We start from the raw sequence: 69,917 nt of genomic DNA, 5'->3' as shown, positions 1-69,917 counted from the left end.
AGGGCTTAGCAGAGGGGGCCTGGAAGAGGGTTCCTGCGGCAGGCCTGAGGGTGATGCCGGCGTGTGGCTCCCCGGCAGCCAGGTGGGAAAATGGGGCGAGAGGTGGTCGGGAACTTGAATACGGACATGGAGTCTATGGCACTGGAGGGGGTGGGACAGGGCGACCTGGCCGTGCCTCCTGCCCTCTCCATCCTCCCTGGGAGCTGCTGGAGGCCTAGGTGTCTAGTTGGTGGGGACCAGTCATGTGGAGTCCTGGTCGCCATGACTCTAATTTTCTGACCCCCATGGTGCCCAGCACAGGGCTGTCCTTTGCTGTGATGACACTGTTCCCCCCTCCACCCTGTCCTTCCTTCAACGAGTGGAGGGCCAGGCCCCATGGAGTAGCTTCTAGGCTCTCTGGGAGTGTCTGTCTTAAACCTGGCCCTCTCCCCTCCTATGTTGGACCCGCAGGGGCAGAAGATAAGGAGTCTTGGCATGGGAAGCCCCTCCCCCAAAACATGGCTGATCAGATCATCCAGGAAATCCAGGGCCAGATCCAAAGCAAAAAGAAGATCCTGGCGACTCCCCCACAGGAGGATGCCCCCTCGGTGGACATCACCAATATCCGCATGCCCACTCCACCCAGCTACAAAGTTGGGGACAAGGTAGAGTTGGGCTTTGCTTTTCTGGGCTGGTGGGGGGCAGTGGGGGGGGGCGTGATTCTCTGGCTCCCTGAGGTTGTGACCAAGATGGGTCTCTGGAGAGTTGGGAAAACGAGGAGAAGGGACCATTTCAGGATGAGGGGGAACCCTGAGGTGCTGCTTCTGCCAGTTCCTTCATGGAAACAGCCAGCTCTGGAATCATTTACCTGCAGAGACTCAGAGGGCAAGGGACTAGCCCAAAGCTACACAGCAGGCTATTAGCAGCACTGGGAAAGCAACACGGCTCCTGAGTCCCCCATCCCTGGCCCATCAGGGCCTGGGCCTGAGCTCAGGACTGGCCCTTGTCTGGCCTGGCAAAGGCTAGGGAGGCCTGCCCTGCTCCAGGGCCCTCCTCTGGGTGAATCTGTTCAACGGGCATCGGGCTTTCAGACTCCCAGTGTGTTCCTGTGCAGAGCGGGGTGTGTTCACAGGCCTCCTTCACGGGCAGTGGACATGAGGAAGTTAGGACATCTTTTGCAGCTCAAGTGGCCCACAGCTGGGCTGGGACAAGGGACTGCAGGGACTCCCAAGTTGTTCATTGTAGAAGTACTTGTTGGAAACCTTACAAAAGTTAACTTTCCGCAGGGCTTTGTGTTTTGGGGCTTCCTTTTTCTGCCCCAGTTTTTGTTCTTTTCCTCCCTAAAAGGTGTAGTTCCCCAGAGACTGCAGGGCCGTAGGCCACACCTCACACGGTGGCCCTTAGCCTTCTCACTCTCCTCTCCACAGATAGCTACCCGCAAGGCCTACGGGCAGGCTCTGGCCAAGCTGGGCCATGCCAGTGATCGCGTCATCGCTTTGGATGGGGACACCAAGAATTCCACCTTCTCTGACCTCTTCAGAAAGGAGCACCCAGATCGCTTCATTGAGTGCTACATTGCTGAGCAGAACATGGTGGGTGCTGGGGCGGGCAGGTGGGCACAAGGCCAGCCACAGCCTCGGGGGAGAGGTCTGAGGTGTGCAGGCGCAGGGCTAGAGCCCTCCCGCTCCTTTGCGTCGCTACATTGGTTGTGCCAGGTGCTTCCCAGGAGGACCCTGTAACAGTCAAGACCCAGCATTGACCCTTGACCTCAAGTAGCAATAATTTGGGGGGAGTGTCACGTCCAGGTATAAATGTACTGGATGAGTGTGCACACAGACGAGCTGAATGGGGCTGCAGGTGCACATAGGAGGAGCTGCACGGAAGCCAGGTGTGGTGGCGAATGGGCTCTCTTTGGGGCCAAAGGGCCTTCCAGGTGGAAGGCGGGGCTGGAACACAATGGGCCTACCAGTCAAGTCTGCTGAGTCCTCTTATGCTCCAGGCTCCGGGCCCCTGCCATGCACGCAGTCAGGTTAGCAGCCCCTTGTCAGGAACTCAGGTGGGGAAATAAGGGAGGATGTTTTGTCCTTCCCCCCCCCCGCCCCCCCGCCAAAATATCTGCTTCTCCTGGCCAAGGGGCCCAGTTGGCCTGCAGGCCTTTAGGGCCTGAGAGCTTCCTCCTTCTGGATGTTGCTGGCTCTGCCATGTCCAAAGTTCTTCCAACTGAACCTGACATTCTCTCTCTGTGGCTTCTAGCCTTGGCAGCTGGAGGGTCCAGACTAGAGTGTTAGAGTGTGGAGGCCAGGGAGGCCCCAAGATCTGGGGAAGGAGGACTCCTGTCAGCAGTGGGTTTCAGAGCTGTGGAGGGCGCAGCTGACCTGGAACCAATGCCCCTACTCAGTGCCGCTGGGCTGGAGCCTCCACGGGCACACAGGGGCTGGGAGGGCTGGTCTCTGCAGAGGCCTTGGGGTTGGCGAGGAGACTGAGTTGGGGGGCTTGTGCAGGTTGGGAGGGATAGACTATTGTGTGCCCAGACTGAAGTAGCCTGCTCTGTGAAAGGCGTTGCTTGCTGCTCGGGGGGGAAAGTGTTCAGCAGGACACTAATTCTCAGGGTACTTTTTAAATGGTTATTTTAAGTCAGAGGAGTTTAGTGTTTGGAAACAGACTGCAGAGTCCATGGATGTACAGAAATCACTTGTATCAGGGAAGGAGGAGAACTAACAGTCCTAGGATGACAGAACCCTCTCCCTGCTTTGCCCCCAGGTGAGCATCGCCGTGGGCTGTGCCACTCGCAACAGGACCGTACCCTTCTGCAGCACTTTCGCAGCCTTCTTCACGCGGGCCTTCGACCAGATTCGCATGGCAGCCATCTCCGAGAGCAACATCAACCTCTGTGGCTCGCACTGTGGCGTGTCCATTGGTGAGTTGAACCGGGGCCGGGATACCTGTACCTATAACTTCCCTGGACTTCTGGACCAGGTGGTAAGGCGGGTCCATGGATGGGGGTCTTATTCAGCATATCCTTTCCCAAATCCCAGGGGAAGATGGGCCCTCTCAGATGGCCCTGGAAGATCTGGCCATGTTTCGATCAGTCCCCTTGTCAACCGTCTTTTACCCAAGTGATGGAGTATCGACAGAGAAGGCGGTGGAATTAGCAGCCAATACAAAGGTTGGTCACATGGCTGTTATTTTTTCCACAGAGGGACAGGAGGGGAGGCCAACGTGCAGCCATAGAGCTGCTCGTTCACTGCCCCAGAGTGGTGTCTCCTCACCTTGCCCCTGCTTTTTGTAGCTTGTAGGAGTTAGACTGGGGAAAACGAGATACACGCCGTCCTTCTGGCCACAGGGCAGGCATTGCTCGTTGATCGTCATGCTCTTTCTCTGCTGAGGATCCTGGCAGCCCCTGCCACTGTGGCAGTGGATGCCTGTCTGGCCTCCCTGAGTTGAATTCACTACAACATAATGAGCAACGGGGGCCAGGGCGCGCTGGATGCGCTCTGGCCGAACAGCCCCGCCTGGAGGCCCCTCCACCTGACGGAAAACTCATTTTCCGTCTGGGGCTGGGGGCTGGCAAAGCCGTTGGATCGCTGTCACTGGGGAGGACTGCCTGGAAATGTGCATGCTACAGACGGCAAGGGAGTCCTTTTCCCGCCTACAGGAGTGGCCAGCGTGAGGTGTCTGACAGACACCTCCATGGAGACAATAGGGTAGAGTACACTTGCAAGTGGGAGGTGATGGCCTTTCTAGAAAGACTTTGCAATTCAGGGTAGGATGTGCTATATATCCTGTAATCCTCACTTGCTGTGTGTGTTTCCTTGCAGGGCATCTGCTTCATCCGGACCAGCCGCCCGGAAAATGCCATCATCTATAACAACAACGAGGATTTCCAAATTGGACAAGCCAAGGTCAGTGCGGTCGGCGCCCCCGTGAAGCCCCACAGAGTGAGCCCAAGGTCAGGGCCCACCTCAGGTCCCTGAGTCTCACTGCCCGGCCCCGTGTCATCCCCAGGTGGTCCTGAAGAGCAAGGATGACCAGGTGACTGTGATCGGAGCGGGGGTGACCCTGCACGAGGCCTTGGCTGCTGCGGACCTGCTGAAGAAAGGTGAGGAGGGAAGGACCCAAATAGTCTTAGGTCAGATGCTGGCTGCACGCTGGGTCTTAGGGGTGGGAAATAACTTCATTCAATTAAATGATGCTAATAGCTGCCCTTTAAGCACGTACTACGTGCCCGGTATGATGCTAAATTCTGGAGTTGTGGTGGCCACAGACCTACCCCAAGGCCCTAGGGTTCAGGTACTCAGCACAGTGGTCAGATCGGAGGCCCTGGGGCCTGCCAGTACGATTGAGTCGCCACTCAGCTGAGCACTAGTTAAGTTATTTAGCATCACTGTGCCTCAGTATTCTCATCTGTAAAATGGAGACATTGTCACCTCCCCCGTGGGGAGGTCCTGGGAATTCAGTAAATAATAACCTGGCATTATTATTATCATTGCAAGCTTGAAAGTGTTAGCTGCTGGTAGTGGAGAGGAGACACGCATTAGCCTCCCTACAATGGAATCACAGAAGATGTCCTCTCTCAGCCATGCTGAGCATGAAGGAGAGGGGTGGGCGTGGGCGTCCTTGGGGCAGTGACCTCAGATGTGCGTAGGACTGATATGTACAGAGCTCTGAGGAGCTTGGAGGAAGATGGGGGCAGGCACGAGAGAGCAGGAGACACCGGGGGAGCCCGGCCCCAGCAGGGATGGAGATCCAGGGGAGGGTGTGGAGGAGACGTGGCGGAGTTGGGCTTGCCCTCCTGAGGTCATTCTGCTGGGTTATCACTGGACCTGCCGCCCTCGCACTTGCCTGCAGTCACAGCTTCCCTCCCCATCATCCCGGAGCACAGGGCTTATCTCAGATCAGACACTTGGACCTGTCTCTGGCTTCCTCTCCACCTTCAAAGGCATCTGAGAGGATGAAGGAAAACCATGCAGGCCCCATACATGCCACTCGGTGTTCTTTGACAGTCCAAAGGCCAAGATCCCCTGGCCCAGGGCGTTAGGGAAAAGAGACCAGATGCTGCTAAAACAGGCCGGGAAAGGCTCCCGGGAGATGGGTGGGTGCAGAATGCCGGACCACTTGGGCACCACATATCAGCAGAGGAAAGGGGCAAGCCACTGCGGGCTGGCAAGCACGAGCTCAATGGTGGGAACAAGGGGACCCTTAGTCATCCCCGGGATAGGGGTGGGACACAGGTGGAGCAGTTAGCTGTGTAACAGACAGCTCTCAGGGCACTCCAGCCCAGCTCCCCTGAGCCCCGTCCCTGCGTCTTCTACCCTCACAGAGAAGATCAGCATTCGTGTGTTGGACCCTTTCACCATCAAGCCCCTGGACCGGAAACTCATTCTTGACAGTGCTCGTGCTACCAAGGGCAGGATCCTCACGGTGGAGGATCACTACTATGAAGGTAAGAGGGCCTGGGCCAGAGAGCCAGGGCCAATGGCTCGGGGGAGGGCCCGGGGGCACAGGGCTGGACCTCCCTCCTGGATCCCAGCCTGAGGTGGGAAACAGTGGCCCTCCTGGGAGGCCAATGCAAAGCTGGCTCCTTCAGCCTCAGGCTGAGCCTGGGAACCCAGCTGACTCCCAGCTGCTGGATTTGCTCCATGGAGCCCTGCCACCCAGGAAGCCAGTGGGGATTCCGATCTCACAGCTAAGAGTGGGGAAAAGGTGGCTTGTGTCCAGAAGGAGCTATTATGTCAAATCAAACTGGGAAAGCCACACACAATCTGTTTTGCAAGTCCTTCTCAAAGCAGTCCCTGATAACCACACACCACCTTCTCCCCAGCAGGAGAGGAAATGGCCTAGACTCTGGGGTCCAGTGCAAATGCTAGTCTATTGATGACAGCTGCCCAGAGGATGTCGTTAAAATGATTCAGAGGCCACATTTGAGCTTATTTAAAAGAAGTACAGCAATTGGTGAATGCGTGATGTCTGCTCCGGCTGCCCTTGTGGGGAAAGGGCGGTGTGTACGCCGTCTCTGTCATCCTTTGGTTAGGGAATAAACTCAGGGGCTGGCGGAGGGCCGGGGGACCCACCCTCTGCTCCCCCTGAAACCAAATCACCTGAATCACCTCCTTTCCTTTGCCCAGGTGGCATAGGTGAAGCCGTGTCCTCGGCAGTAGTGGGCGAACCTGGCGTCACTGTCACCCGCCTAGCTGTCAGCCAGGTACCAAGAAGCGGGAAGCCAGCTGAACTGCTGAAGATGTTTGGCATTGACAAGGATGCCATTGCACAGGCTGTGAGGAGCCTTGTCACTAAGGCCTAGAGAGGGCCATTCTATACATTCCTGAGGGATTCTCGCAGAGGTGCTCAAAGATTTACTGAGAGGACTGGTAAATATATGTTTTGAGAAAAATCGGCCTCTGAAATGTTGTTTCTTTGTGGGTGCAGCCAGTGCTGGTTATGGGGAAGAAAGGTGGAGGGGGACAGAGGGAAGTTGTCATCCTTGGCTCTGGGCCAGGACATGGGGGTCCTAAGGCCTTCTGCAGTCACCTCCCCGGCATCCACCTCAGCCGCCATAACTGCTGCTGCCTCGCAGACACTGCCAGGTGACGGTGGACTGCAGTCTGCCTTCAGGGCCAGAGGCTGCGACTCAAATGCCTCGCCCTCAGCTCCAGCCCCTGCCTGCTGCTGGTTCCCTCTCTCCTGTGACCACAGCCTGTTTATCCCCCTGCTACCTGGGCTCAGAACCAAACAGGTTCCCAGTTTGCTTGTGGCCAACTGTGGAGACCTTTATACTAGCCTAGAAGAAATTAATGCCAAGGAAAGAGGGCTGGATGCCCCGGCCATAGGTGGGACCCCCCCGCAGGAAGTCGGCAGAGTTCTTGGGGATGACGAGGCACGTTGTAGACATGTCCACTTGTCCATGGATAATCTGGACAGAAAGAACCCGTCCAACCCCCAGGCAACAAACTGCCTCCTGCTCAGCTATTGGTTGATCCAGGTTTGGCTGTACCAGGGGCTGTGTGTCTGCATCACCAATGCCAGAGGGAGGGGGAAGAGCAGGGATGTGGGGAAGGCCTGGGCCAGGGTTCCTTTTCTCCACCTCTGGGTCAGAGCTTCTCAGCCTGCGAGCACTGGCCGGAAGTGACTTCGGCACTAGGATTGGGAGTCTGAGTAAGTTCCAGGGAGCCCACATGGGGAGGAAGAGAGGAGTGGGCAAGCCCTCTTCTGCATGGGCCAACAGAGGTAGGGGTGGGGGCCAGTTGTCAGCCACAGCTCTGGTACAGACATGATTATGATGCCCCCTTATACAGTCATGCACTGTAACACAACATTTCGGTCAGCAATGGAATGCATATATGACAGTGGTCCCATAAGATTAACGGAGCTGAACAGTTTCTACTACCTAGTGGCATTCATAGCACAACGAATTATCAATACATGTTTGTGGTTTATTAGTGTAAACGAACCTACAGAGCTGCCAATCATGGAAGTGTAGAGCACATATAATTTTACAGTAGTATGTCATACCATTTATGTTTTGTAAGTACACTCTGATGCTTGCACCTCAGGGTGCATTTCTCAGAAGGCATCCCTTTGTCAAGTGGCATGTTACCATAATCAAAATGACGATAGTGGCCCTGCCCAGGTAGCTTGGTTGGAGTGGCATCCTTGCACACTAAAAAGGTGGGTTTGATTCCAGTCAGGGCGCATATGGGAAGCAACCAATTGATGTTTCTCACATCGATATTTCTCTCTGTCTGTATCTCTCTCCTTCCCTTCTCTCTAAAATCGGTAAAAAACATTCTCGGTGAGGATTAAAAACATAACAGTAAACCATGGAAGAGTAAGGAAATGCGCAGGTGTGCAGTCCTGGGAGGGGGACCTGGGGTGCGTGCCACCTGGTGGTCTTCCCTGGTACTGCAATGCCTGGAACTGCCCCCAGGTGGAGCTAAGGGGGCAGTGGGGAGGGGCTACTGTACAGACCGGGCTGTAGCCAGTAGGGAACAGTGAGCATCAGGAGTGAGAGGTGAAGGTGACACGACTGAACACCTGGAAGCCAGTGCTTTATGTGTACACCTCTTATTTAGTCCTCACAACAGGATTATCCCCATTTTACAGATGAGCTAGAACCAGTTACCCCAGCACAGCAGAGCTGGGATTGAAGCTTGGATCTCTGTTACTCCCAAGATGCCAGCCTCTTCACCCTGTTGCCCTTGGGGCCTGCTGGAGAAGGCCCCCTGGAGAAGGGCCTTGGGTTCTTCAGGACAATGGCCATAGGGAGTACAGAGTGAGCTCAGACCCCATAGGTCTGTCCACAAAGTCGCCTGGAGTCCCCAAAGTCTATAGGCCCTCACAGAGAAGTTTCTAGAAGCAAGTGGTGGGACATGGGCCCCTGAGCCATGGGCACAGGCCCAAGCCTGCAGGGAGGCTAGGCTGGACCTGCTAGACCCATGTCCACTGGGCAGCCACGGCCCCCAGGACCCAGGCAGGATAGGCAGCTGTCCTCACTCCAGCCTGCCAGCCTCTCACAGACCTGCCCAGCTTGTGAAGGGGAAGATAGGGCCTGGGCGGCTGGCACTTGGGACCTAGGCAGAATAGAGGGGAGTGGTCATAATCCCAAGGCCCCTGACCCAGTCACCCGCAACCCTAGGGCAGCAAATGCACAGGAACCTGGGACATTTACAGATCCCGGGGCTATAATTAGCCCCTGAAACTGCCTCCTCTTTTTTGGCTGAGAAGACGGTACAGAATACACTTGGTGCAGAATGTGCGGGAAGATGGTCACCTGAACCCTCATGAGAGTTCTAGGAACCTGACATTTCTCCCTCAGCCCCAGGCCAGGGAGGATGAGAATCCAGGACAGGGCCTGAGGCTCTCCGTGGCCTGACCTCTCAGCCAGGAAGGCCTGGCCAGGCCCTGTGGCTCAAGCAGCTGAGTGGGAGGTCAGCGTGGCCTGGGGAGGTCAGCTGGACACCACAACAGCCTCAGGACAAACTTTCCTGGTACCAAAGGAAGGCCCTGCCACGCCAGCTGGCGGAGAGGGGAGGCCAGAGACCACTTTTCTTCACATGACCACACAGCCGTACATGTGACAATGTGACAGTCACTTATCAGTTCCCAGGCCACTCAAGTGAGGCTGCAGGCAGCAGAGCCTGGCAAGGGGCAACAGGGGAGACGGGCAGGGCTGGAGGCACCTCACAGACCTCCACAGACCAAAACGCTGCAGAGAAGCAGGGCTGGGTCCTGATCCCCCCTTCACTATTCTCCACGCTGTGCCATTGCTCTCCAAGCCTCAATTTCCTCATCTGTTAAATGGAAGTAATGACAGGGGCTTCATAAAGCTGCTGTGAGAATGACGTGAGGGATGTAGCAATGTTGTTAGCACAGTGCTAGGGAGATGAGGGCTCCAAAGACAGTGGCAGTGCCTAACGAGTCACAGGCAAAGGCATCTGGCGGGGTTGGTGGCATTCAGCCCAGGCCTCTGTGTGACTACAATACTTAGGAATACTTAGGACTCAGCCTGCAGCAGCTCAGGATGCTGCTTAACAGCTGTTGTTTGTTTTTTTTAAAACAGCTTTATTGAGATAAAATTCACCTATTATAAATGTACAATGTAAGTTTAGACCCCACCAAAAATTTCATTTCACCTGATCTCAAGGACATAGACCTCACCCGTTAGCTACTCTCCGTCATCCTCAGAGGCCCTAGTTGCATCACTTTGCAGGGGGAAGTGAGGAACCTGCACTCCTACCTGTAGGACTGGGGACAGGTGGACTCACGGACCAGAGAGCCTGGGCTGCAGAGGTAGACGGCATTGAAACCAAGATGCATGCTGGGGCAAAAAGGAAGCTTCCAGGCTATTACCACTGAGAGACAGGACAGGGTTCTCTCCCAACAACTCCAGGTCCTGTAGATTTTACTTCCTAAATGATCCCAAATGTGTCACCTTCTGCCCTCATCCTGGTCCAGACCCCTATCACTTCTCGCAGCACAGAGCACCAGTTAGTGGCCTCCAGCTGCCTCTTGGCCTCTGCCCGCCGCCCCCAGCTCATTCTCCTCACAGCAGCCCAAGAGGACCCTTGAGAACCCACCAGAAGCACTCTCCGGTTCAAACACATTCCCTGCCCCTCCCCCACCACTGGATTAAGCCCAGCCTCTGGCAAGGCCCTGAATGGCTTCCTCACCTCAAATGTCTCTCTTTTGCTCTAAAGGCCACAGGCCAGCTTCTCTCAGTTCCTCCATGGTCTCCCCCACTTCCTCTTCTGCCTCCTATCCTTCCCCGGTCTGGGTTGGTGCTCGAACTCTTAGGACAGAGGAAAACACAAGTCAGTGTGGCAATAGGAAGAACATGGGGACCAACTGGAAGGGAGAGCTTGGTGGTGGGCAGCGAGGGAGGGGATCAGAAGAAACTCTGGGAGGAGAGGGCCTGTAGGCCAAGCCTTGGGTGCAGATTGGGTTTTGACTGATGGTAACCTGCATGTGTGTGGGCAGTGGGCAAGGGCCTCCAGGAGGAGGGCAAAGCCTACTTGGGCAACAGCACACATCTGGTGTGACTAGAGGGCACATCCAGGGGATGGGACTGTCACCGGAAAGGGAACAGGCCAGAGTGGGTCTGCCTCTGGCTGGCTGGTACTGTGTAGGTTCTTGACTTCGTGCAGGAAAGATTTCACAGCCTGAGTCCAGATGATTTTGACAGTATGTTTATTAAAGCCGGAGACAGCGAAACAAAGGAAGGGTTAGGGTGGAAGAAGCGACAGGAGAGCCTAGGCGGTGCTCCGCTTTGGCGCCCTGGGAACGTTATAGGAAAGAAGTGAGCCACGGCAGGGCTGCCGTGAGCCCACTGGGAGGTCAGAGCAAAGGGGACCTTGGACACAGGACAGGAACAAGCTGCCCATTGCTCACCTGGTTGCAAGTCTCATGGCAGCCCCTAGAGTTCAGGAGAGAAAAGTAAAGAGGCGTGCCTGAGAGGGAAGGAAAGCGTGGGCATGCTCCGGAGAGAGCCCTTGCTGGGTCTTTGTCCTGAGGATTCTTATCTGTTTTCTAAAGGCGGGAATTTTAGTGGAGGTCTTAGAGGAGCGTCTTAATAGAATATGCCTTCAGCTTTATGCTGATGCATTAAAATGAGATTTATTCCGCTTGTCCTTGGGTGAAGTTGACACAAATGACACTAATTGATTGAATTTCTGCTATCCGCTCTCCATGAGTGTGGTGATTTAAACAGTTTACCACCTGGTTAGGCAGAACTTTGCCATTTACTCTCAAGTATCCTTGGTTAGGGAAGATAGTGTAATGGGGCACAGCCAGGGCCACCCCCTCCGCCCACCAAAGGGTATTTTGTAAAGGGGTTCAGAGATTAGAGTGTCCAAGAAAAATATATTCTCCCCACCCTAGGGCGGGACACCATGGGGGATGGGAGCCTTGAGCAGGGCCACTGAGAGTCAGTTTGCATGTCAATAACAGGATAGCTTCCTTCCTCATTTGCTAAGAGGATTTTTTGGCATATCACCAAAGCTAATCAGGAAGGTTTAAAAGACTTAATGCAGAATGTAACTGGAAGAGAAAGAGGAGAGACAGGGGCCTGCAGGAGAGAGAATGGGACACAGACTCTGGGGAACAGTGTGAAGACCACGCGGGAAGAAAGAGGGGAGAAAGGACTCTTGCTAGTGGGCCAGGAGAAGGTGCCACATGGTTATGGATTGAGAGCTGGAGATCACGGCGACACGGTAGATGGTGCTGAGACCCGCGAGAGGCCGGCCTAGCCGAGCCCCGGATTCTGTTCTTTTTCTTCTGAAGGGCGGTACCCCTGACGGGCCTGACTGGGCAAACTGGGCAAAGTGGGGAAGGCAGGACGGTGTGTGTGCTGGTGGTTGTTTTGAAGGGATTTTGAGGTTTAAGGGTGACATTTAGCCATTAGTCAAACCTGTATAACTTTTGAATAAATAGTTCCTTTTCCTTCTCACCAAACTCTGCCATTCAGAGCCATAATTCCAAGGGTGGCGGGCAAAGGACCCACAACCGAGGGGTCCCGGGTGAGGAGGGTGTCGTTGTTTCAGTAATAGCATCTGGGCGCACCCCCCACACCCGCAAACGGGTCCTTTTTGTTCAGTAACAACAGGATTTTGAAATTTACTAGATGGCTGTAAACTGCTGGGCCCTTTAGCCATCTGTCTCAGTTTCCCTATTCCCTCATCCTGGATTATTAGCTTGTCTCAAGGTGATGCGGCCTTCAATGCTAACTTCATCATTTAGGCCCCAACTATTCCTGAACAGACTTCCATTTTTACTTTTGCAGGAAGAGAAACTTCTCTTTTTCCTTCTCCAACCAGTATTTTATTAAATGCTTTTCACTGCCCAGGTCCTGTGCACAGAGGAATCCAAAGACGAGCCAGCCCTAATTCCTGTCTGCCGGCCAGTGATTCCCCACACCTGGCTGAGGCACCAAGTAGGAGACCTCCGCATATCCTGGGCCTAAAGCACCACATCTCTGTGGCTTTCTTTAGACAAGACAGGCTCAAATTTTCATAAAGGGGTTACTAAACCAAGAGCATACAGGAAGGAAATAAACTCCTAGAGTACTTGACATATAAAATTAATCAGGCCTTTCACAGGCTCTTAAGCCTCCCAAACCAAAAGTGTTTTCTTTCTGTTCTCATCAGTGAAATCTGCATGCAAGCCCAAAGTGAGCTGTAATTTCCAAGGCCACACACCGTGTCACCAACCGCCTCTGGAGATAGCTCATCTAGACATTTTGGTGGCGAAAATGACCTCCCTCCCCTCTGCCCTTCACTTCCTCTTATCTGTGTTGTGTCTTCCCTCTTCCTCTCCCTTTCTCTCATTTCGGACTTACAGTACAGTAATGGGAGGCAGGGAGGGAAGCAAAATATTTAATATTATAACCAGAAATTTAACACTTTAATCAGAAGTTGTCAAGAAGGCTGCAACGAGACGCAGCATTTCTTCACTAAATATTTCTACATTCTCATGCTTTGGAGGTTACCAAAGAAATGGCCCTCCTTAGATCTCTGATTGAGAGAAACCTCCCTCCCGTGGGTTTCTCCCCTTCATAAGGCAATAGTATCCGTTGCCTTGTCATGGAGATTCATTCTAGATTGTGAAATCCTTAAAACGTGGGCGATTTTCTGGTTCATCTTCATTGTCTCCACATAACCAAGTGCAGTGTTTATTACATGACACATGGCGCTCTATGGCTGTCCAACAAAGTGGGTACTTGAGAGATGAGTAACACCATATCACATTAACCTGAGAAAACTTCAGTTTGGTGGTTGAGAAAGTTTCTTGCACAGTTGTATTGCAGAAGATTTCCTGAATTTCGTTACCCCCAGAAACAGTTTTCATGCCTTGTGGCCACCCCTATAGCAATCATGACATTTACTTTGATAAAGGAATGTCAAATCAAATCATGTGACCTCTGGGAGTTATGTGCCTGCTTTGCAATTCCATGTCACAGTTCACCCACATAGTCACTGCTTCTGGTGCTTTTTGTTCCTTTGGGCAGATCTGTATTTACATCTGGGGTGATTTTCCTTGTGCCTGAAGGACTACCTTTAACATTTTCTATAGATGCTGGAGATGCTTTAGATGTCTGAAAAACTCGATGACTCCATGCTGGACAGAGAATTCTGGATTGACTGTTTTTTCTTTTAGTATTTTAAAGATTTGTCCCCATTGTGTCACTTGCATTGTTTTGAAAGAAAAATCTGTTGTCATCCTTATCAGCCTTAGTTCTGTTCCTTTGCCTGCAACATGTTTTTCTTTGGTTCTTTTAAGATGTTTTCTTTATTGCTCTTTTTTTTTTTTTAGCAATTTAATTATGATGTGCTTTGGTGTCATTTTCCTTGTGTCTATTGTATTTGGGATTCATTGAGCCTGTTGGATCTATACTGAGATAGGATAGTAAGAAGCTAGGAAAATTCTTGGGCAAGTGGAATGGGGAAACTGAGACAAGAATATTAAACAAGGACAAACTGAGCTGTTTACAGCCAGCTAGTGAATTGTGAGACCTTATCTCCCCCTACCAAGGACACCTGAGAGAAAATGACTTATACCTCTCCTCCCTCACCAGAGAACACAAACCTCCCTGGCCATAAACCACAGGCCTCAGGGAAGGGAGGAGGAGGAATTATAATGCAAATGGAAAATAAAGGATCCCACTTGGGAAGAAGATGCAGATTCCCTTTCAGGTCCCACCCCTGACCCCGCCCAAGAGAAACAGCAAGTACTTGCTCCCCATAGGAATTTCCCCTCCCAAATTCCTACACTTCCCCCAATTAAACTTGTTCCTGAAATGCCAGGAGGGGGGTGGATGTTAGGGATTTTACCCTCCACCTTCTCAGATTGTTCACTTCTGATATTAATAAAAGTGCAATTATAATCCAATTTGTGTCTCTGCTTTTTGGCTGAGCAGTGACAGGCAGCATGAACCCTGGACTTGGTTGCCCTCCAGTTTCAATACTATAGCTTTTATAGTTTTCATCAAATCTGGAATTTGTCTGCCATTATTCCTTCCAGTATTTTTTCTGTACCATCATCCCCTCTGCCTTCGGAGATTCCATATTCAGAGATTACATATGCATTAGAATGCTTGATATTGTACCACAACTCAATGGTGTTCCGTTCATTTTTTAAAAATTCTTTTTTTTCCCTCTGGGCTTCATTTTGGATACTACCCATTGCTATGTCTTCAAGTTTACTAATCTTTTATCTGCAATGTCTAATCTGCTGTTAATTTTATCACCTTTTTTTTTTCATCTCAGACATAGTTTTCATCTTTAGAAGTGTTATTGGGGCAGGTGTATCGCTCCACACCATGCCCCTCTCCTTTCTTGGGGAGTGAAGAAAAACTGGACTCTACACTTTCTCCTCTCTGAATTCTTTCACAGCCCATGTCACCAACCACCCTTCCATTTCGGTGGCCCATACAGGGACATTCTCTATTTCTCCCTCTCCAGCCTCCTGAACCTTACAACTAGGGGAGCAGTAGGCAGCGGAAGCTCGCTCTGGGGCAACCCCCTCACCCTGTCTCTGTGAGATTCAGGGAGAGGATTCTAGTCTTTCTCCGTCTCTCCAGACTCTGTGGACAGCCTCCTCACCCATCTTCAAGCCAATGATCGATATAAGAAAATTTGGTTTTTCTCTAGAACAATTGACTGGAAATTACTGAAAAACAAAAACGGCTAGACTGACTAACTGCTCCCTGTGGCCACAGGCAGACGATGACATTGGAACAGACTGCAGCCTGTGCTCAGGAGCCACACAACAGCAACCCCTCACCCTTTTAATATCCGATTATAATTCAACAAAAACTTGAAGCCCCCACTCCTCAATGCTGCTGTATCTCTCCACACCATGCCCCTCTCCTTTCTTAGAGAGCAAATAAAAACTTTACTCTCTACAAAAAAAATTTAAAAAGTGTTATTGGGATTTTTTTTAAATATATATCACCATACCTTTGCTTAACTTTTTTTTTTTAAATAGGCTCTATTTTTTTAGAGCAGTTTTAGGTTCACAGCAAATTGAGAGGAAGGTAGAGTTCCTATATACCTTCTGCCCCTGCACATGCATGACGTCCCCATTATCAGCATCCCTCACCAGGTGCTGTATTTGTTACAACTGATGAACCTACTTTGACGCACCATTATCATCCAAAGCCCATAGTTTACATTAGGGTTTGAAACTGGAAAAGTCAGCATCCGTACTGCCTGTCACTACTAGAACTGATAAATAGAGACAAGGATTGAATCTTATGGGCACTTTATTCAGATGCCAGGATCTGGGAAGACAACATGGTATGTACCCTCAAAAACAAGCTTAACATCTCATCTCAGGCTGACCTTTTTATAAGGAGAAGGATAGGTAAAGGGTTTGAGAAAAAAAGATTAACCAGATAAGAGTTGCAATCCAGGGTGATTTTTCCTCGTATTTCTTTATCTGTTGATCAAAAATTGCTTATCTGCATTTTCTCCCTGGAACACAATGGCTCAGCAGATCCCTGGGGCACAAGTGTGAATTGCGCCTACCTGAGTAGTTACCTCCGGGAGTCATGAATTCCATTCCTGGAATAACTGCTTTCCACTTGCATTAATCACTTAAGCCTATCAACTATAGTTAAGGCTAAAATCTTTGTCTCTTGAGTTCCCCTATCAGGTTGACTGTTAGTGTCCTACATTCTCTGGGTTTAAACAAATGTATAACAACATGTATCCATCATTAAATTCCCACTGCATGATACAGAATTATATATTCTATATGATACAGAGTAATTTCACTGCCCTAAAAATCCTGTGTCATCCTTTACTTTTTCAACATATGGAATACAGTTATAATAATTTTGATGTCCTTGTCTACTAATTTTAATACTTGTATTGGTTCTGGGTCAGTTTTAATTGATTGATATTCCTCCAGTTTCTTTTCATGCCTGGTCATTTTTGATTGGATACAAGACATTGTGAATTTAACTTGATTGGGCACTGGATATTTTTTGTATTTCCATAAATATTCTTGGGCTCTGTTCTAGGATGCAGTTCCCTCTGGATACTCTACACAAAAGCCCTGTATCATGAGGTTTTCCAGTCTGGCTGCTGAGAACAGGCACTATTCCCAACTCTGAGTTCTGAGGATTGTTCCCTTTCATCCACTCATATGGTTCTTTCTCCCAGCCTTGGGCTTCATCACATGCATGCACAAAGAGTACACAGCCAAGTACTCAAGGAGGACCCTCTCCAGCTCTCTCATCTCTAATAGGCTACATGGTGAATTCTAAGACCCTGGCTTCCCTAAACTCTTACAGCTCCACTGGTCCCACCTCCCGATGCCTCAGCGCGGAGACTGTCTCCAGGCAGTAAAGTTGGGCAGCCACAGGGCTCACCTCCCTCATTTCCTGTCTCAGAGGGTACTGCCCTTTTGTTGCCTGAGGTCCAGCATCTTGAGAACTGTTGTTTTTATTGATTTTCTCTCGTTTTGTTTTCTTTTGTTTTCAGTCAGGAAGGTAAATATGGTACCTTTTTTTCCATCTTGGCTGAAAGCAGGGTTCCACATAACCCATTTGGATAAATAAATTATGGCAAGTGTATGTGATGGAATATCATAGAAACATGAAAAGGAATGCCTTAGCCTGTCACAAAAGACTACATATTGTGTGATTCTATTTATATGAAATGTCCTGAATAGGCAGATCTATGCAGTCAGAAACTGAAGCTATGGGGGAATTTGGAGGGAGGTGATAGCTAAAGGGTATGAGGTTTCATTTCTGGGTGATGAAACAGTTCTAAAATTGTGGCAATGGTTGCACAACTCGATGAATATACTGAAAACCACTGAATTCTACACTTTAAAGGGGTGAAAAAGAAAAGAAATGCACTTGAGCTACAGGGCTTGGCAAAAGTCAACTTCAGAAGCACGCCAGGAGGAAATCTGGTGGCAGAAGGATCCTCTGAGCAGAGATAACTGTTTATATAAAGCTTTAAAACAAGCAAAACAATCCTCTAGATATGTTCAGGGACTCCTCTGGCCTGTGGTGCGGGGAAATGCTCCCCACACTGAAAGGTGGGGCTGGTTCTCTCTGGAAAAACACAGGAAATTAGGGTTGTGTGTTGGGGAGGGAGGTACAAGGGGTACAACTGTATCTCTAATGTTTTATTTCTTGGTCTGGGGCAGCATCAGTCTTTGTGCTTTCCTTCATGTCGGAGAGTCTTCCTGATAAGACTTGTCAGATAAATCGCTCCGCCTTCGCCGGGCGCCAGGGTCCCCCCTTCCCTGCGCCCGCACAGCGCTCCGTTGAGAAGGCCAGTACCAGGCCGGGGGTCTGACTTTCCATGGCTGTTGCAGAAAGAACACCGGATAGTTTTGGGAACAACTGCTTGAAGCTTAATTTTTACTTCCCCCAGAAAAACGCAACTTTCCCATTGCCCTCGCCTACGCTGTGCCTTCCCCAATCTTTGAAAGTCCCGGAAAGGCTACCGAGCTCATGAAGGCAGCTTCCTCTGTGCCTCAGCCCGGGGTCACTGCACTCTCCTCCCTCCAGCCAGGCTGTCGCTGTCACTCTCACACCGCTGCTGCCACAATTCCCCCATTAGAATTCCCCCAATTCCCCTGCCACTTCCAACAAGAAATGCCAGGCTCATAACGGCCCCCACCTGCAGGCCGCGCCGGCCGCCGGTGTGAGCACTTGATTAAGCCCGTTCCTCTCTCCTCCCGCGGGCGCCTCTCCCACGAAGAGAGCTCTGTTCCCAGGCAGCCTCGCCCAGGCCTGAGACGGGGTCGGGCCTGGCCCCCCAGTGACAGGAGAGAGAGCCTGACCTCACACAGCCCTGCGAGCAGGGCTGCCCCTCAGGGGACCACCATCCTTGGGCCCAGGCTCCCAGGGCCCTGCACACTCGGGGCTCTGCCCGGCTCCCAGGCCTTGGCGCCTGCCCGTTCCTCTGCCTGGGGCTGCTTCCCCGACCCCAGACTCTCGCCTACTCATTCCTTTTATCTGTTAAAACCTGTGAAATGTCACCTCCCTAAAGAAAAGCACCTAGAACAAACAGACTGTGTAACAAACCATTTTAAAGGGATGCCTGGGTACCCAGCAGTCAGGTCAAGAGACAGAACACCTACCTGGTCTTTAAAATAACACTTTTTAAAAATTATGAAACATTTTGAACATAAAACACAGAGATGAAACTAAGTATCCACAGGCCCTCCACTGAGCCCTATAAACCTGTAATGGTTTTCCTTACATTCTTCAGATTTTTTCAAAGAGGCAAATCACTCCAGAAGGAACCCCAGGACTTTTCGTCCTCCCTGCCCCCGGCCGCGTCAGCCCTGCCCCCAGAAGCAGCGAGCGTCCTGGCCTGGTGTTCTCACCCCTGCTGGTCTGTGCACTTCACAGAAGCTTGCGTCCTGAGCTCAGAGCCACTCTGGCCTGCACTGTTTCATGGCCCGCACACACCCTCCCCCGTCCGGCAGCTCTTCATACCACGGCCAAGGCTTCCCCCAGCAGTGAAGATGTGGGCCTTCGCACACCCAAAGTGTGCCAGTTGCCCTCCCGGGGGAGGGGGGCAGGTATACGTTTCCATCCTTGCTAATAGGGACCCTCTGCTTTGCCTCTCAGCAGTACTTGGTATCCGCAGACTTTAAAAGTGTTGCAGGTCTGATGATGGCACTTGCTCGTTCTTTGGATCCCCAGATTAGAAGTCTCCTCTTCCAGGAGGCCTTCCCTGGTCTCTGCTGCTCTCCCAGGGAGAGCCAGCGCCTCCTGCGTGCACCCACCGCCCCTCGCACTGTAATACATTGTCTGTTTACAGGCCCCCATGAGACCATGAGGCCTGCTCCTTGTTTGCACCAGTTTCTCCCCATTCTGCCGAGCCCTCTGCATGCAGTCAGTTCTCAGGAACTACTCACAGAGTTAAGGAGTCCAGCCTTCATTTCAGAGTCATGACCACAAATGTACTAGAAAAGCCTACAGCTCAGGTTATCACGTTAGTAGCTGCTCAAGGCACATCAGCACAAACTGCATATCCCCGTTCTGATGCTACCAGCAGGGGCTACCGTTGGGGGCCTGTGGGAGGGTCTCAGCTCTGGAACATGCTGGGGAACGTAGGGAGGAAGGTCATGAGGGCCGAGGGAGAGATATCAGTGTGGGTTGTGAGACCAAACCAGAGGGGACAGAGAAGGGGACACACTCCAGGCATTGGTAGCTTCTTCTGCAGCTACCACAACTTTCAACAGAATTTCATGAATAAGTTATTTTATAAAAAGTGTGTTTTTTTTTTCCTGGAAGCTAATCAACAAAACAAGCAAGCAAAATATAACCAGAGACACTGAAATAAAGAACAAACTGACAGTAACCAGAAGGGAGGGGGGAGAGGGATAATGGGGGAAATTAGGGGAAGGGTCATCAAGGAATATGTATAAAGGACACATGGACAAAACCGAAAAGGTAAGATCGAGGGTGGAAGGCGGGGATGGGTGGGGCGTAGGGGACTGGTGGGGAGAAAATGGAGACAACTGTACTTGAACAACAATAAAAAAAATTGTTTTTAATCCTCGCCCAAGAACATATTCATTGATCCTAGAGAGAGGGTAAGAGAGAGAGAAAGAGAAGAAAAGAAGCATCAGTGTGAGAGAGAAACATTGATTGGTTGCCTCCCATATGCACCCCAACCAGGGATCAAACCTGCAACATAGGTATCTGTCCTGACCAGGGATCGAGCCAGTAACCTTTTAGTTTACTGGATGATGTTCCAACCAACTGAGTTGCACCTGCCAGGGCTCATGAATAAGTTATTAAAAGCAATTTCTTATTTGTATTTGAAATCAACATCTCTGTTTCAGCACAAGGAATGAGTCCTAGGTTCCTGCTTTGCTACTAAAAATCTGTGATATTAGACAAATCACTTAACTTTCTGAGCCTTGGTGTTATCTGTAAATGTAATTTTTCTAGTCTTATCTCTCTCATAGGATTGTTGCCAAGATAAATAAAAAGACAATATGATTTTTAAACTGTAAAAAATAAAAAGAAGAATTTTATGACAGTGGTAATTATTGCCTTTTGTACCATTTGATTTTAATTTGTGCCAAGAACTGGGACATTTGGCATTCACATGTTCTTTATCATAATTTAAAACCACCTGAGACCTACATACCATTCGTATCAGCCTTAGACACTCATTTTCTTGCTGCTGAGCTGGCTGAGGGCCCAAAGCCCATAGTGAGGGAGGGAGGGAAGGGACCCTGCTGCCAAGTCTGGGACCTACTCCTGACTCACAATGCAGGGCTCTTCACTCCACTCCCATCCCGGGAGAATGGTGTCCCCTTTCTGCAGGAATCCTGGATGCTGCAGCCTGGGCCCAGCCAAGCCTTATACTTACAGCATCGTTAAGCTTCATTAAGGCAAACATGTACGAAAACAGAAAAAATTTCATGGAGTTAAGAATGATAGTCCTAGATTTCCTGGGTACTTACTATGTGCCAGGCTATACCAACAGTTTTTTATGCGTTGGCCTCATAACAACCCTATAAAGCTGGTACTATTACGCACAAGCTACAGGTGAGGAAACAGAGTATCAGAGAGGCTGGGTGGCAGCTGGGGATGGGACAGGCAGCTGCAGACTCAGATCCGTCTTCAAGCCTGTGTCTCAGGGTTTGGCCAGGAGCACTGCCACCTCCTGGCTCCTGGTAGGCTGAGTATGAGCACGGGTCCAATATAAACTGGGGCATATGATATTCATCTGTAGCAAACCGGAGCCAGGGTTTAAAGACAATCTTTTTTGTATTTTTTTAAACATACTTTATTTCCAAGCAGGACGTTCAAGAACAATTGAGCTAACAAGATCCATTTTTAATTCAATGCAAGCATTTTCTGAAGTGTTTTTTTAACTTAATCGTTGATACAAATTGTGTCTAAGTGGCTTAATTGTTTCTGAACTCATGCTTTAAAACCCAGGAAGTGGCTCAGAGAGGCCTTGCCAATACTGTTGATGGTAGGTTTCTAATGCACTGCGGCGAGCTGCATCTGCCTTGCTGTTGAACTAGGTCCCAACCCTCAACGGGGGCTGTGGGCCTCCACCACCCAGCAGCTGGTGGACATCAATTCCTGAGGTCCCTGGCTTTTGGTCACCTGCTGCTGCTGACATACCAGGGCAGGAATAGCAGCCACCCCTCCTTGCCCTTACCCCCTCCCCATACCAGAGCCGGGGGAGGGGGGAAAGTAAGAGGCAGGACTGTGTTTTGAGTGGAGAAAGTGCTCAGTGTACACTTGCAGTCTCACCTGTGCTCATTCATCAACACTTACTGACCGCTCACGATGTGCCTGGCTCAGTATGAATCTGCAGTGGGCAGAAAAGGGAAGGAGCCAGGCTGCTCTACTGTAGGAGGAAGAAGGCTGTGAACACAGCGGGCTACTCCATCTGAGGGTTTCCCTGTGTGACCCTTCCCATCTGTAGCCTCAGTTTTCCACCATGGATCCATGGGGATCCCTGCTGAAGGTCCATGATCTCCAAGGGGCCTTCCAGTTCCACGTCAGCCTGCCTTTGCCGTATCCTAGCTACCCTCTGCTGTCCCTGCCTGCCACCAGGCTTGCCTTCCTTCTTCCTGGTGCCTCTGGGGATCAAGACAAGAGACCCTGTGTTTTCCCCGATAGCTCCTGAGCAGGCTCAGGAGATTGTGCTCATCTCTGTGGGAAACAAGACAACAGAGCCCCCAACCCAGAGCTACTGGACCAATTCCTTAACCTCTCAGAGCCTCTGTTTGCTGAGGGAGACTAACAGTCATTTTCTCACAGATTTCTTGTGAGGATTAATTGCTGTCAACGACGCAGGGAAAGCATCAAGCACAGTGCTGGACCCAGGTCCTCTCTGTCATAAGCTCTTGAGTGGCACACAGTGAGTCTCACACTAGAACATGGCATTGAGTGACAGCTCCAAGAGATGCCCGTCAAACTCCTGGCACAGAGCAGGCACTTGAGGCTTGTGGGAATGTATGAATTCAGGAGCAGAGCCCAACGCTGCCGCCCCACCCACAGCGTGTGCCTCTACCATCACAGGTGAAATCAATAGAAAGATAAACTCTCCTCTCAGAAGAAAAAGGAAAAGCACCGTCTGAGCAGCAAACACGGGGCCTTCCGAGTATGTATTTCACAGCAGGGGAAGAGAAGTTAAGGGTTTCTGAGGCCACTTTAGAAGCCTGATTTGGGGGCTGGTATTAAACTTCCAGAGACTTAACTTGCTGAGGCTACAGCTAGTGAGAGTTGAATTCCACCATGTCAGAGGCCCAGGGGGTGCCTCAGGGCCCCAAGCCTCATGGGTCTGGCCTGACCTGGGCCATATTGACTTGGGTCTGGCTCACACTTTTGGGAGCCTTCCTTTGCCCCTCTTTACCTTCTTTGCTACTAGGTCCCATGTTTTCCGTTGCGTGCATCTCCCTCCTCCCAGCCCCAAGGAAATAAAGTGCCTGGGAAGGTGGTCAGGACTCAGAGGAACCAAAACCAACTCTGCAGACTCTAACCTCACACAGAGCAATCTGAGGTCACCTGCGGGGCAGTCAGGATGCGGAAGGGAGGTCCCATACAGCTTGAAGGGGGCCAAGGAGGAGGAGGAGGCAGGTGCATGGTGGGCTGCAGAGGTGTGAACCCCCAGCGTGCTGGAATGAGGCCAAGGACATCAGCTGGAAGTTCTGAGGCCCACTAGCCCCCCACCCCCGAACCCCGGCAAATGCTGCACACCCTCTTATTTCCTGCTTTTAAAACCTGCAGAAAACAGGGACTTCCCAGCTCATATCGGTTATTCACATCTTCTTAAAAATTTAATCTTTATTGTATTTTTTTCCCATTACCATTTAGTCCTTTTATACACCCCTCCCCCTATTCACATCTTAAGAATAAATTGAGGAAATGTGACTATGATGTTGGGCGAATGCCAGAGAATGGGGTTAAGATATGGATTAGCCCAAAGAGCCTCTTAAATGTTAGAGGAGCTGTCTAGATGTGTAACTTTCGTGTTTCTGAGTCTGCAAAATGGTTCTCCAGCAATTTCCCCAGGGACAGATGGGTTAAGAACCCAGCACTAAAGCTGCGCAAAGCTGGTCCTCCCGGGTCTGCATCTGCCCAGCACCAGAGGGCGCTGCAGCCCGGCGCAGGCGGTGGCTTCTCTCCGCCCCCCTCCCGCCCCGTCCCGCGCACTCCCGCCCCCATGCTCACCAATTTTTGACTAGTGGTTGGCTCTCAGACAGGGGCCTTCTGGGGTCGGGTCCAGCCGAACACAGGACCTGGACAGTGATTTCACCTTCTAGACTGTGGCCTGCTCGGAGCAGGATTTCCTGGCTTCATCTAGATAACTGGGCAAAATGCAGATTCCTGGATCTCACCCAACTGGCCCCCTATGCTGATGCAGGTTGGACCCTCCGGGGAGCTTTAAATATACTGAAGCCTGGGCCCCTCCAGAGATCACCATTTTATTAGACCTGGAAAGCCTGGGCAGCAGGGTCCTATGTACAGTCCGGTCTGAGACCTGCTGCGCAGAAGCTGGGGTGGCGGACATGTCCATGTCACCCTGCCCAGCCCTGAGCATGAGGCCTGGCACACATTTCCGATGGGGTGTGTTGCTCCCACCAGCCCTGCTCTGGGCCAAGCTGACTTCTCCGTTCACACACCCACTTGGCAGGTGGGGTGGGGCAGCCTGCCTGCTTCCAGACCCCCAGATCCCAGTGAGAGTGTGGCTCTGAGCCAAGCCACGAGAAGCATTTCCTGAGGCAGCTGGGTCAGGCTTGGCGCCTACCCAGCTCTAGGAACAGGCCTGCCTCCCAGGCAGTTTGGGTCTCCGTCAGCCGCTGCTCCATCCCAGCCTGCTTGAAGTGGGCCCCTCAGCCCCAGCCGTCTTTTCCTGCGCTTTTCCCCGCACCATAGGGTACCCAGCATCAGGCCTTAAGGTGCTCCAGAGCTGGGTGCTTCACACGGAAGCTGTGATTAATGATCCCGTTTTCAGATGAGGAAACTGGGGCCCGATGAAGAAACTCATGGAAGTTCCACAGTGGGTGGGTGGCAGAATGCAAATCAAACCCCAGGCTCCTGATTCTAGGCACCATGTTCTTCCCACCACCTTCCACTGCCTCTAGCTGATAAACTGTTTATTCCCCCATTCTTCACAGGGGGGTGTGGGGTGTGGCACTGGAGCTCTGTGTGCAAAGCTCTGTCTTGGACCTGCAGGGAGGTGGCAAGAGGCTCTGAATTCAAACACCCACCGTATTTTTGTTCTAAACTCACTCTAGACAGGCCCTGTGGGGTTGGGGGAGGTTTGGGGGCCTCTGTGTTGCAGCACAGGAAGGGGCCGGGGTCCCCAGGCGCCTCCTCTTGGCTCCCGCAGTCCCAGCATCCCTCAGCACAGTCCATGCCTTGCTGCCTGTCTTCCCTGGGGTTTGCACTGCTCTCTGCAGAGCAGGGATTCGACTAATGTTTCCTGAGAGGATAGAGGGGAACAGGGGAGGTGGGCATTTGGCCTCTGGGTAGAGTTCAGCTCCCTTATCTCCACAGTCCCCTCCCTCGCCAGCACCAGCCCCACCTTACCCTACTTCTTCTCTCTAGCTATAGAAACTTACACCTCAGCCCGGAAAAGTGTTTGCTGGGAAGTCAGCTGCTTGGCTGCTGGGACCAGCCAGTCAGGCCCAGGGGCACCTCACCCACTGCTAAGGACAAAGAGCTGAGGGCTGGACCAGAGGAGCTAGAGGGCGGGCCCTGCCACAAGGCCTATCCCCCAGAAACAGAAAGAGGGAGCAGAAGGGAGAGAGGTGAAGAGAAAGAAATAGAAAGCAGGCGAGGGGGAGACGTTGAGGTGGTGGGAGATCTGCGTGGCTCAGGGGACACTGGAGCATGGCTGTCAACCTGGACCCAGCCACTTGGCATTTTCTCAGTTTTTTCTCCGCCCCTGTGCCCTTCCTCTTCTTTAAGGAGGCAAGGGCTCCTGAGAAGTAGATCCTAGAACTCAGACAGACTCCTCTGTGGCAAGGACAGGGATAAATAGTAATGCGATGGGAGTTACACCTAGCATTACCGTGCCTTGTCCCCATTTTACAGATGAGTAAACTGAGGCTTAAAATGATTGACATGAACATGTCTTCTGGACACTCTGCAATTTGAATCCAGATCTTCCCAAAGCCTGAGCTGTGTTAACTTTCTCTTCCCTTCCTTCTTTCCAGCCTGAGCCAGCCCCTAGGCCTTTGTTCGTGTCTTCTGGCCAGGTCTTCACCTCTCTGCTCTTCTAAACTGGCCCCTCATTCTGCTGAGACAGACTGTCTGCAGCTGGAACCACCTCCTCTCATCGCCCCATAGAGCCGTCTGGGCTCTGTAAGCTACAGAGAAAAACCCAGGGCCCTAGAGCCGGAGGAAACCCATAAATACAAACACATTTGCATGAAAGCACAGGGGTCTGTGCCTGCAGCTAACAGCTCAGTTAGCTCCCAGGATACAGCTGCCACCAGCTTCCTGGGACAAACACGTCCCCAGAGCCAGGTTGGTACCATTAGGTGTTTATTTAGATACACAAATAAAAGAACCTGGTGGTTCACATACCTTGTGCTCCTTTTTTTTTCCTTGTCATATATATATATATATATATGTATATATATATATACACACACACACACACACACACACACACACACTTTTTTTAAAAGATCAACACATTACCAATTCCCCATATTTTTTCCTCTACTGAGCAATATATACAGCTTGTTTCGTGTGTGTGTGTGTGTTTATGCATATATATAATACATTTTTTCAATATATAACTACATTCAAGTAATGAAACACAGGATTTACAGTTTCCCTCTGAGGGCAGAGGAAAAGCAAATTCACACTCAGTTCACAGAGGAAGTACCATGAAGAGCCCAGTCAGACAGGAGCCGAGGCCCCTCCTGGGGGGAGGGCGGAGGGCAGCAGCAGAAATCACGACAGTCACACTGTTGCTTATCGCGGGGGGGTGGGCAGGTGCTCATGCAGGGTGGCCAAGCCTGCTCTGTCTGGGCTGGGCGGGCGTGGCGTGCTGGCCGACCCAGGCTCCTTGGCTGGGATGCTTTGGGGGGCATGTCTGGGAATCTCACTTTTCCAGAAGCCTCTCGAATTTGGGATTCACAAAAGAGAAACCAGCGAATGCTGTCTGGTCCATGGAGTCAATGAGGTTCTTGTCGCTGTAGGAGAGGCGCGCCTTCTCGTTCAGGAACTCCTGGTCGAAGTTGCTGTAGTCTCCAGGGGACTTCTGTGGGCACAGGGTAGAAATGGGTGAGTAGGATACCCAAGGGGCAGCCTTCCACAGGCTCCCAAATACCTTGGGCATCCCTGTCGGGCTGGGCCAGGCCAGAGCTGTCCTTAGTGGGACCAGAAAAGGGAGTCTTTCCCCACAGCCTGAGAGGAGCCCAGCCAGAAGGTGGATGCCGTTTTTCCAAGAGGACGAGGGAAGCCTACAGGGAGCTCTGAGCCGGGATTAGGAAAGGTAGGTGTGCCCACGGGCCAAACCTCACCCACCACCTGTTTTTGTTACTCCCATAAGCTAAGAATGGATTTTAAATTTTTCAGTGTTTAGGAAAAAATCAGAAAGAGAATATTATTTCATGACATGTAAATTAAATGAAATTCACATTTCGGCATCCATAAATTCATCCATAAAGTTTTATTAGTACATGACCACACCCGGTCATTGACATACCATCTATGACTCCTTTGAGACCTTCTGGCCTGCAAAGCCTAAACTAGTTACTATTGGGATATTCAAAGGAAAAGCCTGCCAGCTTGGCCTCTCAGGATACAGTAAAATGGTAACCGAGAGCCAATCTCGTGGTCCTCAGGCCAAACTGAGCTGGCAAGAACATCATTCTGACCAGCAGTGGGTTTTAATGGCATTTGAGCCAATATTTTTAAATTGGACAATTTGACATAAAAACACAGATTTCTGGCTTCTTTTGAAAACAGACAGAGCAGAGCAGCCTTGGGCCCATTTCCTGGTCCATCCTCTCCTGGTGCTGAAGTGCCTTCTGGCCGCTTGCCACAGGCCCCACCCCATCCCACTGACAGGCTGCTGGTCAATGCTCCCGCCTCGTGCTTCTTAGTGCAGAGAAATCAGTCTCTCACTCTTTCTGTTGTAAGTGAGACTGAGAGCAGGCTGCATGATTTTCCTGCAGCTGGTCAGGGCTGGAGTGCCATGTCCAGCCCAAGAGGATGAGTTTGAGGTCCCTGGAGCAAGAAAAGCACTCTGCAACTTCCAGGCACGCAGGCTGCCCAGTGGGGCAGCAAGTCCTGATGGAGGGGAAGCAGAGGAGAGAAAAGGAGTGGGAAGGAGGAACTGTGAACAAAGAGCGATGGAGTCCAACTTCTGAGGTATTTGGGATGCTCCAAATTCTGGCCGCAGTCTGCCTCTGCTCTCCTGCTGGCCTTTGTGGATTCTGGGCCTTCGTGTGAACCATCCCTTTCTCTACCTGGAAAAACTCCCAGATGCTCCCAGCCCTGTTCAAGTCCCACTTCCTCTCAGATGCACCGCATTCTATGCCTTCTGGGCTCCTGCTGATAGACCCTCCTGATGACAACTGATCATGTGTGGCCTTGTGACAGCTCTCGTACAGTTGTGTTACATCATGAGTAAGCATCTGTGTTCAACTTTCTTATCTCTGTTGAGCTGGCGTTCCTCCAGCTCTAAGAGCGCTGAGCAGCTCAGCACAGTGCTCTGCACCCAACAGGCACTCAGCATTTCCAATATTTATTGGAAAATGGATTGGACAGATGAAAGGAAAGAGGCCTTAAATTCTGATTCCTAAAGCACAGTCCCCTGCATATAGCAGGTGCTAAAAAAATGTAGATTAAGGGGTGGCTGGATCCATAGTTCCCAGTGTTTGCTGAATGACTGAGTGAGGAGAGAGAAGGTGAGACTATCAAGCCAGAGGCTGTGACTGCATGTACCAGGAAAGTCGGGGAAGCAGGTCTGCTCAAAGAAGGGAGAGGAGAAAGCATGTAAATGATGTGGGAGAGAGGCAGGCGAAGGAGGTGCCCACCCTGAAGGCAGCAGGGGCAACACTGAGTGGGTGGCCCTCCTGAAGTTGGATCACATACCACTTTGGGCTTGAAGGGCGGCTCCACCTGACGTTTCTCCAGCAGAGTCCAGTTAATAGTCTTGAAGAACGGATGGATTTTGATGTTCCCAGTCACTCCCAGCCTCTTGGTCGGGTCCCTTTCAAGCAGCTGCAACCCAGCAGAGGCCCCTGTTAGCACCCATGGGCTGTAGGAAATCAGAACCTCAGCAACCCCCAAGCAGACCCAGGACGTCCAGGAGGCGTGGCCCAGCCCAGCGGTTCAGCCCAGGGCCGCTGGGGCTGACGGGATTTTCTCTGGCCTGCTGGGCTCCCACGTCCCCCAGAGACAACAGGTTGTGGGCAGGGGCTGCTGGGACTTGAGTTAAAGTGGTGGCTGTTTATTGAGTGTTCACTATCTGCCTGGCACAAACCTATGCTTTGTACGTTTTCTTCCCAACTACTCAGGATTTCATAGCTCCATTATGCAGATAAGGAGACAGACTCCGCATTTAGCCTCAGGCCTGTCTCCTGGCCTAAGCTCATAACCAAATCACCATGCCAGACCAATTTAGGGCCGGGTACTCAGACAGGACCTCCTGCGAATGTGGCGAGAGAGGACTTCCCCCAACATGTTAGGACTGGAGCATCAGTGTGGCTGCCATTGCAGAGGCTTCTGGCATTCCCGTGACCTCACGTTTACTGGTTCTTGCCCCTAGCCAGCCTAGCCCAGGGCCTCCCACCTTCTCCAGGATATCCTTGGACTCTTTGGTGATCCAGCGGGGATAATGCGGCGTGTCCACACGGATGGACTCGAAGAGTTCATCCTCATCGTCGCCGTGGAAGGGGGACTGCCCAATGAGCATCTCGTAGAGAAGGACTCCGAAGGACCACCAGTCCACAGAAAACGAGTACTTCAGACCCTGCAGGATCTGGGGCGGGAGGTGCCAGAGCTGAGAGGGATGCCGGAGCACGACCCCGGCCAGCCCTCCTCTCCCTCTGGCTTGGCGCAGACATCACCTCTCAGGGAAGCCTTCCTGGCTCTACCGTGTTAACACGTGTCTGACTGCGCTGGAGGCCGGGCGATGGGAGCTCACCTCGGGGGCAATATAGTCAGGGGTGCCACAGAAGGTGCTGGCCTGCTTCTCCCCGAATATGTTCTCTTTGCACATCCCGAAGTCAGCAATCTTGATGTGGCCGTTCTGGTCCAGCATCACATTGTCCAGCTTCAGATCCCTGAGGGGAAAGGACAGGAGGAGGGATCAGCAGGAGCCAAGTCCACCTGTACCCCAGCCCCCACTTTCAGCCTTGTAGGCCTATTATTCTTCCCAAGGGGACAAGGGAAGGAGAAAAAGAAAAGGAAGCAGGAGGGAAGGAGGCACCAAAACAGGTGCTTCCTGCACACCACCTACTGTGTGTTCTATGCAAGACACACGCCCCCCTACTTTCCAGAAGCCAAAGTGAGACTCAGAGAGGTGATGTCACCTGCCCAGGGCCACCTAGCTGGTCAGCAGTGGAAGTGGCCCTAGGTTCAAGTTTGTGTGACTCCACATGTGCAAGGACCATGTCTATTTTTACATAGTTGGTTGTTGGAGTAGATAATTTATACACATGGTAACACATACTAGAAAAGGGCAAACACCATGCACGAAGCCCATCTTTTGCCAACGTCAATGGCCAGGCCTTCCCTAGAGTCATTCTAGGTATGCACAAGCACATTACAATATGCATTTTACCTCATCTTTTAAAACATGCACCTTAATATTCAATATACACTGTCCCATGGGTTGGTTTTCCACTTGACCACCCATCTTGGCACCATCCCATATCAAGACACAGAGCATGGCCTCAGCCTCTTCGATGAGTGCATAGGAATACCGTCGGGTGGGACTGTCACGTATTGGGTGGGAATTTTATGGGACCAGTTCCTACTGGTGGAAGCTGAGAGTGCTCAGATGGGGCTTCAGAGTGGGACTCACTGCACTGAGGAAGGCAGACACCATACCAGTCAGTGCTGCGCTCCCACCAATGGCACTGAGCATGGGCAGTGAGGTCCCTGTCCCTGGAGCCATGCCAGCCTCGGCTGAGGGGCCACCAGGAATTCCAGCAATGGAGTAGGAGGTCAGGCAAATACCCAGCTAAACACTGACTCCAAGCAGAGATGGGGCGAGAGCTAGGCTGGGCTCCACTCAGAGCATTTCAGAGGATATGATGGGGTTGGAGCTTCCTTTCCTGAAAGCTCCCCCAAACCCCAGCTCCCCACCACCCGTACCTGTAAATGATCCCTTTGCTGTGTAGAAACTGTAGTCCACACACTATCTCAGCAGCATAAAACCTGATATGAGAGAGAGAAAGTGGAAGTGTTCTGGAATTTCTGCCAATCGGCCCTTGCTTCTCCCCGGTCCCTCATCCCCACCTCCAGGGGCAGGAAATGCTGCAAATAACTCCATGGACCACCTGGGCCTGATCAAGTACATCTTGTGTCAGGCAAGGGGAGGCTACAGCCAAGGCAGAAAAGAAAATTATGAAGGAAAAAGCTCCAAATAAGACAATTTTCTCTCATAATACACATTTATAGTGAAATACATATGTACCTGCACACACACACAGAGTTTGGGGCTGCACGCTAGTCCTCACTCGCCAGGACCCTGTGTTACGCAGATCGCAATGTGTGAGGATGCCCTGACTGAGGCCCAAGGAGTGGACAGAGCCCGGCCTGTCTGCTGTGTACCCACGCAGAGCTCGCCCACCGCCCAGGCTTCCCATACACTGGGGGCAGCCCAGCTGCCGCCAATCCCTCCAACCCCAGCGCTACTCAGGGGAGCATCTCCAGGGAGAGGAAAAACGTGAAAGGAGGGCAGACTGGCAGTGGGCTCTTCCCGACAGGGCCCGCACGTACATGGCTCGGTACAGCTCGAAGCGGCCTTTGTCCTGGATGTGGTACATCAGGTCCCCTCCATTGAGGAACTCCATCACGAAGAACAGGTGATCCTGGGGTGGGGAGGGTGGTGAGCAGAGGGACAGAAACAGGAGGGCCACTGAAGCAGGGGACAGCTCTGCCCTGGGGGACCTAAGAGGAGGAGAATGGCCCTGCCCTGGGGGTATGAGGAGGGGATCACAGCCCTGCCTTAAGTGATCTGCGTAGAAGATCATGGTCCTGAGTGGGGGCCTGAGAGGAGCTGTAGCCCCCAGAGCAGTGACAGAGGGAGGGTCAGGCACCTTGGTCTGGAAGGTGCAGTAGAGGTGGGTGAGAAAGGGATTCTCCCAGGCGAGCGCCAGCACCCGCTTCTCCACCATGGTGCACTCCACATCATCGTCGATCAGAACCACATCCTTCTTGAGGGCCTTGATAGCGAAGAACTCCTTTTTGCCTTTCAGCTCTGCAAGCAGCACCTGAGGGGTGAGTGGGGTGCTGAGCAGGAGAGGCCCTGGGCCCCAGGCCAGGGCACCACAGCCCCTCCCACCCAGGCCCCCTGGGCTGCCCCAGGGCCATGTGGCCCCTCACCTTCCCAAAGCTGCCTTTTCCCAGGACCTTGTGGAAGGTAAAGTTCTCAATGTTGCACCTGGTGCTGCCCTCCCAGATCTTGCCGTAAGTCCCATTGTCTGCTGGAGAGAAGGTACTTCAGACTCGGGTTTCCATCTGCAGAGTCCCTCCCCCAGGGCCCAGGGGGAGAGCTGGGGTGAGAGGCCTCAGAGAGGAAGGGGCTCCTTCTCCATGGTGGTGCCTCCTTTCAGGTTTCACTTGACCATGGAGGTAGACCAGGCCCCATCCTGGGCCCTAGTGGGAATCTGGGGGTTTCCTGTGGGAAACAGGCCCAGCTTTACCTGCTTCATCTCCAGAGACTCCTGGCTTCTTCTCAAAATTCTGGTAGATCCCAACAGGCTCTGCAGCTTCTGTCTCTGACTTCCGGGTGGGTTTCTGGAGGAGGAGGAGGTGGTGGTCGGGGAGCCAGATGGTCAGAACTCTCAGCCCATAGGGAAGACCCCAACAATCCATAACTCAACCTTGATACCAATGGGGGACAGCAGGGGCAAGGTCTGGGACCCCCAAGTAGTATGGTATACACACACACACACACACACACACACACACACACACACACACACATGCCCGCACGCTCTTCCCGTGGCACAGAGAAACCTGGGGGTTCTGGAAAGCAATCATTACAAACAGAAGTTTGGTAAACTGGACACTACCTTCCCAACCACTTAAAAGATTTTTGTGTTGCCTTCACTTACGATTCTAGAATTTTACCTTAAAGTCTTGTGTTTTCCCTTGAACCCCACCATACCCAACACATACAAAAAAACCCACACACACACAGACTTTTAGTTCCAAGTGTTTCATCTTGCGCCCCTACCCCAGGTTCACCCGCAAGTACAGAACTGTTAAGAATAACTAATTTCTAACGGGAATAAACCCACCACCGTGTCCTGCTTAGTTCATGAACTGAATCTCCCAGAAGTGGGGTGTTGGGTATAAAGCCCCCCACTGTGGTTCCCCAGGAGTAGGGGTGAGCCCTGACCCCTCCAACCCCATGACCCTCTGTCCTGGGTTCCCACAGTGCTGCCCACCTGGCTGACTTGGTTCAGTGCCTCAGCCAAGAGCTTCTGGTTGATGCCGCAGAGGTTGGCAACCTTCTTCTGGCACTTATGGTGCACGTTCATGCCACAGTCTGGAGTGAGGGAGAAGCAGGACCATCAGGGCCTGTGCCCAGGCCGGACAGCAAGCAGGCACAGCCAAGGGCAGGGCGGGGTGGAGGAGAGCATAGGAGGAGGGGGGCTCTGTGGGGTCTGCTTGGTTTCCTGCCTTCAGAAAAAATGTATCTGAAGTCATCACGAACACTTCAAATCTTTCACTATTTACAGAAGAAAAACAGAAAACAGAAGATATGGGACCTAATTCTAACCCTTCAAAGAATGCGTGGGATAACCTAGACAAGTCCCTTTTCCTGCAGGGGTCTCGTTTCCCCTCTGTCAGCAAAGGTGGGGCAGGGGAGGGATGAGGTGCGTGTGGGGAACACCTGCTCTTGTGCAGCAGGTGACTCCCTAAGTCCTACTCTACTCTGACCCCTATGTTACACTTGAGGATGCAGAGCTGAGAGGCGGCATCTCCTGCCTGGTGGTCACACAGCAGGTCAATGGTGGAGCCAGTGGGGCCAGTGGGGAGGGCCTCCCCATGTGAAATCCCCCAGCGAGAAGGCAAAGGCAGCCTCAGTTAGGCGGAGTTTATGAGGTCCGGGTGGGCAGGCACAGCTGGGCGTCACCCTCCCCCAGCACCTCCACCCCAGCCCGACCTGGGTGGCACGCACCTTCACACTTTAATCCCTGCTTTACCAGCCCCCAGAGCAGACTGCCACAGTGGTCACAAAAGGTGGGGCTCATGTAGTTGTAAACCTTGAACCGGTGCGGCATATCGATGTTGAACCGTTCTTTCTGGAACTGGGGGTGGGGGAGTCACAGGTCAAGGCCAATGGCAGCTACAGCCCCTTCCTCAACCCCTAGCTCTCCCACAACCCCATGCATGGCAAGATGCCAATAGGGCTGCACTGGGGACTGGGAAGTCCGGAGGTCCTAGGAAGGACCAAGAAAAATGGGGAGGAAGGGTGAGTCCCACAGGGAAGAGGGAAGGGGGAAGGCAAGCCCACATCCCTCCCACCTGGCCAAGCCCCCCCAGATCCCCAGGGCCCTGCCCTGGACCCAGCCTCACTATGGTGTCCCGGCTGTTGGTCGCGGTGCCTGTGCACCGGCCGATGATCTTGTCGATGCATTTCTTATGGATGGCAGCGTTGCATTCTTGAGGAGGCGCAGGCCCAGGAGGGGGATGGGAAGGCACGGGGAAGGGCAGAGTCTGTGAGCTGGCCCAGTCCAGCCCACTACACAAAGCCACCGTTCTCCCAACCGCCCACACCCTCACCCCACAGAAGCCTTGGGCCCAGAGCTTTATTTTTCTCCCCTCCTGCCAGCCCTCAAAGGAGGGGCCTGGGGAGGATGGGGCAGGGAGGACAGCCAATTTGGCGGATCTCAGAGATTAGGCTAGAGGAGTGCTGGTGAGTGGGGGGCGAGGCGGGGCAGAAGTGAGGGGCGTGGGGTATTACAGTGAAAGAAGTGGAGGCAGGAGAGCCCCCCTTTCCCTCTCCTATGCCCCAGTACAACAAATAGCTCCTCGGCTATCTCTCATGCACATGCACTCACACAGATGCACCCTAATTCAAAGACATGCACACAAACACATGTATAATGACAGGGCTTCTTACATACTGATAGAATGCTTACCATGTGCCAGCCACACTTAAAATACAGCTTTACATATTTTATACCATTTGATCTCCACAATGACTCTGTTATCCCTATTTTATAGGTGGGAAAACTGAGGTAGAGAGAGGTTAGGTAACTTTACCTACAGCCCTACAGCTAGGAAGTGGTAGAGCCAGGATTCAAACCCAGGTAATCTGGCTCCAGAGCCTGCGCTCAAAACTGCCAGCCCACAATGCCGGGTGTATACACCCTCATGGAAAAAGGCATGTTCACACGTGTGCACCCAGCTGCACACAAATCTAACAGAAGGACATACGCAGCCAGGGGTGGGCTGATCAAGATCTGACAGTCTCTCTGGGGGCAAAAAAGCCCTGATGTGTAGCACTGGTTGATTTCTCTGTATATAGTCCACTGTGACCTATTTCAGGCCACCAATGTGACGTCACTGAATTCAGAGTTGGGGAGAGAGATGCGGGACTGGCTCCAACACTCACTGAATGTAGCTATCATACACACACGCACTCTGATATGAAAAACCTCACGTGCACACACTCAAGAGCACAGAATCTTTGTCCGTTCCTGCAGCCCCAACACAGGGACACAGGTTCTCCTGTGAGCACACACAGGCACTGCCAGGCACACGTGACACACATATAAATTGGACTGTGGAGGCACTTACGCCTGCATTTGTAGCCTTGCTTGTTGAGACCCCTGAAAGGCAAATCCCAGGCAGGGTTAGTGGCGGGAAGAACTGGGTGTAGCCCTCCCTTAACCCGGCCCCCCAGTGGGTACAGCCAGCCCTCACCAAACAAAATCTTTGCACACAGAACAGAAGGTCGGCTGCCTAAAGAAGGTGGCAATAAACTCGTGATTCTTGATGTAGTGGATTTTGGCCTGTTTAATGGCTCCACGGCGGTTCATCGTTGGGAACTTGGCCTCGTCTTCACCCCGCAGAGATTGCTTGCAATCTGGGGGCCATGGAGTGGTGAGATTAGCCACAGCCACAAAAGGGACAACACCCCTACAGTCCCTCCCAGGGAGGCCCTGGACAGACTGTTGATGGGCGCTGCTTAACCTCTGTCCTGGCTCTGGCCTCTGAACCCACATCCCCAGCCCAGGTAGGGCAGGTCTTACCTCCGTCTTCCAGGAAATACTGCACAGACATCAACACCTTGGCCTGGGGTTGCAGGTCCAGCTGCAGGGGTGAGGGTGTGGGGTCAATGAGGGCGGGCCCAGGGCCAAGCCAGATTCAGAACCCGCCCCCATAGTTGGTCCCCCAAGGCCAGGGAGTCCTGGCAGCCTAGCGGGGACACCTGTCTGCCTGGTGTGTGTAGGGACAGGCCCCGCCCCTGAGCCCCACCCCCACCCCCCACTCAAGGGGTATTATTACATTTGGGGAAGTGAAAGGATCCAGCCCACACCCAGTCTAGCCACATGGCCAGGGAACAGAGTGGGAAGGGAAACTCCCCACCCTCAACACCGGTGCCCCCTTAACAAGGATATTAGAATGGAGGGCCCCTGTCCCCTGCACATGCATACTGACACGCCCATGCTCATTCTGTCTGTCAGGAGGTCTGCATGTCCAGTCTCCTCACACAGACTGGCTGGTTCTGAGGGCAGGATCCTCACCTTCCCAGGACCCAGGCCTGGTGACTGACATTATCCCTTGGGGTAGTGGACAGGAAGCTCAGCAAATGTCTCTACTTAACTGGCCAAGGGGCAGTGCAGCCCTAAGTCAATTTGTTTCTTTGCCCAACCCCTTCAGCCCTCACTGGAGGCCGACCAGAGTCCCTGATGGTCACAGGTCTTTTGCAGTGGGGACGTTCTGGCTGTAGGAGACCACAGGGAACCCTGGGGGGCAGGAATGCTCCACCAGCGCTGGCATCCTGCGGCCACAGGGGACACAGGGCCCCCTGTATGTGCAGAGTCCTGGTTTGGCAGGTGAGTGGCAGGCCATCAGCTTTCCCTTTCTCCCACATCCTCACTGCTGAAGGACATAACTGCTCTTCCCGGATGCCTGCCTGGGCCTGGAATATCTACAAAGATTCCAGACAGAACTGGGAACAATGGGTGCCTCTGAGAAGGGGGCCTAGAGTGGAGCCTGGGGTTAGGGCCAGACACACCCTTACAGACCATTTGAAATGTTCTGCTATGTGTGCATCCTGCCTTTACAAAATTGAAAGGGAATAAAGTAGTTACAGCAACAAGGATGGCTCTCCAGCAGCTACCCTGTGCCTGGTTCTATAATTAGCCCTTTACGTCTAGCTGCTCATTTCATCTGAACAACTGACACCAAGGTAGGGTATTTTAACAGCGTCTCCTTTTTATAGTTTTGGAAATAGGCTCAGAGAAGCTGGGATTTGGTAAACTGCATAGCTGGGATTTGAACTCAGCTGTTTTGGCTGCAAAGCTGCACCCAGCAGCCATGCTCATTCACTGTATACACACACATGTGCGTGTATGCACAACCACAGCTCGAGGGTCCCTCACCCAGAATTCGGCTTTGCCGTTGTTCTTCTTGCAGCGCTCGGCCAGCACCGACACGCCCACTGTCACCTCGGATACTGGATCCTCTGCTGCCCGCATCAGCACAATCTGGATGACACGACCCTCGTAGATGTGGGCATCAAACGTGGACTTCCACTCGGGGTACATGGTGGGTTTCTTCTGCACCAGTGTCTTCCCACGCTCTGCAATGGGGACCAGGCCGGCCACATCAGGCAAGGGCCCCTCTGTCCCTCCCTTCCCAGACCTCCCACAGCCTTCAGACCTGACAGAAACTGCCCGGTTCGCTCCCCAAGGGCTCGCAGTGGCTTCCCAGTGTCCTGGGGACTGAGTCGCCACTGCTCAGCCTGTGTGACTGTGCTCTGCTCACCTCATCAGCCTCATCTTACTCGCAACACTCTCCAGAACACAGAACTGCTGGCAGCTCCTTGTGGGCGTCCTGCCAGGTCCCATCTCCAGGCCCTTGCTCCTGCTCTTCCCTCTTCCTGTGACCCTTTCCCTCCAGCCCCTGTTAGATGCCCCCTTCCCTATGCATTCACTCAGTGAACGTGTGCTGAGAGCTCCCACATGCCAGCCACTGTATCGGAGGCAAGGAACATGGAAGAAAGAAAAGTTAAACCTGGTGCCTGTCCTCCTAGAGCCTTAGTCCCAGGCAGAGACACGAACCAGTTCATGCCTCCAATAAATGTTAAATCATAGCTGTAATGAAACTGAAGTGGGCAAAGTTGGTGGTTTTAGACCTGATGCCCAGCTTAAGGTTTGGGAAAGCTTCTGGAAGAAGAGACAGCTTAGCTGAGACCTAAAGGATGAGCTAGGGTTCACCAGATGAGGACAGAAGCAAGAATGAATGGCCTGAGATATTCACCTCTTCCAAGAAGTCCCTGACCCCAGCCAGGGACAGTGCCTCCTCTCAGCTTCCCTATCACAGGACTCATTGTCTGGCTCCCTGACCTGACTGTGAGCCTCCCGAAGGCAGGGCCAGGTCAGCCCCGGAGGATGGCACTGTCCTCAGCGCCTAGCGCAGGGCCTGGCACAGATGGACACACAAAAACTGTTTGGTGATGCAACCAATGAGGGAAAAGCCAGAAGCGCTGAGCCCCCGTGAGGGCTGCATGCAGCCAGTGCTGGTGGCCTCTGCTATTCTGCCTCCATAGCTTGGCTGGCAGGGAGACGTCAGAGGGGAATTCTGGGGGACTAAGGCCCGGCCCCCCACCACTGCCTCCCGCTGGGCCTGAACTCTCAGCCCCGCTGGCCGCTGCCACGTTTCCAGGGTCCAACCTCCAGCCCTACCTGTGCTGAGTGCTTCCTTCATCTTCACAGCACAGAAGGGCTGGCTTGCCTCATCTGCGGCCTGCAGAGAGCCCAGCTCATAGGAGTTGAAGGCGATGCGCAGGAATGGTGCCATGTTGGGCCTGTGGTGGGATTGTATAGTCAGAAGGCGTGAGGCTGGGAAGCAGGGCAGGGCCAGTGGGAACAGCCCTGGGAGGTGGTCACGTATCCGGTCCCCCCAGGGCTTTCATGGCATTGAGCTTGGCCCATGTGGTGCTTCAAATGCGCTAGTCTTAGTTACCAAAGTTAAAATCGAGAAGTTTCATGTAAATTGAGATTTGTGGCATCCCTGGTAAAACTATAAGATGGGACATCGGGCAAGAAAGAGCTGCCTGGCACAGCCCCCCAGCCGGTCCACTCCAGGCGGGGACCCTTTTCATGACTCTCCAAAGCCCACCTGGGCCCTGGGGGCACTCAAGTCTGTGACCCTCTAGTTGTTCATTTACAAAGTCATTCAATGCCTCCTTTAATACCCAGGTGAACACATCTACTACTCTGTGCCTGGTCCCCAGCATGCGCTGGGCACGATGCGAAGGACACTGTTCCCTCCTCCCAACACCTTGCCCCACACAGCCCTCTCGGTTTTCAAATATTTTTGCTCCTAAATACCCGGGTAGACAATCAGGGACAAGATGACCACACCCACTTTTCAGACAGGGAAACTGCCACTGTAAGGCCAAGACAGAATCTAAGGCTGGGATTCCACTGATGAAGCCCCGACTTGAGTCAGTGGCCAGGGCAGTGGAAGGCCCCACCCACAGCAGTGCCCTGGCCCTTCTGAACCTGAGCCCCTTGAGGTCGGGGGCCTCTTGCCTTCCCGGAAGGCTGCCTGCACTTTCAAACAAATTATTTTCCAAATATAAAACTATTTTAATGTTCAATGTAGCACTGAATTTGCTTTTTAAACCACAGGCTAGCCCACGCTCCCCATTCCTCACGTTCCTCAAATCAAGGGTCATTACAGGAGATGACCCTGAGCCTCTTTCGGGCCGTCATTCATGAAGGATGCTCACATGTGCAAGCCCACACTTGCACACTCATAAATCTGCTTGGACAAGGGCTCTGGGCCCCACACAGGAGGGTGCACCATAACCCTGGTTGAACACACACTCATGTAACGTGCACATAACATATGTACTTGTACTCCATCCTGAACATAGACTGGCAGAGAGGGGAACTCAGACATGCACCCCAACCCACGCACATGTATGTGCACACCTGCAGCAGCCAGCTTGCCCAGGGACGGCTCCCCTGGCTCTTCCATGAGGCAGCCGGAGTAGCAGCCATGTCTGCTGGGAGCTCCCACCCCGGCTGAGCTCACAGGAAACACTGACCTCAGCCTGCAGTCCAGCCCAGTGGCCTGGCCAGTCCTCTGAGGCTAGCAGCCAGAGCAGAGGGGAGGGCCCAGGAGGGGCAGACACGACCATGTCCCCTGCCTGGGCCTAGCTCCTACTCGGAGTGAGAGAGGGTGTGAGAACTCACATCAGAGCCCAGGCCCCAGAGCCCTCAGCCTGAGCCCGGCCAGGCCAGCCGCCATGACCGCCCTATAAAGGGAGGGTGAGCCAGCTGTGGGCTGCTGCTGGCTCCTTCCTGGGCCAGACCACGCGTGAGTGTGTGAGTTGGTATGTGTGAGCGTGCATGTGGGAGTGACTACACAGCTGTGAGAGGTATGTGCCTACAACGACATGGAGTGGGTGGCACAAGGTGAGCACTCAGGTAATGTTAAAGTGAAGAGTGAGCCGCACTGGCCTGACTGGGAGTGGGTATAGGAGTTTGGGTGAATGTCCCATACCTCCAGGCAAAAAGGACATCATGCCCCTCCTCCCGCCTTGCCTGGCGCAGGGTCCAATGTGTGGAGCACCCAGGCAAGTGCTCCCTGGGCTTCCAGAATGACAGGCACAGCCCCTGCACATCATACACCTGCTACACATCTGCATCCACATTCCCTGGGCCTGAGCCCAACAGACGTGGCTCAGCCTCCTGCTTCCCAACAAGATAACCTCAAGACCCAGGTGGGGCAATGACGGACTTTCTGAGCAGTGTCTCAGAGGATGAGGGCTGAGTGGAAAGGTGGGAAGGGACAGAGGAGGAGAAGCTGTGCTGTAAGGGACTGGGGTCCTGGGAGAGGGGAGGTCAGGGCAGCCCCTGGTGGCAAAATGATGGTTAAGATGCCTGGTGGCAACACCAATAAAACCAATGCCGCCCTGGCCACGGGACTCCGTGCAGGACGTTTGGCCTCCCTGAGTCTCAGCCAGCCCCCATCTTCCATACGAGGAACGGTCCCTTGGCACAGGGCTGTCATGATAAGAATTTGTGTGGGACAAGAGACAACATCAACCCCACAGGCCTCAGGGTGAAGTCCTTTAAATGCTATCACCCCTTCTTGCTTGCAGTGCCCATCTCTCACTTGTGCATCTCCCTTCTCAGTTTACGAAGTACAATGACATCCCCCACCGCATCTATTCCACCCACCCAACAGCCTGGAAAGACAGTCCTACTAACTGAGCCCACTTCTCAGATAGGCCAACCAAGTCTCCTGGAACACAGAGCTGCTCACCCTGAAACAGCATGTGCACCCAACACCTGCTGGCGGGTCCTTCTCCCCACTGCCTCCCCTTGGAGCCAAGCCCAGATGGCCTCTGCACTCCATGACTTCCCTTGCCTCCAGGTGGCCCAGCAGGAACTGTCCACGAGGACCACCCGGGTTACATGGAAAGAGGAGAGTGGGACGTGTCGGAGAAGCCCTGGGAGGGCGGTGCAGAGCCCAGCCCGCAGGCTCCCCATCAGGCCTGCCCTCTAGCTCTCTGCAGGCACACTCACAGCAGCTGCTGCTCACAGTTAGCTAGAAGCCACCGGGGGAAAACCACAACCACAGAGAGCCCCAGCCCCAAACCTGAACTGTCAGGCCACAGTGCCACAAGCAAGGCGACCTCCTGGGGCTCTTTGGCAGTAATCTTAGGGTCAGGTCACCTAGCTCCAACTTCCTAGGCTAAAACTAGAGCATCGGTCCTGCCAGGCTCTACCACCTCCTCTACCCCAGTTACACTGCCCGGACCCCAGGAGGGGGAGAGACACTATGAGCCAGCATCTTCTGCCATCACTATGTGACTTTGAGAGGTCCTGGGTCCCTGCACACCAAGTCCCCCCCTGCACAGAGGAGCCAGAGTCGCCAGAGTCACCCACCTACCTCAAAGAGCGTCTGAACACTGGTGGGAAGGCCAGGAGGTAAAGTAACGGCATAAAAGCAAGGTGTGCCAACTATTTATAGCCCCATGCAAATCGGCCCAGGCTCACAGGCCCCAGAGGAAGGCCACTGGCTCAGCCTCATCGCCGGTCTGCAGTGCCATGGAGGTGGCAGAGGCTGGACCCCACACACGGCTCCACAGAGACAAGCTCTCGGAGCCAGCTGAGGCCAGCCTGGCCTTTCCCTGCCGCCTGTGGGCTCCTAGTCTCTACTGTCCTCTTCTCCAGCCCACAGTGAAGGCAGCCCAATGAAGCAGAGAGCGTTGGACCTGGAGTCAAAAGGTCTGGGTGTGAATCTCAGAGCCCTTGCTTATAAGAAGGATCCTCCTTTTCTGAAGCCAACAACATACTAGATTAGCCTTGTAATGACAATAGCATACTTTTCCCCCGTGCAGGTTCAGGAGACAAGTATTTTACTGATGAAAAAAACAAGCTAAGAGAGGCCAAGTGATATGCCCAAGATCACACAGCCAGAAAGTGGTGGAAGAAGGATTTGAACCCAGGACTGCCTGATGTTTTGGCCCACATTCCTTCTGGCATGCTAGGCCAGGAAAAGGAGATGAAGGGAAAGAGAGGGCAGAATTAGAGAAATAAATGTGCAAGGAGAAGCACACAACACACTCATGAGGGTAATGAAAATAAACAGCGAGGTGAGGACACCAGGAGACATACACCCTGTGCTCGATCACAGTCTACCCACCCAATCCCCTCCAGGCTCATCCTAGGCCTGACCTTGAGGACCACCCCCTTTCTATATAGAGGGTGGGTGGTACAGACCCCTAAACTGCTGCCTTCCCTCCTGTCCCAGCTGCTTGGCCAGTTCTCAAAACCTGGGTAAGGCTTGGCCGTACTAGATTCCAGCCCCAGGGAATAAAGTCTCCCTGGCCCTGCTCCCCAGCCTGCCCTACACTAGCAGTGCAGAGGGAAGGAGAGAGGGTGCTTGGCCAGGCCCGAGCATGCACGAACCTCCTCAGGGCGATGGAAACCTGCTCCCAGCCAGTCTGGGGCAGTAGGCAAGGCTGACAACAAGCTGACCAGAGTGACTACACTGTTTGGAGCTCCCAGGACACAGGACAAGTGTGCATGGTGCACAGCCACACATGTGCACATGAGTGTATTCCAGCAAAGGAGGCAATGTCGGGGACATAGCTTGAGGGGGGGCACCGCCAGGAACAGCAATGCATTTTCTAATGTTTCTACAACCATGTGTGAATTGTTTGATAACAATATTGTTAGAGGGGAAAAATAAAACCTAGCAAGCCAAAATATATCCAAGTGATGGGCCTTCAGTGACTGACATGCCCTTATCGATTGGGAAACTGAGGACAATGAGGGTCCCCTGGCCTGCAGAACTGACCTGGTCCCCTCCACACTGGCCCTTTCCTGGCATTTGATTCTGCCTCATAGGCCACGGGTTGATGCCAACTGGACAGAGGAACAAGGGGGGGCCTGAAAAGAAAGGCCTTGGCCAGGTTCTTGGAGTGTGTGTGAACGTGGAGGGGGTCCCTGAGAAAGTCTGCCAGGGAAGCAAGAAGAGGCAGGCTGAAGTCTGGCAAACAAGGGTGAGCAGAGATCAGCTGAGGCCCCTGGTGGGTCTGAGGTCTGCTCCCTTCCATTGACCCCCAAGGAGCGGAGGTGCCCCTCCAATGCACCCCTCTCCACACACACCTACCCAGACTTGGGGCAGCCCCTGCTGCCTGCCCATGGAAGGCACCACCAAAACTGGGAGGGAGTGGAGTCAGACTAGGCCTCCTAGAGATACAGACCCTGCTTGGACTTACAAAGGTCCAGCCCACGTAGGCCTTGCAGGATGAATGAAGGAGGGTGGAGGCACAAGAGACCCAGGCACTGGGAGGGAAGAAGAATGAGAAGCAGTGTGATCAGCAGGAAGGAGCAGGGCTGGTCCTGGCAGAGTTGCAACAGGGCAGGGGGCTGGGTGTGGAGGAAGCTGCCTGGCGGGTATCAGATTGGCCGAGAGGATGGCCTCGCTGAAAAGCAAGTCAAGGAGGCCACAGGGGTTTCACAACCCAGGAAATCGGCCCAGCAAGAAGAGCAGGAGGTGGGGGAGGGGGGGCCCAGCACGACCCTTCCAAGGGCCCCACCAGAGCTTGTGCCCCAGCCTCCACATGTCCAGCTCTGTCCAGGGAGGAGGACCTGGACTCCCTGGTCTCAGGTCCTGGCCAAGTCCAGAGCAGAAGATGCTCCCTGCACCTGCTCCTCCCTGGGACAAGGTGCTTCATCCCCCAGTCAGAGATCCTTCTGGTCCCCTCCCTCACCCCCCACACACACCCACCACTGCCTAGACTCTCCTCTTCCCCCAGGGACCCCTCCCACCTGTTGCCACCTCTGGCCCCTTCCCATTCATTCTCCCCACAGCTTGGAACCTCCAGGGCTTCCCCCTGCCCTTGGAGAAGGCCCAGGCCCGAGCCTGGCCCTGGCCTGTGCTCCACCTCACATCTCACCTGTGGCTATTCCAAATACATATCCCACTCTCAAGCCACCCATTTTTACATATGCAGTTCCTTCAGCCAGAATGTCCTCCTGAATTCCTATGTATCCTTCCAGACAGTTCTAAAGGTTAGCCTTGGGGGATCCTTCCCCACTCCCCAGGTAGCCAGCTGCTTCCTGGCACCATGGCCCCTGTAGATACCCCGTGCAGGTATCTGGGACCCTGCTCCTGCTGAGGACTTGGATCTGTTGTCTGGGCAGTGTCACTGCCTTTCGCTCAGACTTCTCAGTCCTGGTCCAACACCTGACTGTCTGGGGACATTAAAAAATTCCACTGCTGGGCCGGGCCCAGCCCACTGGAATCAGCTGGGAGTCAGTGGAGAGGCGTGGCAGTGTGAGTGAAACTTTTTGATTGCAAAAGCGGCAATGATACCTTAAGAACCAATGAAAGGCCTTGGCCCTCTTCCCAGGAAAACACGTGCACGTGACCTCTACACAGGACAGGGTAGGGGAATGTAGGTTCCAAAGGGCCAACCCAGGTCACCGCCAGTGTTCTTCAAGCCCAGTCAGTGGGCATCAGAGTGGCAAGACACAGCAGACGCATGACACTCAACAGCTTGGCTGGGACTGTCACATGAACATGTAATTACAGAGGAGGATGTGACCACCGCTCTCAGGCAGTGAGCAGAAGAGCGAGTGAGAGGGGCTGGGGTAGTATGAGGGCTGGAGGTTCTGTTGGCTGGGAGGCCATGGAGGGCTTCGGTCTGAGGGATGAGCAGAGGTGCTGTGGGCCCACCCAGCCAGAGGGACCCTGGCTAGCATCAGCTCACACCTGCCCTGGCCAGCACGTGTGGGGGTAGGACCTCTGAGGGGGCAGAGCCCACACCAGGTGCAGGTTTTGAGTCACTCAGCCAGCCATAGGATTGGGGAGGCCCTTGGCTCAGCCAGAGGGAGAAACCCCTGAGCACCCCTGAGGGAGGAACAAAGGCCCCTTTATGGCAGGACTGAGGACAAGGGGTCCTCTGTGAGGAGCTGGGGTGGGGGCTTATGTCGGGGCCTCTCCCAGAATAACCACACACATGTGCATACATGGCACACCCACCAACCCAAACACACAGTTACATATGGGACGCCCTGCTTGCAGTTGGACACACACACAGACGGCTGTAGCCACAGGCGTACACACACTCCTCTGACAACTCAGTGACACACACACTAAGAAACACACCCCGACTCACTGACTCTCACATGCCAACAGACATCCAGGCCCACGCAGACCGCATAGGACATTAATACCCCCATGCATTCCTCAGCACAGAACGATCCATGTGCACACAGCGTGCCACAGCACATAATGTGCACACGGGCACAAAGACAGACACAAGCCTGGAAGGACCCACACATCCCTGACTAGGATCTGGCTCTAGGAACGTCCAAATGTAGCTTTTTCCACTGCGGCCCCTGGGGCACAGTGGCTGGGGAGATGAGGGAGAGGGAAGGGCAGCTGGATGTCAGGCATGCTGGGAGGGAGGCTGGAGAGTCCCTCCTGGCCCCAAGCGTGCCAGGAAAAGAGTGAGCAGGTCAGGGAAGGAGTGGGCGGGTTGGGCTCACTGCTCGGTAGGCCTACTCCACCAACCTCTCTGAGGGGAAGCCGGCAGAGGCTGAGGATGAGGCAGCCACAGGCCTGGCACATAAGAGAAGGGGAGGGCTTGAACCCATGCAGGTGGGATGGCTATGCCAGGTACCCCACATGTGATCTCCACTGAGTTCCAGACTCACTGGGCAGAAACAGACAAAGACAGGTGAAGCAATTCACCCAAAGCCACAAAAGCCAACAGGGCAGCCCCGGGGAAAAGCAGAGAGGAACCTTCTGGCTCTAGCCCTGGAACTGCCCATTTGGCCTCCAGTGTGGCAAGAGCACTTGCACGTGGTTGGGGAGGGAATGGTTCCTCCACCAGCCCCCACAGAGATGACCCCAAGTCTACTCCTCAGCCCTTCTCTCTGCACCCGCAGAGGCCTCCTCCTGATTGCTGACAACCATCTTTGTGTTTAGGAGAAGGCGAGATAGACACCTAAGGCTTTTGCCATCAATCCCCACAAGGGGAGTGGGCCTAGATGATGCCTCCCCACTTCAGAGATCAGAAGAAAGCTGAAGGGAGGCAGGACTGTGGTGTGTCATCCCACAGCAGGGAAGGAACAAAAAACTGGAGATCAGGGCCCTGGGAGTGGGCTGGACAGGTCTGGCTCAGACCTGGCCTGCCCTGGGCGCCCTGCGAGCTTGGCCAAGGTGCACTGCTCTCATCTGTAAAAGGGTTGCATTGAGTGCAGCTCCTGGCACCATCTCCGGCTATGCTTGGTAATTACAGGCGCCTCCAAACTTTCTTGGATCAGCGGGTGAAGGGGCTCCTTCAAGCCACCCAACCCTGCAGTGACCTGCTTTGGTCCGCTGCTCTAAGAAGAGACTAGGCTGGGCAAAGAAAGCCTGAGTCTGCTGGGAGACCCCTGTCAGGACCTCGGTTTCTCTATCTTGACAGAGAATACTTCTAAGCTTTCTCCAGCTCTCATACTACAAGAATTTGCAATCTCCTATCTTCCCCCTCTGGCCCCCAACACCCACAGCCCATACCAGGCAGACATCTGATCCAGCCTCGGGTCTTGGAGACTGGCTGCTCCAGCGCACCTGTTTAGCCAACACAGCCGCAGACATGATCCAAAGCTTCCGGGGCTGTTGTGAAAACAGCAGCTCAGCCACCACAAACCTGCCCTCCTGGGCACCTTGGCAGGGACCTTCAAAGGACAGCCATCTGGACCTGTACCCAGAGCTTCTACCAAAGGCCCGCTGAACCCTCTCCTCCCCAGTCTGGGCTGTACATGCTATCCCCCAACTTTCAGCCCAGACCCACCGGACCCACCTGCCTCCCCGACCTCACCACGATCTAGAGGTACTCAAATAGACCTACTGGTGTTCCCCCACCCAAGTGCCCCCGCATCTCTTAGCAGCACCAGTGCTTGCCCAGTTGTTCAGGCCGGACACCTGGGGCCGTTTTCCTCCCCCCTTCCTTCCTCACACAGCAACAGTATCATTTCTGCCTCTGCAGTCTATCCTGAAGCCCTCCCTTTGCTCCGCCTGCTGCCAGTCCTGGCACCCCCCCCCCAAAGTCTGCACCTGCCTGCTCAATGCTCTCCATCCTCTGCTCTGGCCCCCACAGTCCCTCTGCCCCAGCAACTCGGTGGGTCTTTTAAGACAGTCTTTTAAGATCTCATCACCTCCTGCCTAAGCCCCCAGTGCTTCCCATTTCCCCTCTGACAAGCCCAGGCTCCTCTCCGCAGCCTGCCTCGCCCAGCCTGCCCTCAATACCTCCCTGACCTCCTCAGCCCCTGCCGTCCTTCACTCCTCTGCCCCAGCCACAATGACCCCTTTCAGTTCCCTGAACAGACAAGTTCCATCCCACTTAGGGGCCTCTGCGCTTGGTGTTCCATCTTCTGACTCCTTCCCCAAAACACACCCCGACCACTTCTCATCATTCAGGTCTCAAAGGGACACTGCCTGCCCATTTCACATATGAGACAACTAAGGCTCAAAGCAGTCCAGTCCCTGGCTCGAAAGTACAGCCAGTAAATATCCAGCAGGAATTTGAACCCAGGTCTGTCAGACCTTCAGGATGTCCTCACTCACATTCTTAGCCCAAGTAACTACCAATATTCAGCCATCCAGCCTCCCAGCACCTGTCAGCTACCCCACCATTACCACTCCCCCACCCCTTGGCACTGGATAGTGAAGGCCAAAGCTCCGCCCAACCCTTACTGAGCTGACCTTCTGCATTTCCGTGCCATCCTCTGCCATTTGCAAAGGATGCGTGTGCAGGGGGCATTTCTAGCTCCCCCCACTCCTCCAGCCTCTCTCAGCCCTAGATGTCCATCCCCACCCCCAGCCCAAAGGCTGACTCCAGGGGTCTGAAGCGTAAGCAGGCTGGCAGGAGCGCTTACCACCTACCCCCTTATTGCCAGTCTCAGTTTCTCCAAGCCCAGTGTCCTGTTGGGGGAGGCAAGTGGAGGAGGAGACCCAACGGAGGCCTGAGGGGGCAGCAGGCAGCTGCAAACTGCCTTTCCCTTTTATTTGCCTTGAGATCTATTTTTCACCCTTTGAAAGGGAACCAGAGAGAGAAGAGCAGGAGGAGGCTGGGCCTCTGAGTGGGCACAGCTGCTCCGCCCCAGAGCTCCTCTTCTCAGAGGACATGGAATCTACTGAACCCAGGCAACTCTCCCCCCACTGCAGCACTGCCTCTGAAGGCAGTATCGAGGGGGCATGAGGGAGCCAGACACCTGACTTCTCGGCCAGGCTCTACAGCCACCTGGGCCTGCGACACTGGGCCAGTACCAGGGCCATCTGACATAATAACCCCATCATTAGTACCACTTGCTGTTTTTTGAACAGTTACTATGAACCAGGTGCTAGGTGCTTTACATAACTATAGTTTCTACTCCTAAAACACTAAAAATGTGCCAGGCACAGTGCTAGCTACTTTGCATACATTATCTGCTGTTTCTGGCATAACCCCATAAAGGTGGATGCTAGCCTTCTCTCATTTGCCTGAAGCAGAAACTGAGGCACTGGGCATTAATGCCACTTGCCCAGGTTCATTTCTACAGCTGCTAGTAACTGCTTCCTCCCAGAGATGCAGCCTAGTCACGGCCACTCACACACAAGAGGGCTGTGCCTGCCAGATCTAATGCTCTGCGCCTTGGTTTGGTTCAAGAGAGGAGCCGGGATTGTAGGGACTGTGGAGGGCGTCATGGCAGAGGGCTCCCTGAGCCTTTGTCAAGGGCCGGCCAGCCTGGGTAGTGGAAAGTCTAGTCAGCTGGCCTAATCCACTAGCCAGATGCTGCTCCCCTTGCAGGCAAGGCCAGGCGGAGCGAGCCACAGACAGAGGGCTGGTCAGTTCCACTCTGAAACCACTTCCTGGGCAGCCCAGAGGAAGTGAGCCTCCGGAAACACCTCGGACAGACAGGCCTCTCCCTTGGGCCTAGGCTTTGGAAATTGCAGACCGTTCCAGAAGAAGTATCCTTCTGCCTTCCAGTCTTCCACTTCTACCTGGCATGGACACTGTGGGGGGCTGAAGAGCTGATAGGACCCCCACCAACCTGTGAGCACCTTGGCCCAGTGACCGCAGGCAGCCCACTTCCTCCTCTGTGGCAGCAGCCACAAACGGTGCCAGCACAGCTGACACGGCCCCTCCCCCACCCCCTTGATCCCCCATCTCCTCTGCCTAGCCCTGGTCAGCCTGGAGGACTGGGCCAGCTGGGCAGAGTGGCTAGTGAATGCCTGGGCAGAGCCCACCTCCCATTGTGACCCAGCCCCCTTGAGCACCTGTGATCTCCGCTACACCTGAAACCTACTTTCGGTGCCAGACACAAGCTGGGTTGTGACCCTGACCAAGGACCCCCTACTTCCTGACCCGGAATGGGCACAATGTGGTATGTGTGGGCAGGCATCTGAGTGCACGGTGATAGGGTGAGCGCCTGTGTGCATGTTTGAGCATGCCTGTGGGTGAGTGCATATGAATACCTGTGTACATGTATGTGCATGTGCATGTGCACGCACTTGAGGATCTGTGGGCATAGGTGCCAAGTGCAGCCTCAGTTTCTGTATTCCTGTATGAGTATATGCCTGTGCTGGCCAGGTAGGCGATGTTTGAAAGTTGAAAGTGGGCTGGCTCCAAGGCTAATCGATTGAACTTCTTAGGGAATGAGGCTCAGTGCTGGGAGGGGATGGGCCCCTGACCTGAGGTGGTATCGGCCCCAGCCAACCAGGGCACATTATCGTCTCCTCCCCACCAGATTTATGGGTAGGTTGAATAAACAGAAGACCCAGTGGAGGCCCTGTTTTTGTTCAGCTCCCTCCCCTCAGTTAGGCCAACTTGCCTATTCACCCTCAAGACAGCCGAAGGTATGGGAGTGGGGGAATGATCAGAAAGGACTCTTGGAGAAAAGCCCACCTTTGCCACCCCTGCCTGCTGTCATTCCCTAGGTTCTTCGCCCTCAGCGTCTCCTGACATGTCCCCCGGAATCCTGTTCACTGGGTTCTGGACACACAATGGGTAACTCACAGGCTGTCTTACAATGGGGACTGAAGGAGGCAAAGCTGGACTCAAAGAAAAGAATTTTTAGCTTGAGGAGGGGCCTCAGAGGCTGTAGCCTTTCCCAACATTCCTTAATGGCTCTGCACAGCTCACCCTGAATCTGGAAGCTAGGGCAGGAGATTTAGAATCCCTCCTCTGGCCCCAGAGAGTCTGGGTATAGAGGAGAGCTCAGTTGTACCAGGAACTGGAAGTCTTCGTTCCATTTCCAGCTTGGTGTCCAGCCCACTCACTGTAGGACCCAGGGCAAACCTCAGTTTCCCTGTGTGACGATGAAGACAGCATGAAGCAGAGATAAGCAACCACGGAAAAGCTGATACATCCACCTTCAACCCTTGGCTCACACACCACTTTCTCTCTGACTGACCAGCAAAGCATCATCACTCCTCACCCCAAACCACTGCTGGGCCACAGGCCTCTGAGCTCCAAGGTCAAAGCCTTTGCTGGGCCAGAAGCCAGTTACAGGCAGAAAGTACTCATACGCAGGGCACACTGCTGCCCTTCTGGGCACCCAGGTCCTACACCCAGACCAAGAGCTCTGTGTGCTGCCTCACCCCACACCCAACTGAGTCCCAGGGTAGAAGGGGAGGAGCCCGAAGGGGAAGTCCACCCTATCCACTCCTTCTGTTTAAAACAATCTAGTCTTTCTTACCTGGGGCTCCCGGCTCCCCTTGCCCTTAGTCCTGGCTCCTGCTGCTGCCACCACCACACAACAACCACCAGGAAAAGTAGGCCTGCTGCCCTCACCTGGGCCAGTTCCTGGCAGACCTGCAGGAACAAGAGCAAAGAGCTGAGCTGGGAGGCGTCACCTAACAGGCTCTCCCCAGCATGACCGACACAAGCCTGGCTCAGCCTTGTCTCACTCTAAGAATTCGAGTCTCTTTGAACTTGACTCTCTCTTCTGTGAAGTAGGGTGTTGGACCCAACTATTCCAGGGCCCTGGTTATATATTTACTCCATGCTAGGGGCTGGAACGCTATCTCAGCCTCAGAGCCTTTCCAGGCTACACACAGAAACAACAGCAAGAAATCTGCTCTTAATCCTCCTGTCTGCAAGAGGTTGCCCTCTGGGTGTCGGAGAACTAGGGTGCAATCGGACACCATGGCTTTGTGGTCTGGGGCAATCCCTCTTAGCCTCAGTTTTTCTCGTCCTTAGAATTGGGAGAATACATCTCCCTAGGAGCTTCTGAGGCTCCAATGATGTAGCATGCCAGCTCCTAGGCTGGACTCAAATTGGGAGTGCCAAATGCATAGTGACACTTTTTTGTTCCTTGTTTTGCAGATTCTAATTGAGGGGATTCTATTACTGCTGAGCCCACTATACAGCTTAAAAAACAAACGACAAAAAAACCAAAAAACTAAGGCACAGAGAACTCCTTGAAGGAAGGCATGACAAAGGCAACAATGTGTCCCGGTACCTTGAGTACTTTTCCACAGGAGGCCAGGCCTCCACAAAAGATTCCCCTCCCCAGATGTGAGCCCTTTTTCAAGCTGAAGACCCCTAGGACCATTCCCTGGGGGCTGAGACACCCTCAGGCTTTATCTTTTTATCTGTACTTTATTTCTAATTTTAATTCAAATTCCAATTAGCTGTGCCAGGTAAATGGTGTCAGTGCCCTGCAGTCGCAGCTCCAAATCACCCCCCCCAACACACACACACCGCTCTCTCCCTGACCACGGCAGCCAAGACTGGAGCGTGCGAGGGGGTTGTCATGTAGATGAACAGGGCTAGATGCTGGTGGGGTCTCAGTCAGCTGTCTTGCCTCCCACAAGGAGTCTGGTCAAGGGGATGGGAGGGGGGCAACAGATACATTGCCAGAAAGAAACTGGGTTGGGGGACTAGCTAGGCTTTTACTAGCCCCTGCTCCTAGGAGAATGGGAACCATACAGTTGGGGTAAAGTAAGTGGTCATCAAATAAGACCTAGCATGTGCTGAATTCTCACCATTTAGCTGTGCTAAAGAATCTTTGGCACAGACCTCTAGTCTTCACAACTTTCTCCCTTCTGCAGATAAAGAAACAGCCTTACAGAGCCCTAGCTCCGATCTCTTGCTCTTAACAGGCACAGGGATTTTTGTGTTCAAGTCCTTCCTGGGTCTAAAGTTCGAGGTGTTGGTCACAACACTACAAACTCCAAGCCTTGGCCTCCGGTGTTTGTCCACTTGGGGGAGTGGAGAAAGGTGAGAGATGAAAGCCTCCCCAGTCTCTCCAGGAGCCAGGACTGGTCTTGAGTGTGCTGCGCATCCACACCCAAACCTCGCAGCCTCCCACCTGCACACACACACACACACACACACACACACACACACTATCTCTCTCTTTCTCTCTGGGCTTCTCACCTTCCCTCCCAGCACTGTCACCCCAGAGCACAGGCACCACACACCTTGTTTCCTCCTCTCCTGCTCCTGACACCCACGCCCAAGCACTCTCGGTTCCCCACGATCAGTTACTCCCCTCACACACATACTCACAGTTTCATACAGTCAGACTGTGAGTCTCCCACCAGTCATAGGCCCACACTGCCAGTCTCGCCCCCAGCCCCACTCCTGTCACACACCAAATCCCTTACACCACCTTACAGCCAGATACAGCTGTCCAAACACCTCCACATCTCTCTCTCGCGCACACACACAAGCACACGCACACATGCACACACGCGCGGGCACACACCACTGCCCTCTGCTGGCCTTGTCCACCACACATCACACCCCAGCTCAGTCCACTGCAGGAAGGAGGAAACCCAAGGGACCAGTCCCCTCCCTTGGTGACCAGGTCAGCCTGATCACAGTGACTCAGTGGCAAAGGGAGAGAAAGAACAACATGTGAGTGCACACACACACACACACTTGTACAGACACTCTCTCACACTTGAGCCTTATGGGCTGGCACCCTAACACCATGGGCTCCCACAATTAACAGCCGAAATGTACTCATGGCTACTGGGTCACCATGATACACCCAGCGTGCAACATAGGAGCCTCCAGACACACAGGGATGCACACACGGGGACACACAAAGACACACACGAACACCTAGTGGGACGCCTGGTGTTAAAGGGCACACCAAGACACAGCATACACAGCACAGTCTCAGAACACCCCAAAAGACATACATACATACACACAGGCAAATCCCACACGTGAAAAAAGACACACAGGGGCAAGTTCAAGACAGTGACAAAGAACACTCAAGCAGACACAGACACACCACATACCTACAAGCCCAGATGCAGGGGAATCAGCTCAAGGAGACAGGATCCATGCATACAAGGTAGGGGTCAGAGAAGGGGACAACCTTCCACTCTCAGTAAGTCTTTCTGATCAGGTTTAAGTGAGGGGCTCAGTGTGGGATTTGGGGAAGTGGAGCAAGTTCTGACATTACCCACCTCCTGCCTCTTCACTGTGGCTCTCCCCACATGCTCCCCTCACCTGGCTGGGCCCCCACGGTCGCGGCATCTGGATTGGGGATAGACCTGGGGCGGTCGGGTCTCGGAAGGGACGACCAGAGTAGGGGGCTCAGAAGAGCAGAAGGGCAGGGCGGGATGGTGGGGTGGACAGGAGCCACGCCCAGCCCCGAGACAGATGGAGAGACCGAAAGACCCGGAGACTGAAAGGAGATACAGCGAGGAGGAGGGGCCGCTCGGGCCGGGCAGGGACTCCGGGACGGGGGCGAGGCCCGGCGGGCGGCCTAGCCTGGGCCCCGCAGCAGAAGAAGAGAGGAGGCGGGACAGGCTAGGGGCGGAGAGCGTGGGCCGGGGGCGCCACTCAAGGAGAACAGAATCTAGGGGACGGTGGGAGATGGCTTGGGGTGGGGCGGCGGGGCACGCGGAGGACGAAAGACCGACTGATAGGGACTAACAGGCGGACGGGGGAACACAGAAGGGGTGAGGACAGACGGACGGAGAGAGGGCCCCAGAGATTCGGGAGGGACGGGCGTACGCTCGGAGGAGCTGGGGCACAGGCGCGTAGGAGGTCCTGGAGCAGACAGACGAGAGGGTTTCGGCTTCTACGGTTGAGCGGAGGGACAGGCAGACACACAGGCCGGGGGACGGAGGCACCGGCGGGTCCTGGAGCGCGGTGGGACTTTATCCGGCCGCGGCTCAGTTTCTCAGTTTCGAAAACGGGAACCGGAGCGGGGAGGGAGGGGGCAGGGAGGGGTGGCGCGCCCTGGGAGTAGCACCGATCCCAAGTCCGGACCCGGCCCTCACTCACCTCTAGGCGCAGGACCAGGCGCCAGGGGTCGCGGCCGCTGGGGTCTGGCTCCCGGCGCGGTTCCTGGGCGTGCGCGCCGATGGGAGTCTGGGGGACCCCGACTGGGATGGGCCCGAAGGCCGGTGAAGTATCTTCCGGGCCTAGGCGCGGCGGGCGGGTGCTGGTGGTCGCTCCGGGGACCCCGGGGCAGCCACCTCCCGCTCCCGCGCCGCTGCACACGGAAGTGCAAAGGGGCGGGGCGGCGCAACCTCACCCAGGTGCCGGCCCCGGCCCCGCCCCCGCGCAGGCCCTGCCCCTCGAAAGCCCCGCCTCCGCCCGCCCGGAGCCGGGGGTCCAGCGTCTCCGCCTCTCGGCGCGGGTCACTCAGTGTCCGGGCCTCTTGCTCTCTTGGCCACCTGGCGCCCCCGCTTCCCGCCCCATCAGTGCGTGCGCCAGCCCTTAGAAGGGGCCCCATTTTACAGAGGACGCTGAGGCCCGAGGACGGGGGCCGCTGCCCCCACCCTCAGCCTCACGCACCCAGGCCGGGAGGCACTGGCTGGGGTTCCCCAGATCCCGGCGCCCACGCCTGGGACTCCCCGCCGGCCAGCTGGCCCGCCTCGCCTAGCCTCTCTCTTTCTCTTCCTGTTGGCTCGAGTACGGACACAGCCGGGCTCGGTGCCCGCCGCCAAGCCGGCTAGTCTCAGCCCTGCCCGTAGACGAGCTGGGAAGATTCCAGGGCGGGAGGTGTAGCTGGTCTGCCGCTGCTGGTCGGACGATTCGAGAGCAGCTTCTATCCCAATCCCCGTGTCTTCCGCTTTCCTGGCCGGGCTTTCCAGAGCTCCCCATCGCCCCTGGTAGGCGCCTTAAATTAAACTTCCTACCCAGACTTGGAACTTGGCTGTCAGGCATAACTCATTCATTCATTCACTGAGTATTCCTTGGACTGAAGTCTGAGTTCAGAGTGAGACCCAAGGGAGTCCATTGCCCTGCTCCCAAAGTTCAGAAATCCAGGACGTTGGCTCTATACTTCAAAGAAATGTCACTTTCTGGAGGCAAAGAAGAGAGTCCCAGGTCCCAGGTCTCCTGGGCAATGAGGAGACAATGTCTAGACAGCTCTTCTTAGTTGAAGCCTGAGGGATGAAAATGGGGGTCAATCCTGAGGAGGCATGAGCTGATGAAGGGGGCCATGGCTGAGACCGGCCATGGCTAGGACTTTGGTCTTCTCAAGGAGCAGGTTGTGGCAGCCGGTACAGCAGAATGGGCTTCTGGGTGCATGGATCAGGCAGAGGGGCAGGAGAAGGGAGAGACTGGATAAAGGCAGACAGGCTGTCACATTGTTTAGGTGGGAGGGCCCTGGGTTGGTAGGAAGGGTAGGTTACAGAGCTGTGAGGATGGGAGTTAGGGATGTCCAGTGTGACCCCCAGGTATGGAGAACTCTGGCAGAGATGTGGGTCCCAAAATTCTGATTTAAGTGTGTGAGTGTGTGTGCACGCGGCAGGGAGTGTTTGGACTGCAAAGAGAAGAACTACAATGACTCTTCCCACCACAGAGAGAGGGGGACCCTGAGAAGGAGGACCTGGTTTGAAATGGTTAATGTCCAGGTTCCCAGCCCTGATACCTATCCCCCGCCCCACTGGGGTAAGCTCTTTTCACCAAACTGGAGCCCTCTGACCACACTGGACTATCATTTGGGAAATAGATCTTATGCCTTTACTCCTTACAACCAGACCTTTGAACATGCTGTTCCCAGGGCTAGGATGCCATTCCCCCCACCACCATCTCTTCCTGTCTGGGTTGTGTTCACTACAATGCCACTCCTCCCTGAGCCCAGCCATGAATCCATGGGACTTCCCTGAGCTAAGGGGTCTTATTCGGTACGTATTCACTAGTGTGTTTTGTGTCCTGGTTCCCCCTCACCCCCACCCCATGGCATCCCTAGAAACGTTGAGCAAAGGGAGCTTCAAGTGACCTTTGTCCACCATGAATCATGTTTCCTTTCTGGCTGCTCCCTCCAGGTCCACAGTGGCCAGCCCAAGCCTCTCCCAGGATATCAACGATAGGCTCACCACCGGAAGGAGGGCTGACTAGTGGAGAGCTCCAGGTCCAGCCACCAGACCTTTGCTCCCACGCCCTAGGTTCACCTTGGAAAATAAGATTAATGGCTATCACTGACAGAGTTTCTCCAGTGCCAGGCCCTGTGCTGGATACTGAATGTGTGCAATCTCTTTAGTCCTCCAGTTCCCTTAAGACGAGGGCCACTATTAGTGCCACTTTTGGTGATGGGCAAGTTAACCATCACCGAGGAAAGCCACTTGGCGAAGGGTACACAGCTAGTAAATGGCAGAGGTAGGATTCAAACCGAGGTCTGCGTGGCTCCAAAGCCCATGTTTTACTTTACGGTTTCTCAGTCTCAGCACTGCTGACCTAGGGCCAGATAATTCTTTGCTGTGGGGGCTGTCCTGTGCATTGTAGGATGTTTAGCAGCATCCCTGGCCTCTATCCACTAGATGCCAGTAGCACTCCCCTCCCTCAAGTTGTGACAGATAAAAATGTCTCCAGACACTGCCAAATGTTTCCTGGGGGCCCACATTCACCCCTTATTGAGAACCACTGCTTTAAAGTGGGGCTGGTGTTGCAGAAGCAAGAAGTTAGATTAGACACCAGGAAGCACTTTCCTGGCCCTCAGGATCACACAAGCCACGATGTGGCCAGGGCAGAGGAGGAATGCACTTGGAGTCCAAGGAGTCCAGGCCAAGCTCGGTTGGGGCCACTCTGCATTCTGGAGCTGCTCCTGTGTACCACATTGGGTGGATCAGTGCAGGGTCCAGATAAGCTTGATCTGTGCCTCCGCAACCTGTCTGGACCCAACCTTAGAAGGGCCTGCTAAGACCCAGAAGCAAGCTTTAGCTGTGGCATATGCTAATTGTATGACGCTGAGCAGGTGACCACAAGTCTCTGATCCTAAGTCCTCACCCGTGCAAGGGGCTGACGACAGACCTATGCCAAGGGTTGAATAAGGGTTAGGTGAGATGATGTATGTGGATCCTCGTCCAGGGTGAACACCTGGTGAGGGCCCAGCTCACATCGGTCAGGGATATAGGTACGGTCACTTTGCTGAGTCACAGGCTGTCAACCTTGGAAGAGCCCTTGGTAGCCTCTTGTAACATGGGACATAAATCTCCAAGCAGGACTGGACTCGTAGCAGCCACTCAGAAGTGCTACTTTCCCTTTCTCCAGGTTTGAAGCCCAGGAAATGAGCCTCTCAGGGGTAGCACTGGGCAGTGTCCAAACTCTTACTCCTAGTATTTGCCCACGGCTGTTCCTCTTCAGGCTCTCTGGGAGGTTTTTCAGAATACAGCCGACCTGACCTCTGCCACCCCTACCCCGCCCAGAGGCCATGAACCTGGGGGCCCCCAGACTCTTCCACAGGAAGCCGGGACTCAGCTAAACTGGACAAGGCCTAGGCCTCCCTCTGTCCCTGGAATCCATGCTGCAGGGTGCAGGTTTACATCCCAGCTCTGCGCTGGACTTGTGACTTAACTGTGTCTCAGCTTCCTCCTCTGTGAAATAGAGATGAAAATTGTAATGTTGACCTGCTGAGTTGTTGAGGGGATGGAAGAGTCCAAGCTCATGAAGTGCTGGACGAAAGGCTCAATCTACGTTGGTGTTAACTGGCCAACAGAGTTGGTGAAATCCGGCTAATAATCCCCAAGTTCTATCCTCAGTACATTTGTGGTTGAAGCTTGCGAAATACTTGGAATACACAAGTGGAAGGTGTTTTCTGGGAGTGCAGGGCACAGGGATTTTCTGGGGCTCTCACGGGGGTATGCAGTCCCTGGACTGCCCCAGTCCTACAGTGGGAGTTCGTGTGAGTCCCCCCTTCTGGCTCCCCTATTCCTCTGCACCCCTTGCCCCCTGCCTCTAAAGGGGTGTGTGTGTAAGGGCGGGGGATCAGTTTGTGAGTTGGTATTGTCAGGGTCTGTCACTGAGCGACAGCTATTCCCTCACACCCAGGCCCAGAGGAGCCCCCAAGCAACAGCACTCCCTCCGTTCTGATTGATCTGCCAGCTCTCACACTAGGTCTGGCACCTGGGAGCCGAGGGGCTCCCTCACCCACAGGGCCAGGAGGGCCCCGGGCCTCCCCAGCCCCCTCGCCATCTCGCCGCGCAATCCTCAGTCTTCCTCCAGAGCCGGCAGCTCAACAATCCCACATTGGCCCGAGGAAATAGGGGGGTAGGGGTGGGGCTGAGCTGGAGGGCGGCTCCTTCAAGCGTGGAGAGCGGGGAAGACCCGCAGGCACCCCAGCGGCCAACGCGCCGCGCGCACACACCCCCATCTCCCCCCGCCCCCCGCGCAGGCCCGTACCCCGCGTTCCGGTACTGGCGGGCCCTTCTCCCGCTCCGCCTTGCCTCGCCCCGCCAGCCTCGGCCGGGGGCGGAGGCCACGCCCACCCGCGTGACGCAAGCCCGGCTATAAAAGACCCAGCTCTATTCCCGGGTTGGGCAGCCACCTGGAGGCCAAACTGGCTCCGGCACCTGGGCTGGGGCGCCGGGCGGCGTGTTCTCGGCTCCCTTCCCAGCTGCGAGCTTAGTCCAGGAAAGTCAGGGAGACACGCACACCCATTTCGTGAATGGCGCCACCGAGGTCCGGTGTGTGAGTGTCTTGCAAGGCACTGCACCCTGTCCCCGTAGCTGGGAACCTCTGAGAAAACCGTAAAGACAGGAGGCTGGAGGGGGGATGAGCATGGGGAGAGTTACAGAAACAGAAGAATAATGATGCACATTGACTGCTCTCAGAAAAAAACAGAGCAAATAAGTAAAACAAAGACAAGGTTACAGAAGAAAGTAGAAATTTCCCATAATTACACAGGTAATTTCATCTCCCCAGCAGACCTACCCTCCACACTGTCAATGTATCTTAGAAATTGTTCTGTTTGAGGGGGTACAATCAGGGCGGGCTTTCTAGAGGAGATAGCAGAGTAGTCTGGGGCTCAGGACCCTTTAATCATTTTTCCCTAGGAACCAGAATGGGGGGATTGATTGTAGGCTCCCGATTAAGACTTCGCTCAGGATTTGCCAACAACTCTTGGCAGAGCTGTGAGCAGGGGCTGTGGGCAGTACCTGCAGAGAAGTGGTTTGGCCTGTTGGACCAGCGGAGCCTGAGCATAGACAGCACCCTCCATCCCAGGTCCTCTAGAGATACGAGAGGCCCTGAGACACCAGGATACCCCTGCCAACCCACCTCCCATCCTCCCATGCACTGCTCATCAAGTTCCTGACTCAGCTCAGGCTGAGCTTTGCTCCTGGAATGGCTTTCCATCAAGCTCTTAGCCATCTAGCAAGGCCCTTCCTCCAGGTAGCCTTCCCCTAACCAAGGAGGACCTCTATTTCCTATAAGCCCACCCTCCCCTCAGCTCAACCCCACCCCCACTCACACTGTCTAGGGTCTCTCCAGAGGCACCAGCCACATGGTAGAGAGGCTCCAGAGTGGGAAGACCTCCACACTAACTGGCTGTGTGATCCCGAGCAAGTGCCAGCCCTCTTTGAGCCTCAGTTTTCCTCATCTGTAAAATTCCCATCCCTGGGAACTGCTCTGGGGATGGATAGAAATATTAGGTGCAGTGGGCCCAGCCCTGTGTTCACTAGAAACAGGCAACTGGGCTGTTCATGCCCATCTCCCCGAGACTGTGAGCTTCCTTGGCAGAGGCATGCTTCCTCCCCGATGCCCAGCAGCCTGCGGCGGGTGAACACAGAGGTTGACAGCAGAGGAGCGTCCCCAGGGACATGAGTCTCACCCTCAGCTACTGCCCACCCCACCACCTTCACACGCCTGGGCCCTGCCTCTGCCCACAGGCTTCTGCGGCCACAGTCTGTGGCCAAGATGGCCACAGCAGCTAGGCAGGCAGCCAGGCTGCTGGGCAGGGCTAGAGAGCAGGAATGGTAAGCCGTTGGGGCCAGAAACACAGCCAGTTCTCAGGCCAGCCCCTAAGGGCCTTTGGGCATGGGGCAGTCATCCCAAGGCAGTGGAGGGAGGGGAGGGAGAAGACTGGAATTTCTGGATAGTGTGTAGCATTTGGGTCAAGGATTAGGGTACACAACCTAAGCCCTTCATGGGGCCCCTTTTACATTTTTACATGCCTACTCTAGGCCAGTTGGGGGAGGACTCAGGCCAGCTGCATAGGCTTCCCCAGAATGAGCACTGGAACGAGGCCTCAGCTTTAGGTGTTGTGCCCAGGATCATAGGAGCTGCCAGGTGCGAGGAAGATTGGAGACCATGGTACAAAAGAAGGAAAGTGAACTTCTTTCCCCCCAGGCAGAAGCTTTGCTCCAAGGGTGGGTGGGGGATTTCCAGCTGCTGGGCTGGTTCAACTTCCCACACCTAAACAAGGTCCCAGGTCAGTGTGGAAGCTTATATAGTTATTTGTCCCCTCAGTGACCCAGTACCCCCATTCTGGCTTCATTTGCTTGTCCCCACTGCCACCACTCGTGTTTCTTATCTGGCCATCTACGGTTTTCTCTGCTCAGGATCTCACCTCCTCACCCCTGATAACTCTTTCTCTTCATGGCAGCAACACGGTCCTTTTAGGGGTGTCCAACCTGTGGCCTGTGGGCTGCAAATGGCCCAAGATGGCTATGAATGAGGCCCAACACAAATTTACTTAAAATCCTTTTTTTGCTCATCAGTTTTCATCAGTGTTTGCATATTTAACATGTGGCTCAAGACAACTCTTCTTCCAGTGTGGCCCAGAGACACCAAAAGTTTGGTTACCTCATTCTCATCCCTGAAGCTGACGTTCAGCCTCTTAGGATGAAAGGATAACGTCTCACATGGCCATCAGGCCCAGTGTGGCTCAGCCCCTGCCCTGGCCAGCCTCTCAACTCCAGGGAGAGGAGTGTCTTTCAGTTCCTACCAGACCACATCCTGCAATTTCTCACCTCTGGGCCTTTACCCATGCTGTTCCCTTTGCTTGGAACATGATGCCTAGCTAACTCCTTAGTCTTTGGGTAGGTCCTAGTTTAGTTACCACCTCCTCTCAGAAGCAAGGCTTCCCTCAGCCCTTGTACCAGGTTAGGTAGACCTCAGGGCAGAGTGGGCCCTCTGTCCTGGGGAACAATACCGCCCAGGCCCAGGGCTTGGGGAATGGTCCTTCTGCCTCCTCACCTGTCCCTGTCCAGCTGCCAAGCCCCTGCCCAATGCCCTACCTCAGCCTTCAGGTCTCTGAACAAGGTGATCAGGAAGAAACAGGGCAGATGACAACCAGGGGGCCTCAGGATGCCTCCTGTACCCTGTCCCGCTTGCCTGTAGGGTCTCACCTGGGAGCTGGCACCACCAGGTGTTCCCCACATCTGCCTCCCTTGGGGCTTCCAGGGCTTGGGTTCCTGGACCCTCGGGCTCCCTCACTGATCCAGGCCCCCTCGCTGAGCCCCAGCTTGGAAAGAACCCTAGGAGCTAGGGTAAGCCTGGCATCTTGGGTCCTGTCTGATAGGAGGTAGGCATGAGGTGAAACTTCTGGAGAAGTTCTAAACACTGGGCTGGGCCATACCTGAGTGCACACAAGTGAGTGAGTTTATGTCAAGGGTGGGGGCTGTGGCAGAGACAAGGCTTACACATGACCCCAGTAGACATGCCTGAGAAGATGCCTGAGTGAGTGCCATGAGGCTGGAGTCTCACTCTGCATGCCTCTGACCTGCTGCAGAATCCTGGCAGGTCCCTGCCCCTCCGTGCTTCAATGGCTTCAGCTACACAAGGGAGGGAACAGAATGGCACGTATTAAGTTATCACTAGGATGTTACTGGCTCCTGTCAGGGACAGGCTGAGCCTCTCAGTTAATGCTTGGGACAACCTACAAAGTAAGGGCAGCCTTAATTTATAGGTGAGGAAACTGATGCTCAGAGAGGAAAGGCCATTGCCTAAAGCCATTTGGCAGGTCAGGTGGCAGGGCCAGGCCCCCAGGTCTGTGTGAGGCTACAGCTTTCCGGCTTTCAGGAAAAAAAATCTGGTGGCTTCAGAGGTAGGGCATCTAGTGATTAAGCTTGGGCCCCAGATTGCAAGGTTCCCCTCTCAGCTGTGTCTCACTGGCTGTGTGACCCCGTGCAGGTAGCTCAGCTTCTCTGAAACTGATGGAAGGGATAAGAGACCCTGTCTCCATGGTTGTACAAATTAAGGGACTGAGTAAGGGTAAGGAGGGGAATTACTACCTTCCCTATCCCATCTCTCTCCCTCATTCCCAGGTATACATGAGGATCTGATGGGAGCATGGACAGGAGTGAGCTGCTCTGAGGGGAGCAGGGCTCAGGTCCTGCGCTGACGCCTAGACACACCGTTTTCTTTATCTCTTGGCTAAGAGCTTCCCCAGGCACCATCGAGAGCCCTCTAATTGCTCTTTAGTTGCCTATACCAGGGTAGAGCAGGTATTCTGATCTCACCTCACAGATGAGGAAACTGAGGCTCAGGTGAGTCCCTGACTGAGGCCACATAGGTTGTTGGAGTGACTGATGCAGGAGCTCAGAGTATGGCTTGTTCATATGTCCTGCAGAGGGTCCCCGGACTTATCCCTAGGCAAAGGATGGATGCTGCAGTAGAGTTGGCTTGGCTGCTTGCCTGTCACTTCTGACATGGGCATGATCAGGACAACTTCTCCAAAAACTGGAACATGGACAGACATTTTGTAAACCTTGCTTGGGCTGGACCCAGACGGCAACCTGGACCTTGGCTTGTGTACCTACCAGAGGAGAGGACAAAGTCCAGCATGATTGGAGAGGCCAGGCACCTGATTTCGTCAGCTGGGTAGAGATGCTGGGTTGCAGCCTCCCTGCTGCTACATGTCTGAGTACCAGCCCTCTTGGGGCCCCTCTTCCTTCCACGTGGCTGTGGGGTTTTTAGCCCACAGGGCAGCCCAGGCCCCTGAGCCTGAGCCTCCTGAGAATCAGAAGTGAACATTAGCAAAAAGGCCTATTCCTGCAGGTTGTATTGTAGGGCAGTGGCCATGTCTGGAGGCCCTTGCCTGAGGCAGGAGTCCCCTGGGGCCATTGGCGGGGTGGCCTTCTTGCAAGGAGCTCAGCTACTCAGCTGTGTGACTTTGGGAAAGTCACCTCCCATCTCTGGCTTCAACTCCCTTCCTTATAAATCATACTACTTGTGGCACCTTAGAGACTCAGAGAATGAAGACAAGAGGAAGGTCTAGTGCAGTGGCTGGATCAGTGAACTCTCAATAGATTACTGCTACTTTTGTTACATGATTTAACTTCGTTATTATCAGGGTGTGTTTGGGGATGGGACATGGAAGCTTACATGGTCTGAAGTGCTCTGCATAAAATCTAAGGCTCAAACCACCTCACCTAACTCACCATTGCAGAAGTAGGAGACTAAAATCCCATGACTTGCCCAGATTATCAGCAATAGACTCCCACAAAGCCAAGGATAGAAATTCATTGTTCTTTTCTTCCTGCAAGCATTTAACCAGCATCTACTGTGTGCTAGATCCCGTACTAGAGCTGAGGAACCAGGGGAGCCTCCACTGCAAAGGTGCCCCTGGCCTGGACCAGGAAGGACAACGAATTCCTCCTTGGCCAGTGGTGGGAAGGCAGAGAAGGTACTCCAGGCAGAAGGAACAATTAAAGCAAAGATTTGGAGCTAATGAACTCACTGCATCCAAGGCTAAGTCTGGGGAATAGCAAGATAAGCCTGTGGGGCTGGAACATGAGGGGCACAGGGGACCCCAGGGACCAGCAGGGGATTCACATTCTCAGTGGACTGGGATGTCATGCGAAGGCCTGGTCCTGCGTTTGGGCCTGTGATGAAGGGAGGAAATGAAGCCTTGAAAAAGGGGTTTCCAGGCAAAAACTGGAGGAGAAAAGATCAGGACAGTCATTCTAGGCAGAAGGAACAAGCAAGAACAAAGGCCTAGAGGCAGAAATAACGGCAACAAGCAGCTTTAAATGAATAGGTAAATGAAGGCATGACCTTTATTATTTGTATTAGTACTGCCTAAGTTTCCTGGGGCCGACTGGGCAGGCAGTGCAGGTATGGAGCAGCAGAGCCAGAGATTTCCACCTGCCCACACACCAAGCTTCTTCCCCTAAGGCAGTGCCCGGGGCTGATTACGGCCTGCTCCATGAGCACAAGGTTTGCCCACAGGAGAGGGTACACAAGGGTGTGGGTCCAGGGCCGCTTCACCAATCTTTGCCCTACTGTGAGTTTGGCGGTTCAGGTCTATAATGTTGGGCTGCAGGGACTTTGACCAGCAGACTCATGGGTAAGAATGTGGGTGTGTGTAGGGGGCTCCTAGACCACCAAAGACCCTTCTTTACCTTCACTGTAGATTCTGGAACTTCCACCTATAGGTCTCTGGACCCCCTGGTGCCATTGCTCTGGCATGTGTCCTTGGGGCCTGTAGGGTTGAGCCTTAGACTCTATAAGTCTTTGTTCCTTCCCTAGCTGTAGGGTCACCCCCTCAAGGACCATGTCCTCTCCTGATCACTTCCTGTGTCACCACCCATGGGGCCCCCACCTTATGAAGACCAGTTTTACTGCAGGCACTTAGTAAAAAATGTGTTTCCCATGGTGGCATCACTATGCCCAGAGGTAATGCTCAACAGTGTTTGTCAACTGCATGTCTATTGGCTTCCCCAGCACCCTGGGCCTTCATGTTGCAAAGGCTGAGAAGCACCAGCTCCGTGAAGGTCAAGGGGTTGTTTGGGGTTGGCTGAGCACCTGGGCTCCCTGCGTTGCACTGCACCACGCCACTGGCAGGCCCTGCTTTGCAAGACCCTCTGGGGATCCAGAGACACCTAGCTCTGCCCTGGGAGTCAGATGTAGTAGGTGGGCATGTGTCCTAAGGAAATGGGAGCAGCAGCACATGATTCAGCAGCTTGGAGGCAGACCCACCTGTCTCAGGCTAAGAGAATGTTTATGGCCTGAGAATGTCCATAAACACACAGATGCCTATAGGATTCTCTACTCACCTGGAGGCTGACTCCCAAAGTCCCTCCTCTCCCTGCTTCAGAATGGCGGAGTTTGGGGGAGAAAGTCATCACTTCCTCCCTCCTCATCTTGGCAGTCCCTGACATGAATGAGTGCGCACGTACATGCATGTGCATCAATTCTTTTGCGTGAGAGGCCTGGAGTGAGGGCAGCAGGGTGGAAGAGCATGAATGTGCAAGGTCATTGGGAGGGTGAGAGGAGGGCCAGGTTTGAGCAAGCAAAGGTACGTGGCCGGCAGGTATGGCTCAGGCTCAGGGTCCGTCCTTGGAGCACCTTTGCTCCAGCCACTCCAGTGGAGGTCCTGCCAGCATCTTCCCACATAAGAACAAGGCCTGGGTGACTGAGGGGAAAGGGGAAGGGGGCAGAGGGGAAGCAGACAAGGACAGAGAGCACACTCTGGGTCTCCCGGGTCCTCCTGCCTGCTTCACGTTCCAGCCCCATGCTGTGTCCAAGAGCCTCTGGAGTTCTCATTGGCTTTCCCAGCTGCCCCAGGCTCCCGAGAGCAGGCTGTGCCCACAGTGCCTGGCAGGGGTAGGTCCATGGAGACCATAATACCCTGAACCGTTGAACCTTGAACTCAGAGGTCAACCTCAAAGAACTCAACCTTTATCCATGTCTGGCAGTGGCCAGCTGGTGCTGGGCTGCCCGAGGGCACTGTCTGGGTATCAAAATAAAACCTGACAATTGCTACCTCCACCCAGTGCCACAGAGCTCTGCCGGAAGGTAATTATAGGTGGCCTGGGATGGCCGACTCTGCCCACAGCGCAGAGCTCGGCAGGCCCAGGATCCACAGCGCTGCAGTGAGCCCTGCCCTCCCCATCTTGCCTGCCCCAGGCCTTCGATTCAGAGCATTTCAAGTCCCCAGCTCTGGGCACCTCCACCAGCCTGTATGCCTACCCATCTTGGAAGGTGTCCCCTGAGAGTCTGGGTGAAATATGGACTGTACAGAGGATGTAGAATGCATGAACTTGGTCTCAGATTAGAATCATAATAAAGACAATAATTCCAGACCACATATATCACACAATCATGAGCTTCCTACAAAGCCCGTATGATGTGGGTCCCATCATTAATGACATTTTACAGGAAAAGAAGCTGAGCTCATGGGGACTGAATGACACTCCCACTGTCACATGGCTGGGAAGTGGTCACACTGAGCCTCACACCTAAGACTGCTTTGAATTCCAGGCCAGAGTTCACTGTCAGTAGGCCAAGCTTCCACTAAAGCCACAGGAGCAAGGGTGGGACAGTTGGTTACCGGCCTGGGTGGAGTCAGACAAGTGATGGGTATGAGGTGTCAGCAACTGGCAGGGGAAGGACAGAGTTCCCCTTCCAGAGGCTTGTTTCCCAAATGTGAAAGCTCGTGCAGGCCCTGCCTGTGTGGCCTTACTGGTTGGGTGTCCAAGGGGCAGTGAGAGGCTGGGGGAAGACACGACATCTGGCTGCCCCACAGCCCTCTCAGCCCTGCCACCTCCCCTAAGGCCTGCCCAGATTTCCTCAGCCCAGGGGTAACATCCTGCCTGCTCTGGTCCCCACAAGATTCTCACCCCACAGGAGCTGGGGGAGGGCAGGAGCCCATGCAGAAGCCCCACCCAGGCTCCTCTGTGCTCACTGCATTGCCCCGGGCCCACTGAGGATATCTGAGTCGGCTGGGCATAGCAGGCTTGGGCCCAGCCTCCTGCAGCACAAGGCACCACTGCCTGGGTCCTTGCCAAAATTTATGGCAAGGAATTTGGCTGTGGAATTTGCCTTCGAAAACTCCTGGTTACTGATGACTGGTGAGGACAGAGCTGTGGCTGCCCTTGTCCCCGGTCTCAGGGTCTTGGTCCACACCCTCGGAAGATTCTTATGGGCATCTCACTTCTCACTTGCTATCTGTGCTCCTCTCTCATTCTCTTCTCCCCATTCCCTTTCTGTCTCTTGCAGATTACCATAGTAAAGAGGCCATATGTCCACATTTCTTATCTCCATAAATATGAGCTCCAAATGACTTCTGCATTGACCTTGTTAGTAATCAACAAAGAACCCACACATTTTTATTTAATTTTTACTCTGTGCTGAGAGCTGAGGAGAGGTGAGAGGGTGGCAAATTTGGAGGTGGGTTACTGTGCCCACCTCTCTGCTTGAGGCAGATGCTGCCAACTGATTACAGCACGCCCTGCTGAGCCTGGAGGGATGCAGCTCAGAATCCTTCTCCACACAACTCCAGGGACCTGGGCCACCGGCTGGAATTGACACATGGGTAGAAATCCATTTCACCTCCCTTCCACCGCCCATCTCCTGCAGAGGATTGAGGCCAGGGTCATGCCAGGGATCCTTGTGCAAAGCTGCCTTTGTCCTGTCTCACCTAACACTGCCTGTGCCCTGATTTCTTTGTCCTTGTTCTCAGCGCCTGACACAGGATGGGGAGAAGGCAGGCAGGATCGTCTGTCTTTGTGTCTCAGATTCCTGTGAGGCTGCGCTGGCCTGGTTAGGGACTTGGCCCCAAAGTGGCATGGTTCCTTTGGATGGAAGGTATCTGCGCTGCTGCATTTGAGCACCTTCCACAGCTGCCTCCGTCTGGCACCTGAGACCCTCCCAAGGTGCTCACCGTGTGTACCTTCCTAGGTCAAGGACAAAATCCTGACTGCGGCCTTGCCTTTTGCAGTCATTTAAACACACACATTAGCACTCACTGGGTGCCAGAGCTTGTGACAGGAGTCAAGGGGCTCCCTGAGCAGAAACAAAGGGTCCCTGATTCAAGGACTTAAGCAGGTGAAAGAGGCATATTCTCAGACGGGTAATTGAAAAAGCATTAGACCCAGGATCAGACAGGGGGAAGGTCAATCCCAGCACCGCCATTGGGCCTCGGTGTTCTCATCTGTAAAATAAGGATAATAGTAATAATACAAGAATGCCTGCCACACAAACTTATTTAAGGATTAAACAAGGTAATCTAGTCCATCCTACAACGTTATTTGCTGAGCACCTACTGTATGCTGAGTTCTGCACTCAACTCCAGCGATATTATTCCCGAGGAGCTCTAGGAACTGACAGTCAAAGGGAGAGCAAACAAGTCACCAGGAAATGGCCACACTGAGTGAGCAGAGCCCAGATGGGGGAAGCTCAGGCACTGTGAGAGTCAGAAGACTCTCTGACCCCATCCAGAAAATCAAAGAAGGCTCTTTGGAGGAGGTGACTCTAAAAGAGAAGGACAAATTACCCAGGCTTAGGGGAAAAGAGGCAGACCCAGACAGTATATCAGGCAGAGGAAGCAGCCTAAGCAAAGGCTAGGCAACGAAGATGGTACATGTGAAAATGCCCAGCACCAGGCCTCAGCATTTGTATAAAAAGTACAAGGCAGGAGAGGGGCCCCGACAGACTAGTCTAGGTGCTGGTTGTCAGACAGATGAACTGGGTCGGGTCAGTCCAGGGAGCTGCATTATTTACTGACCCAGCTATAAAATATTTACATGGGCTTCCTGATGATTTATAGTGTTTGCTTTCCTACCTCCGGGCTCCTGGCAGGTAAACCACGTGCCCTGAAGCTCACCCCTGGGAGGAGTCCCAGGGCACTGGCGCCAAGCACCTAACTGGGCCAGGAGGAGGGCTCTGTTCCAGCGGTCCAGGCCCTTTGGCAGCTCTGAGCTCTTCTAATAAGGCAGGAGCCCTGTGGCCTGAAGGCCCCCCCCAGAGTCCCTAGGGCAAAGCCAGGAATCCAGGGTGACAAAGGTCCACGCTGTGGGGAGAGGCAGATTCAGACAGGGACCCAGCGCTCACTGGTTGTGCAGTCTTGGACAAGGTGCTGAACTTCTCTCATCCTGTTTCTTCCCCTGTAACATGGGAATTCCAGTAGCACAGTGTTTTGGAGTCAACTGAGATAAACTCATGTGACAGGAAGTGTGAAATTCCTACGTGTTTTATTAAATGCCTGCAAAGTGTAATATTAGGACAGCCTGTCAACTTTAGCACACCTCAACTCTTATAAAGTGATTTAAAAGTATTCTATGTGCGAAGTGGGTTTTAATGTGCTCTGGTGGAGAGCCAAGAGCCGCCGAAACCTGAGAAGGGTCTGACCTCAGTCTCAATGGGAGGGAGACCAGTTGTCCCTTCTACTTAGCACCTCTCTTGGAATCTTTCTAGAAACGTTTCTTGCAATCTTTCCAGAAACTGACCCAGTTTTTTATTTGTTTCTGGAAAGGCAGAAAGGAATAGCCTCAAACAAAGGGAAAGAGGTAGAGTGGGGAGCTCAAGTGGGCCTCTGACCGGGCCAGGTGGTGCTTCCTACTCCTCTGAGGCAAATGGCTCTCAGGCAGGCAGGGGGTGGAGCACCCCCCGCCCCCA

General features: G+C 53.8%; 2 protein-coding genes across 4 annotated transcripts in view; one reads left to right on the top strand and one right to left on the bottom strand.

Moving 5' to 3' along the window:
* TKT (transketolase) overlaps positions 1-6,370 on the top strand; it is a 23,839-nt gene extending 17,469 nt beyond the window's left edge. The window contains exons 7-14 of the mRNA XM_054594991.1: positions 451-644; positions 1,407-1,571; positions 2,740-2,896; positions 3,015-3,145; positions 3,798-3,881; positions 3,985-4,078; positions 5,300-5,422; positions 6,105-6,370. Coding sequence (XP_054450966.1) covers positions 451-644; positions 1,407-1,571; positions 2,740-2,896; positions 3,015-3,145; positions 3,798-3,881; positions 3,985-4,078; positions 5,300-5,422; positions 6,105-6,280 — 1,124 coding nt within the window. The 3' untranslated portion in view covers positions 6,281-6,370. The remainder of the gene's footprint in view (positions 1-450; positions 645-1,406; positions 1,572-2,739; positions 2,897-3,014; positions 3,146-3,797; positions 3,882-3,984; positions 4,079-5,299; positions 5,423-6,104) is intronic.
* A 19,685-nt stretch (positions 6,371-26,055) lies between these two features.
* Positions 26,056-54,840, bottom strand: PRKCD (protein kinase C delta). 3 transcript variants are annotated; one of them, XM_054594998.1, is made up of 19 exons: positions 54,633-54,840; positions 51,076-51,191; positions 38,557-38,678; positions 37,252-37,451; positions 35,896-35,956; positions 35,567-35,729; positions 35,441-35,472; positions 34,214-34,299; positions 33,816-33,945; positions 33,079-33,179; positions 32,329-32,422; positions 32,009-32,106; positions 31,723-31,896; positions 31,403-31,494; positions 30,776-30,838; positions 29,601-29,739; positions 29,247-29,435; positions 28,547-28,675; positions 26,056-26,705 (listed from the first exon to the last, which is right to left on the bottom strand). In XM_054594998.1, exons 3-19 carry the CDS (start codon positions 38,669-38,671, stop codon positions 26,547-26,549), a joined length of 2,025 nt encoding a protein of 674 aa, XP_054450973.1. In that variant the 5' UTR covers positions 38,672-38,678; positions 51,076-51,191; positions 54,633-54,840; the 3' UTR covers positions 26,056-26,546. The 3 variants fall into 3 exon arrangements, with proteins under 3 accessions (XP_054450973.1, XP_054450971.1, XP_054450972.1); XM_054594996.1 differs by having other exon boundaries at positions 26,057-26,705; positions 32,009-32,109; XM_054594997.1 differs by lacking the exon at positions 51,076-51,191 and having other exon boundaries at positions 26,057-26,705; positions 32,009-32,109.
* Positions 54,841-69,917: the final 15,077 nt, after the last annotated feature.

Source organism: Pteronotus mesoamericanus, unplaced genomic scaffold (assembly GCF_021234165.1).
Source record: "Pteronotus mesoamericanus isolate MK-2021 breed Mesoamerican mustached bat unplaced genomic scaffold, CSHL_Meso_final scaffold_54, whole genome shotgun sequence".
In the NCBI taxonomy this organism is placed as follows: Eukaryota; Metazoa; Chordata; class Mammalia; order Chiroptera; family Mormoopidae; genus Pteronotus; species Pteronotus mesoamericanus.
Note: the sequence above shows the minus strand (reverse complement) of the source record. Positions and strands in the feature narration are given on the sequence as shown.

Excerpts from the sequence above, each read along its gene's own strand:
- PRKCD (XM_054594996.1), bottom strand. The coding sequence starts at position 38,671 with ATGGCACCATTCCTGCGCATCGCCTTCAACTCCTATGAGCTGGGCTCT. Across the intron at positions 32,423-33,078 it reads CACTGAACCAAGTCAGCCAG|AAACCCACCCGGAAGTCAGA; the intron begins GTGGGCAGCACT and ends CTCCTCCTCCAG. Across the intron at positions 31,897-32,008 it reads GAAAAGGCAGCTTTGGGAAG|GTGCTGCTTGCAGAGCTGAA; the intron begins GTGAGGGGCCAC and ends CTCACCCCTCAG.